The 72,089-nt window shown below is 36.1% G+C and overlaps 1 protein-coding gene across 1 annotated transcript; it reads left to right on the top strand.

The window, feature by feature from the left end:
- Positions 1-33,587: 33,587 nt before the first annotated feature.
- Positions 33,588-56,908, top strand: PPDPFL (pancreatic progenitor cell differentiation and proliferation factor like). The gene is made up of 3 exons (XM_070222030.1): positions 33,588-33,678; positions 33,781-33,880; positions 56,779-56,908. The coding sequence occupies exons 1-3, from the start codon at positions 33,588-33,590 to the stop codon at positions 56,906-56,908; spliced, it is 321 nt and encodes a 106-aa protein (XP_070078131.1).
- The last annotated feature ends 15,181 nt before the right edge of the window (positions 56,909-72,089 follow it).

Genomic DNA, 72,089 nt, shown 5'->3' with positions numbered 1-72,089 from the left:
AAGCAGCTCTGCCCCACCTCCCTCACCACAGCACATAACTAAGGAAGTTACCCTGTCCTCTCTGCACTGGGAGCTGCAACAGCAATGAGCCTGTCTTCCACAGTTCCAGGCTTGGGCCATGGGAAATGGAGAAATAGGAAGAGGAAAGGGAAAGAGCAACAACCTCAACAGTTCCCTTGTGGGTCAAAGAATGAGTATATAGTCATAGATATATTGTATAAATTTAGCATTCCTGAGACCCCCTAAAAGATAGATTCAGAATGTATCAAATATCAAGAAGCAGGTGCTGGTAATCTTATGTGTGAGCCATTGGGTAAACACATGTCTACACCCAGGAACCAGGTAAACACATGTAGAAAATTTTCCCCCAAGAGGTCTATAATACCTAAATTAATATTCTTGTAAAAGGCATGATTATATACTTTAGGTTGCAAATGATATTTGAATAATTCTAATTTCCGACTCTTATATAACTGACTCATTACTTCTTTGAATTTTGTAAATTCGATTTTTCATTCTCTCTCTGAAGGAATTACAACTTCCCTCCATCTCAGGGGCTGTCATATTTCCTTGCATCCTCAGCTCCTATAGAAGGAGAAGGGGAAATGGCAATTTTTAGTGTCAGCACTGGGCAGACACTTTACGTACCTTAATCTTTAAATCCTTACAAAGATCTTTGGAAGTCAGTATTACTATAGTCACAGATAGCTGGAATTCAGAGAGGTGAAGTGTTGAGCCTGGCTCAAGTGGTAGAGCCAGGATTCAAACCCAGTTCTGTGTGACACCAAACTTCCTCTAGCACAAGGCCTCCTGTGCTGGTTAAATGTTTGCTGGTCATGTGTTCCCAAATTTCCTTTTAATTGCTTCCAGTAGTTCCTGGACAATAATATTTGAACCTTGTCAGGTGCATAGATTATCTTGAGAGTAAACACATAGCAAAATGCACTGTTATTTCATGGTTAGTCCATGGTAAATAACAGGATAAAGCTCATAGTCAAGTTAATAAACACTGTGCGAACCCAGAAAAAAAGAAAAGGCAAAATTCTGGCTCTGAGAACTACATTGTCAAAAGTTTTCTTGGCTTATTAATTTTTCAAATATGATGTACTCTCAGTGTATCTGTATAAAACGAAAGTCACTGATATTAATCAATACGAAGTATTCTCTCGCAAAAACTCTGCCAGCAACCCTTTATGATGAGGACTGCAACCAGGGGAAGTTTGTGGAGGGAACTTTTGGGCTTTCAAAATGCTACACCAGGTGGGTTTCATTCTGTATCTCCAACCAGCTTGGCGGTTTGACAGGTAAGCCAGCCTTCCTTCTGAGACCGATGGAACAGATGCCATCTTCTCATGTAAGTGCCCTGCTGGTACCCAGGGGGAGAGACTCCCTCAGACCTCCTTAAGAGGCAGACCTAGGAAAACCCAGTGAAGACCCAAGCCTGACCAGTGAGAAGAGGTGGCTGCCTGTTGAGAATCAGGTTTGAAAATCGCCATTACTCTGCTCAAAAGATGGCTGTGTTTCAAAGTCATCTTCAAACTGACCACTATCTTTCTTAGATTCAAAGAGAAATAAGCCAAATTCCATCCTTTCACACTCAAAGGAATTCCTGAAGATGATTATACAGCAGCCCAGTAAGTGAGAGGTAGTGCTCTACTATCCTTGAACCCCCTCCAAATGGAATGGAAGATAGAGCAGTGAGGTAGGTGGAGAGACATAAACAGCTTCCTCCCATGGGCAATCCTGTTTGCCTGCACTCATCTGTGCATGGCTTACACCTATCATCTTTGCCATCAAAATGACTTTAGAATTAAACTAATTTGCAACATTTCTTTTCTATGCTTCCATGTCTACCTTTCAGTAAGCATTCATGCGACAATCTTTTCTTTCTTCTCTTACATATATCCCCTTTCATTTTCAAGTATATCTTCTTTTAATATGCTGAGATGTATCTCCATTATTAGGTGTATTTTTTTCCCTAGGGAACCCAAATATTTTTAAACTAAAAGCTTCCTGATCTTTTCTCTAGTTGGAATTCTTCTTTGGTTTGTCAACATCTCTAAGTTTGGAACTAAACTGTGCTTTTCCAATACTTCTCCATGTCTGTCTTGTTTACATAAGTAGGAATAAGTGAGGCCACTTAGAGAACTAGACATTTGGGAATAAAAGGCCACCTTCCACTATGTTTTTGAACTTGATTATGATGGATGAGGCATTCAGCTGTCTCAATATTGGGCTAAATTTGGATTATGGTCAGGGAAAAAGCATAATGATCATAGCTATCATCCTCCCAGTGGCTGAGATAAAGCCACCTGGAAATGGCATGCGGCTGGGTGCACAGAGTTCCCTGAGGTTCTCTTCCATCATCTGTGCATGTGAATGTGTGTGTGTCCGTGTGTGCATGTGCATACATGTGCGTGTCTCAATTTAAGCAACAGGAATAGTAACAAGAAATAATATATAGAATGTAATATATAACTGCCTAGCTAAGGCATTCAATGACTTAGTCACCAAACAACTTCGTTCAAACATCTGGAATGATTGAAAGCACACAAGCAAAGTAAGAAATAGAGAATAAAACTATTTTAGAACTTATAACCTCATGTAACTTAGAATATTCAGAAATTATCTGCCTCATGTCTTCTAGCCATAGATATGAGGTCAAACCTCATATTAAGTTGGGTGAACATCCTTTCATGAGTTGGGATTTTAGTAATGACTTCCTTTAGCAGAATGTAGTCCAATTAATAGTGGTTGTAAAATGTATAAGGATGTTGTACTGAACTACTTTCTTTGGGAGAATATGGTTACACGAGATGATATGCACAAAGGTAAGCATTTTTAAGTGGAGTCCTAGGCAAGAACTGACCAACACAGAGAAAGCGACAGGGGGACAGTGGTCCATAGGTTACCATCCTCCATTGGTCAGACTGCCTCCTGGCAGCCCTTTGCTGGCATAGCCTGGGATGGGGTAAGGTGAGCTCTTGCCGCCATCCTTCATGGTGATGTCAGAAATTGAGAGGCATGCTGGAGCTTAGGCAAGGTGTTATCAGGCTACTCCTGGGGTTCTCAACCCATGGTGTTTCTACCTCCCAGGGAACATTCGGTATCTGGAGACATGGTTGGTCATCATGAATGGAAGAGGGCAAGTGCCGGTGCCTTCAGGTGAGTGGAAACCAGGGATGCTTCTAAACATCTTGCAATGTGCAGGCCAGCCCCCCACACAGCACAGAATTATCGGGCCCCCAATGTCCATAATGCCAAGGTTGAGAAAACCTGGAAACATTGTGAAAAGTGTTATTGGAGCAAGGGCTGCAGTTAAGGGTGGGCAGTGAGGACACACAGAAGGAAAAAGCAGCATCTGCACAATGCCCACACACACACTCTGAGTGGCTAAAGCACAGCTGAGAATGTGGGTCACGGCAGAGAACACTGACTCTAGAATGATAATCCCTCCCTCATTTTAACAGGTAAAGCAGGCAAGTAGCCCTTTTTGAAGGAAACATTTGAAGGAAGCTAAGCGTTTGAATTGGTAAAGACTATACTGAAAAGAAATCTAACATTCTGATATGAAAGTCTGGGAAGTGCAGTGAGTAACAGTGGGCTGAAAAGAAGACAGTGATGTTTCAAGTCAGAGTGTGTGAGGCCCCCACAGACTTCCTGCTGGGCAGAGGCTGTTCTGCTGGACACTCTGGTTTGGGTTTAGTTAGTGAGGAGGAACGAAGTTTTATAAGGAAGCACTGTGTGATATCATGATTATTGTATATGATTTATGCTTACCTAGATTGTGTTGTGTACATAGTGTTCTGAGGCAGGGGCTCCCACAGCTGTTGTCCTTTAGAGCCTCAACTAGATGAGTCTCATTGTTGGCATCATCAAGTTAGCAACTCTGTGTCACCAGGCTTTCATCTGTTTGGGTGAGTTACGTGATGTGTGACTATGCCAGTCAATAGTCCTATCTCACTATTTTAAGGAATAACAATTGAAGAGAATATTTAATATAGTTGAAAAGTGAAGCATAATTACTTTAAATTACATAGTATTTTTAGAGTTATAATTTTATTGCCTATTTTCTGTTTGAAATAAAACAACAAATTCACTGAGTAGCATACTGAAGTGATTTGACAATCGTAGGTGTTCTGGGGGTTTCTAATTTTCTCACTGATTTTCCTCATTAAAAAAATCAATTTGAGAAGAAAAGTTATGCATACTTTTTTTCCTGCAAAGTTCTCACAGCTTTAGTCCCCTTTCTCATCACAAATTAGGCTTCTATGTGCCAGAAGAGCACATCCACAGACTTTGCAAATGCAGAGAGGTTCCTAGTCTGGTGTTAGCAGTTGAGGATTAGAATGGAGGGTGCAGAAAGCCAGAGGAAAAAGGATCAGGACAGTAGGTTTGGAGGGGGAAGAGTGAGCACCCTATTCCTAGAGCAGTGTTTGTGGGCTGTCCTTCTCCAAGTCCCAGGCAGTTTGCTGGCCACGATCACATCATGGGTATCTGGCATTCTGGTGACGTTGCTTCTTCAAGAACCCTTCTAAATGTGTTGACAAAGAGATTTCTGGGACAGATGGCACCCAAGGAAAGGAAAAAAGGAAAGTAAGGGACCTTCAAGTTTGGGTTAGGACAATGGTCAGGGTGCAGGGAAGTGCTGACTTTTAGTGCAGCATGCCTTTCTCTGGAAGTTTCTTCATGCTGAGCACTTATAGAACCAGGCATGCACCAGGGTGGGAAAACCATATTAAAAAGTGCATAAAAACTAAGTGCAGTTTGACTGCTGGAAGGTCTAGGTGTCTGTGATTCTGCAGCAGAGGTTCCGGATAGAGGCAGTTCCACCAGTGTCAGTCGCCAGCAGCCTTGGTGCCAAGGAGCAGGTATCCAGAGTCCCAGAGTCTTGACAGGGAGAGAGAGGAGGCTTGGACAGGATGGTTTTACTTTTGTACCAGTAGCAACAGGAGAACTCACCTTGGTCCACTAGATCAGGAAAAACAGAAATCTGGCATCATTGTGTGGTAAGAAAGAGAAACAGGTGCAGTGTCCCTGGGGTATAGCCTAGTGCCCCCTGCATCCTCACAGCTCTCCTCCACTCCCCAGAATGGGTGAGGTATTGATGTCAGGTCAGAGCAAGTAGGAGAGTTGACTTCTGGACTCATGTCTGCTTGTGATTGACAAGCAGGTACAGAGGTGGATATATATATACCGTTTAGTAGATCATTAGCAGCAAGTTAAAAATATATAAAATCAGATAGACTGCAGGAAAGAGCCATTGTTTTAATAGTGTATGTGCAGACTGATGTCAAATTGGTAGTTATTTGCTCAATATACAGATTTTTTAGAAATAAGAAAATTATAAAACTGGCACATTTTATAAATTACAATATCAGAAAGCGTGATGCAAACTAACAACATTCAGACCACTTAAATTGGTCATTTTCTTATTTTAATTTACAGAAATAGTATTTTTCATTATGAAGTGATAAAAACAGATTTCCTCTCACTTTCAACTTTAGAAATCATTATCTTCTGAAAGGTTAATATGAAAATAACTTGAGTTCTTGAGTGTGTTTTCACCATGGTATAAAATAACAAGAAATGGTTTGTAGATTGCTTTATATATTTCAGATCTGAAGATTAAGTTTACTCTGAAGTATAGGGTTGAATCTGTATTTCTTTAGACATTGTAAGCAGATTCCAAAGCAGGAATCTTTAAAGATAAATTTCTAATCATCTATATATATATATATTCATGTAGCTCTTCTGAAAACCTTGAAGCACTCTCTTCATATTGTTGTTATAATATTCTATGTTACTTACAGTTTTTGGGGAGTACCAATGTGAGATACAGGTTGCTTTTTTTTTTTTTTAATTTTGGGGATACTAAACGCAGTATTTTCTGATTGAATCACATCTCGACTTATAAAGTAACTAATCAACCAGGTAGGATTAGAAATGTGTCTGCTCCAAAGGCAGATCATATTTCAACCCCCCAAATTACATGCCTAGTCATAAACATCAAATCATCATAAGGCGTTTACAAATTTAACCATCAAAGAAAACCTAGAATATATGAAAGTACATTGTTTAAAATTAATGTTTATTACAAAAATAATTTTAGATGAATTATACATCTAAACACAAATTATCAAGAAATAAAACTTCTACATAGGAAAATATCTTTGCAACCTTGGGTAGGCAAAGATTTCTTAGTAAGAACCCAAAAATCACTAAACATAAAATTTTTAAAAATGATTAACTGATCTTCATCAATATTAAAAATTTCAGCCCACCCAAAGACATCATGAAGAAAATGGAAAGGCAACACACAGAATGGATGAAAATATTCACAGAGGAGAGAAGACATGTATTAAGAACTAATAAAGGGCTCCTACAAATCAATAATTAAGGACAAAAAAATCCAGTAACAATGGGCAAAAAACTTGACAGACACTTCACAAAAGAAAATACGGGTATGGCCTATAAGCTTATGAAAAGGTGTTCAACATCAATGATTACGGGAAAAACGAATTAAAAGGAAAATTAGATACCATTTCACACCCACCAGAACAGATACTGTTAAAAACCCTGACAAGGACAAGCGTCAGGGAGGACATGGATCACTATATTTCTCGCACATAGTCAATGAAAGCATAAAATTTTACAGCCACTTTTAGAAAACTGTTGGGCAGTTTCTTAAAACGTTAAACATATGCTTCTTCCATAACCTAGCGATTCCACCCCCAAGTACTTACTCAAGAGAAATGAAAATATATGTTTACAAAAAGACTTGTACAACAATGTTCGTAGCAGCTTTACTCATAATAGCCCAAAACTGGAAATGACCCAAATGTCTGTCAACAAGAGAATAGATAAACAAACTATGATAAAGTCATACAATGGAATAATACTCAGCAACAAAGAAAAGAATAAACTACTTACGCATACAACATGGATAAGTAAAAAAATATATATATTGAGTGAAAAAAGCCATACACAAAAGAATGATTTATGTGTACTTCCATTTATATGAAATTAAAAATAGGCATAACTAATCTGTGGTAATATAATTCAGAATAATGGCAGTTTTGGGAGCATGGGCACTGACTTCAAGGTGTATGAGGGAACTTCCTGGGTGATGAAATGCTGTATATTGGAAAGGTGCTTACATAGATGTATATGTTTATCAGAACTCATCCAATTATACACTTAAGATTTGTGCATTCTACTATATAAAAATTTTGCCTCAATAAAAAGCAATGAAATTGTAAATGAAAACCATTATATGTATTATTTCAACTTACCCCGACTATAACTATTGAAATTATAAAAAACGGGTTTCAAAACCTAGTCATCATGTTCTTGAGCATGGATTTAATTTAAATGGAAGGTCTTCAAAATACCCTTCAGGGAAGGACAGAAAGAAAATTATTTCTTAGCCATTTACGTACCAAGCACTGTAGTGGAACTCTTATATATGTTATCACAAGTAATATTTTGACAACCTGGTGAAGTTTGTTTATAATGATCCTCATTCCATAGATGAGGAGATTGAGTCATTAAGATGAGCAAATTGCCAAAGACCATACAGGTTAACCAAAAGGAAAATCAGAATTAAGCTTCAGATGGGTTTGCTTCAGGACCTGTCTGCTTTCCACTACAGCAGGCTATATTTCCATCCTGCTCTAAATAAGCAATATTTGTTGGAAGTCTGTGTTCCATAAGAAATTATGGGGAAAATTATGAGGAAAAAAAATGTTCTTGTACCCTTCTAGAACTCTTTCTCTTCTCTCTCCTTTGTACCACAATGGAAGGAATTGTAGATTAATCTTCCAATTCTCCATATGCAGAATTGGAGCCAGACTGAAGAAGTCTGGGAAAGATTAGCACAAGGAAATTTAAAATAATTCACCATTATCATTCACGAAGCATATATCACATAATTCTCATATAAATTAATTCTCTCAGTTTTTCTCCTACTTTTCTAGGGCAGGGTCATTTTGTCCAATGCATTCTTTAAATGTTGATATTCGTGTTCCTTAAAGCTCTACTTTTCATGTATATCTTTTTAATCCTGACTGGAGACCTGTTAACCCATTTCTTCACAGCTCTGTGTGTGCTTCAGGCACCTCAGTATTGATACGTTTAAAACTGAACTCAACAAATTTTCCTAAAATGTGATTATTTCCTCATGTTTTCTGTATAGAGAATGGCGCTGTTGTCTCATCCTGCAAGTCATCCTTGGCTGTATAGTCAACTGGTTTCTGGCTTCTATGGATTTTACTTTGTTAAAGAGCATTCATACTATTTCCCTCCTGTTCATTCTCATTACTATTCTTTTATCTCAGTTATTGAAAGCCTTCATCATGCCTCGCCTAGATTGCCTCTCAAAGTCAATAGTGGCTTCCATATTGCAAATTAATGTTTTCTATTTAAGTAATTTACAAATCCTCCTTCTTACCATCTTTATTTTCATTTGCTCCTCAAATGCTACATTTGCAAAATTTTCTTCTAGTGCGCTACTTGTTCAAACCCTGTTTCTTGAGCTGGCTCTTGGTCTTCCACCTGATTTCAAGTGTTGAATTAGCATGCCCTGGGCTCAGCCCTTGACGTTCTTTTCATGTCTCTGTACACCATACCACTAGGTAATCTCACACAGGCTCTTGGTTTTAAGTACCATATTACATTAGTAATACACAGAATTGGCATTCCCAACTCTAGCTCTGAACTGTATCCTGAGCCCAGACAACTGTGTTCATCTCCACTTGATTGCCTAATAGGCATTTCAAATTTGACTGTCCAAACTAGAACCTTTGGTGTCTACCTCCTAACATACAAAATGCCATACTCAATTCGTTGTCAGTATGCTCCATTTCAGTCAATTACACCAGTTGCTCAGATGGAAAACCTTGGAGTCATTCTTGTTTGTTTAAATCATTTACTCCCAATAAGGATATTTTGTCAGTTCTCCCTTCAAAATATGAAATTTGATCTCTACTACTACCATTTTTGTCCAAACTCCTATTTTCTCTTTTCCAGATATTTGTAATAATGTCCTAACTCATCTACTTGTGTTCACTTTTGACAACTTCAGTCTTTATTACATAGAACAGCTAGAAACATCTTTTTTTTTTAAAATATTTTATTTTTTTCCTTTTTCTCCCCAAAGCCCCCCGGTACATAGTTGTATATTCTTAGTTGTAGGTCCTTCTAGTTGTGGCATGTAGGATGCCGCCTCAGCGTGGCATGATGAATGGTGCCATGTCTGCATCCAGGATTTGAACCGACGAAACACTGAGCCCCCTGCAGCAGAGTGCGCGGACTTTAACCACTCGGCCACGGGGCCGGCCCCAGAAACATCTTTTAAACATGAAAATCAGAAGTGTCATGCTTCTATTGAAAACCTATAAATAGCTCCCCATCATGTTCAATTAAAACAAAATCAATGTTCTTACAAGTCCTACAAGTGCACATCTGAACTGATCTCCACTCACCTCTCTGATAATTTTCTATCACTCCTCTCCCTCTCTCTATCTCATTCACCCAGCTGAATCTACAAATGGTCTTTTCTTCTGTTTCCAAGCTTTGCCCTACCTCAGAACATTCATACTTGCTGTTCTTGACTGGAATTTCCCTCACATTGATATAAGGCACAAGTTTGCTTCTTCATTCAGATTCTGCCCAAATAGGTCCTCCTCAGAGAGGCTGTTTCTTATGGCCAAACCTAAATTATCTTCCCCCCAAGACTCTTTCTGTTTAGCTATCTCTATTTTATTTTGTAGCATGTTTCCCTACTGGAAATTATATTATTAACTTATTTGCTCACTAGAGTCCATGCGATCAAGGACTTTGTCCTGTTAACTTTATGTGTCAGCATGATGAAAGGCCCTGGTATACAGTATGTGATCTAAAAACACCTTTGAATGAATGAATGAATTGATCACTAGTATCTTGTGTGGTAAGCAATCCAAATATTCAATGGGTACTGAGAATTTACAGACAGAATATTGACTTTCTCAATGCTTACAGAACAATATCCATAAAATCTAATACCCGTGAATGATAAACACCAGAGGTCTACTTGAAAATGAACTTATGATTTCAATCTCTACCTCTCCACTCTATTGTAGATGGGGATAGGACACTCAGTTACACTTCAGTATTCTTTATTGAAGTCTAAAGTGTTCTTTGAAATAAAAATACCAGCATAGTGCCTGACACATAGCAGTGACTCTATAAATAGCTGTTACATCAAACTACATGTTGGGAAATTTGTTCTCATCTTAGTTTGTTACTTGATGACTCATGGATATTTAATTTCTAGGTCAAAAAACAAGCTCCCCAATATTGTTTCAGGATTTGGTAATTATTATCTGTAAACTCAATATTAGAGTTGTCTTTTTCCCTCAAGTGTTTTGAAAGATTTTGAAATATGTGTGAGTTATTGAACAATTAGTACTGCTCCCTAAAATTATAGATGGCGTCTAAAGCACTGTTGATTCTAAATAGGCATTTATAACATATGTTCTGAAGGAAAAAATACTGATGCCTTCAGCAGCTTACCAATATATGCATCGTTTTAATTCATGGACATTCTTTACAGTGATTCTTGAAAGAACTACAAAGTGTTTCGTTTTACCATCTCTGTTTTTGATGAAGTAGTCACAAACTCTTTTGTAAGTATGAATGAAGGCTTGTGAATTTTGGACAATGAACTTTTATAAATATTAATTGAAACATCATAAACACTCATCCCTTCTATGGAAAATTTAGTTAATTAAAAGTTAAAACAAACTCTTTCAGAGTATTCCCATTAGCTATGAAAGAGTGGATTCTGTTATATTTACGCTAAACACATACAGATTATATTTCATGAAATAATTTGCAGAGAATTTGCAGTCATTGCATGTGTTGATAGCTTAAGCACTGCCAGAAAGATGTGATAGTTCTGTTAGCAATTCTAAATAAAACCTCAAACCAAAGATATTTCAGTGTAGCATGATTCACAAAAGGGCTGTGTTCACCAAGAAAAGCTGCTACAAAGGCCAATTGTATTTTAATGATCAAAGAAAGTTCATTTTAATCAGTTCACTGAAGGAAGCACTTCATGTCCTCTAGCATGATTATATAACCTGGTAACTCAACTCTAGTATCCTCCTGGGGGTTTTCTAAGAGAGGCTGCCAATAGTTCACAATCTTTCACAGATGTCTAATGTACAATTAGAGAGTAACTGAAAACTAAAAGGAGAACACTAATTGGGTTGAATTGGTAACGTAGTATAACGCATCATGTTTTTCAAATTCATTCAATAATTTAAAGATTTCTGCAACTAGTACTTTGAAGGATATTTAAATTTTAATAACTATTTTCACAGGAAGAAATAAAAACATAAGGGATCTCCTTTATTTTGTCTTGCTTACTGTAGCACATTTAGACAAAATCTAGACCTGAACGGACTGGCTCCTGAATTCCATTAGCCTTCTTTACGAACAAATTTAAGTGAAAAATATACATTGTAGGAATTAAATGCAAGGAAATTTGTCTTGGTTTTTGTGATTAACTCAAAGTAAAGCTAAACCTGGAACCTCTGATTTCCAACTTTCAATTCTGAAATCTAGATTACATTTTCCCCCAAATCTGTGAAATATAGTCTTACTAAAAAGATTGATAATTTATAATTAAATCGTATATTATACATCATATATTACAACTTATGAGTCTATGATGTATTACTCAATTTCTGTGTTTAGACGTCCTGCTTGAGGATCCTCATTCGGAATATGCGAGAGATGAAGACCATGAAAGAATCCCAAGCAAGATACTGAATCAATGCATGTGCCACCTTGGAAACCAAAAAGTAAAAAGATTGGCTTGTTGGAGGTATTTAATCAATCTTACTGAGCATATTAAATGTGCATTCAGAGGGAAATGTGTTTTAATTACAGCTTAAATGGGTTTTGAATACTTATACGACAAGGATTGAAGCACTTTATTTCCCTTAGCTTGATATATTGCAGTTAGCAAGTTGCTTTCAGCGAGATAGCTAAAAATTTACTTCAGCTAGAAAGGTTTTGTCGTTTCACCATGAAAGAAGGGGCTAGGAAAAAAGACAACTGGCTTATTTATGTAATAAAGAACCTTAAGAAAACCTTAACCTCAGAAATCTCCATATTCCAGGAAATTTGCTTGATCAACTCCAGCTGCCTCTGCACCTCCTCAGTATGCTGAATGCTACTTCTACCCACTTACAGATTCTTTTCAAAGGGTCTTCTTTCTGGGCATCTGCATATAAAATTATCTCCACCAATTGCACTGTTAATAACAATGTCAAGGATATTTCTTTTGCTGTCCCACCATGCTTGAAATACTATATTACACAGTCAGATAGTGATATTAACTAAACAACTACTCTTATGTCTTCTTTAGAAATGGACACATTGCATGAGAATAAAATATTTGTCTCATCTTATTTAATGTGAATGAAAATAGTGCAGACGTGGCTGGCTATATTTCCTGTCTCTCTCTCTCTGACTCTCATACTTGCTATCTGCTTCCAGATCCCAAGTCCAGGTATATCCCATGTTGTCTGAGAGAATCTCATGTTGTTTGGAGAAAAGGGGAGGATAAAATAGAGGAAAATCACAAAATGTTTTGTCCTAAATAAAATGGGGATAAGGATAGATTTGTCATAGTAGTCGTAGAGAATGAGTTAGTAAAGGAAATAAGGACTTGGTCAAGAAATACTAAAACTTCAAAATATTTGTACACATTCACTAATAATTTTATTTTGTTTTATTTGTTTACTTATTTTTTTGAGGAAGATTAGCCCTGAGCTAACTACTGCCAGTCCTCCTCTTTTTTGCTGAGGAAGACTGGCCCTGAGCTAACATCGTGCCCATCTTCCTCTACTTTATACATGGGATGCCTACCACAGCATGGCGTGCCAAGCGGTGCCATGTCCACACCCAGATCCGAACTGGTGAATCCTGGGCTGCCGAGAAGCAGAGCCTGTGAACTTAACCACTGCACCACCGGGCCAGCCCCTCTCCAATAATTTAAAATGAATATGAATTTATGAAAGAATATCAAATTTTACCTTTGAGTTCAACGATATAGATGTATAGGTAGAGGATTATGCCATGTATTGGGGCAATTATGTTTTCAGCAAATGTTTTACCAATATCTTCCTTAGATTGCAAGTAAAACTGCTGTTTTACAACCATTTACTGAATAAGGATCTAAAATTCCTTATCTCCTTCTATGTTTTTGTGATTGAGTGCATGTATTTGAATACATATAGATAGAATACTTTAGAAAAGTGCTCAATGATTAACATAATGTTAATTGCTGTGCCTTTCTATAGTTAACTATTCATAAATTACCTTTAACTCTGATCTTGATTACATAAAACTATTTTATAATGTTATAATAGACTTGCAATAAAAGTGAGTTTTTTATGCTTTCTGGCAATAGCTTGGGAAGATTCTGCTAAAAGTAATTTTCCCCCTTCCTTTCTTGTGATGAATCTCATCAAGTTGCATTGCTTTCCCTGGGCTGAAGTTCAAAATCCATTTTGAGCTTTGGATCATGTGACAAAAGTTAATAATTCATCTGAAAGTTCAGCAGTGTTTACTTCCACAAGATTAAAAAAAAAAAGATAGGGAGTGAAATAACACTAGAGTGGAAAATTATATCCCCAATTAGGCATAAAGAATGAAAAGTACAATAAAATAAACACCACTGTTAAAACTATTCTTTCTTTTTATGTGTAGGTCTCAGATTTTAAAATTTTATTTCATATGAATAATGTACAATCTAATGCTTTCAACACGTTGGATTGATTTGGACTCTTTGATAATTACCACTAGGTTATTAAAAATGCATCTTGTGTTTCTACCTCTCAAGCTCATTGCATCTCTGGTTTTAATTCTGACTAAGAAATTGTTTTGTGTAAGTTTAGTTGAAGAATCAGTGAAAAAATAGCTGAAATATGTGAAATTTTATATCAGAAAATATGCATTTTACATCCCAGCAATAGCAATGGGTAGCTTTTTATATAGCATTTACGGGTAAAGATAAATCAAAATTGACATACTTCAGGATATTCAATTAATTGGATAATTCATGTCCAAAATTAAAATTTTTATCCTTAGCATGTAATTGGTGTTTGAAATCTCACTTCTATCTGTTAGATTGTCTGAGTCATATCATAATGTAATTAATGAAGAGATATATGGTTTGAACAGGTGAGCCTCCAGGCTTCTTACTGGCATGCCCCATAAACCTCCCCAAGTACATCTCAGTGTCTGCTTCCAAGGGAACCAAGCAAAAGACAGCATGACAGTAGGACTGGGATTTTGGAGCTGGGTCACTCATCAGCTGGCTAGCAATGTGAATCCTGTCATTGGTGATAGGTGGAGTTCCGACATACCTGGCATGCTCTAGCAGGTTGTTATGGGCTAAACTCCTAAAATTTACATGCTGAGGCCCTAATTTCCAGTACCTCAGAACATAACTGTATTTGGAAGTAGGGTATTTACCGAGGTAACTTAGTTTAAATGTAGTCATTTGGGTGGGATCCTAATCCAATATGACTGATGTTCTTATAAGAGAGGTGATAAGAACACAGACACATACAGAGGAAGAACACGTGAAGACACAGAGAGAAGACAGCCATCTATAAGTCAAAAAGAGAGGCCTCAGAAGAAACCACCTTGATCTCGGTCTTCTAGCCTCTAGAATTGTGATAATATAAATTTCTATTGTTTAAGCCACCCACTCTGCGGTACTTTGTTATGGCAGCCCTAGCAAACTAATACACAGGGCAACTGTTAAAACATTTAAGAATGATGAACTGGGATAGGATAATGGTGGAAGGGAATGCACTAGCATTTGCAACATCTCAGGTGTTTGAGAGGGTCAAAGGAAGTAGCAATTATGAGGACTATGGGATGAGCTTACAGTAGCTGGATATCGTTGATACATTGGAGAAAATCTATGAAAGGAGGAGAGTGATTATTAACCAATGTAAGGTGAATGGTAAAAGTCAAATGACTCCTTGGCAGCATCTAAAAAGACTATTATCTCCTGCAGTTAAAAGGCAAAAATCTGAGGGTAAGTCTTGAGGAATTAATTATGAGGGATAAGAGGTCAGAGAAGGTCAAATTTGCAACCCTGGCAAGTCAGCATCTCCATAGCCAGGGCTCCAGTTGGGAAGACACTGTACACTAAAATTTGTGATAAGAACATCTGAGTCAAAATATTCAAAAAAGTCGACTGCCAAGATTGTCCCAAACCTTTTGTGTCATCTACAGAAATGGCCAAATCCTCTTTGTTAAAATCAGACCTCCTCCCTTGCTCAAAAATGATGCATAGGCCTTTGGCTTTCAAGGCACCACAAGCACCCTCAAGCTCTCCCCCTACTTCCTTTTCTGGCCATCAGACAAATGACTCGGATCAGTTACATTAGCTAGCTGAACCATGCTGTGTCTGTTTAGGTACAAAGGGACTATATTCTAAATATATATATTCCCTTCAGGACTTACCCAAAATGTACACCAGTGAATAAAAATGGAAATGTATCCTTATGGTAATGGATCAAGGAGTGCCAGTCATAAAATGGGCTATGGGAGAGTTTTTTTTATAACGGTGATTTTCCCATGATACAAGATCTAACACTCTGGCAAGGGAACCATACAATGCTAATATGTTGTCAGAATGGTTCTTGGAAGCAACAAGTGCCCATATAAAGTGAAATAGAAATTCCAGAATTGCTGTGGAAGATAGTGGAGGCAGGGGTCAAAAAAACTCAGAAATGGGTATGCTAGAGTGGATATGCTGCTTAAGGCCAGAAGACTCACTGTGTTTCCCAGGGGATGGTCTCTTATTCCAAAATGAGAGAAAGCACCAGCTTTATTGAGAAGCTCAGTGAGGACTTTTCTCTCTAGTTCAAGACTGAGAATAGGAGGTGCCGTTATAGAATTTTGACTCCCTAATTGCAATAGTGATGAGAAGATCCCCGAAAGGAAGCCAGGCAATGGCCCTTACCCATTAGAAGCTTGGTGAGTGCAATTATCATAATAGGTGATAAGGTCAGAGAAGCAGCAAAGGGAGCATCACTTCCAGTGAGGTGGCTTATAGAACACGGTGTTCCTAGGGCCAATATAGATGAGAAATGTCAAGAGAATTTCCCAATGTATACAATCAAGATAAAGTCAAAGATTCTGACAGCAGTTGCATCAATAAATATTCATGATCTCTGGTCTAGTTTCTGGATCTGAGACTGTTCTCATACCTTGAACTCATTGATTTAAGGAGGGCTAGCGTCCCATGAGTTAGGATCCTGTAACATCATGGAGCATGTATCTGACAATAATTCCCCTAGTTCTTCTCCAAAGGGACCTAAGGGGCATTACACACCCTAGAATGGGAATATGTATACATTTTGAGGACTTCTAAACAAAAGTACTATGTTGACATTGATTCCCAGGGATTAGAAATATCATTATGCCATCTTGTTAGAGTGGAGGGTATAGGACCCTGGTCATTAACAGAGACCTGATGGAGGTCTAGGTCACACTTGCATGTCCACTGGGCCCAGTGGTCATTTCCCTGGTTGGTAGAACCACCATATTGGTCATTACCATGTGGTGTAGGAGTGACTGTGGTGAGAAGGGCCAGGTGGAAGGCTCCAAAACTGCCCCTCGCACACCATGGCCAAGATAATAAGCTTTTAGAAAATTCCACTTTGGGAGAAATGGCTGACATTAGTACTACTTCTAAAGATATAAAGAATGAATGAGTGGTCATCATCATTATATCCCATTTAATCTAACTGCCTCATTTCTATAAAAACTGACTGGATCTTACAAATGATGATAGACTTCCAAACATTTCCCTGGTTGAGAATAAATCTGGAGAAAATCAGGTGCAAGCTTCCAGGTGTCCCTTGCCAGTAGTGTCACTTGGAATACATTAAATTACCCCAGTAAAGATGTTACAACATGAGTGAGGTGTTACCAATCAGGGAAGTGCACCTCAGCCTTGATGTCCAGGGATTTACTGAAGGCCAGTCACTCAGGCATATGGCTCCTGCATGATTTAACTCAGTTACTGAAGCTTAGGACCACCATAAATCATATTATTTGTATAAACCATCTAGACAACTGGTACAGCACAAATGAAGACTTCTGGAATGCAAAAACACTCTGTTGATACAGGAAATTTCAGGAGCTCAGTTCCCAGGAGCCAGCCAAGGGCAAGTCATAAAAATAGACCTTTCTGAGAAGATGCCTTTCCCATACAAACACCCTCAAGCTTAAGAAGGATTTAATGACCAGTGGCTCAGAAATCTTAGAGGTGAAGATTTGGATCCATCTTCCAGGTAAAGCATTTGGACCAGCAGAGGTGTTAGCAAGGAGTCAGGGAAATACAGGATCTCAGTAAAGGATGGAAGGATGGGTATCTGATGGGACACAAGTCCAGCTGCAGTGGCAGGAATTATACTTCATCCTACTGTCCTTTCTCTTGTAAGTTTCCAAGGAAAAAACCTACCTAAATCCCCAAAGAAGTGTTCCCACAGGATGAATTTACTATTCACAACATTTGATTGGAGCAATGCAAGGAGTGGACTGTGGAACCTGGCTGAGCTGCCCCATTCCTTCCCCTCAGGTCAAATGTGCTCGTCCCTCAGGTGCCACAGCTGCTCACTTGTTGGCAGGTTGTAGCTGATCTCTCTCTAAGAATTTCCATCAGCTGAATGTAATGTGTGCCCCTAGAGGCAGCCCACATTCAATGACTAGTTCATTTAAGGGTACAAAGACCTGACCTCTTGCCTCAGTTTGGACAACTCAGCAGGGCCATCCTATTTTCGGAGATCTACGTGAAATTGACTGAGACAAGTTCATTGCAGTTCAGGTCCACTCACTGCACAATTGTTTCCCTTGTTCCGTTTCCTTTCCTTTTTTTTTTTTTTTAAGATAGAGGTTTCCAGTTAAACTTTATGCAAATTCATCTGTTTTCCAGAGAACAGAACCTGAGACACCTATAGTCAGATAATCAGATATACTATGTCTTTCAGATTAGGATCTTGAGGCATATAAAAGGAGCAGCCTTTTCATACTTAGATTAGGGTTTTGTAGGGAAATGGAAGTGATTAGATTAGGGGAAAGACAAATGATTCTTAGGAGTTTGATCTGATATTTAAAAGCAACCTGAAATTAAAAATAAAGAATTCCATGAATTTTTCTTTGCTCTTACAGATACCGTGGAAGATCTGAAAGACAAAGCGTGTTCATGTCCCCAAAATGTTTCACAGGTCTCCACATGGTTGTTATATAGATTATTACCAAGAGTAATTATCTAACTCAGCAGGCATAGGATTCACAAGCCAGAAACACTGACTTGGATAATTATAAATATTTATCTATGCTTCAAATCATAAAACCAATAGAAAATTGAAGTGAAATCCTTTTGGCTGTACTATATTTATTACTTTCAGTGTATTTGCTTACCTAAATATCTCAGCATTTAGGAAGAAAAATATATTTGATGGAATAATTGTCATGAGCCCCCTCACAAACTCTCTAGACTCTGCCCTGCCAGTCCTAAAGAATGTAGAGTGCTGGAGCCAGGGGAAATTTAGCCAGTTATTACACTAATTTAGATGCTTAACCACAGGAAGGGAAAAATTGACAGTCATTTAAAAAACGGCGACTTAGAGAATCCTGAAGGGAGAACATAGTGAGAAATGATCTTCGCACCAAGGAGGGAAAACAACTTCTCCTCAGTCCGAGGAACAGGAAGGATCTGGTTATTGCTTTTAAAAATTTGGCTACCACAGATGTTACTCACCTGCCCTATGGCTTTTTAAATAGTGTGAGGGGATCTGTGGAGGAAACCTCTAGAAGCAACATAAGTGCTTGTTAATGTGATGAAATAGTGTTTTTATATTGTGATTATTGTTTAGAGGCTGGCCACGGAAAATGTGGGCCAGAGGAGAGATGATGAAACCTGGGACTGGTTCTTTTTAGTGTTTGACTATTTGCACAATGGGAAACTGACTCATTATTCCACCCAATAGAATACAGACAGGAGGAAGTAATTGAACTTAATTCTCCTTTACTTCAAGGCCATCAGGAAAGAGAGCAGAAGAGAAAGGATTGTAAGTCAGGTAAACAATGTAAGTAAAGTCTCATGGTAGGAATGAGAATGCCACAAGTGGAAGAAAGTGGCTAAATACCCAATTAAGCAAAAAGTGCATGTTAGGGCTGAGACAATGGAACATGCTGGTGACATTGACCTTTGTTCCTGGCAGTCCAGCTTCTGGGGATGCTAATGGGGATCTATTTGGGGGATGCAGTACTCAGTACCTCTCACTGTGGAAGTCAGAGTGATTTTAATGGTCAGAGTGCAGGCAAAAATGCATACAAACAACAATGTCTAAAACAGGATAGTGTCTAAAAGAAAATTTTATTTCATTCTTATTTAAGAATAGCTGTGCCACTCTATGAACTGTGACCACTTACCTCCACATGGGAAGTCCAAGTGGCTTGGTCTTTAAGGAGATGACTTTGAGGATGAACCACTCACTTTTCCAAAAATTCAACTGGCTCACATGATTTCCTAGCTACAAAGGAGGCTCACAAAGCTGTCTCTAGTTGGGTGGACTATGGCAAATGAACATTAAAAAGAAAAGGAGAAGATAGATCCTGAAGGACAGTCAGCAATTTTTGCTACAGGATACGTATGTTCTCTCTCTATCTCTATGCATCTAGATGTAAACACATGACCTAGGCTTGGCTCATTAGATCATTTCCACTGGGTGCTTTGCATTGGAGAGTCTGCCACAACTGACAGCAGAGGCTTTGTCATATTCTGCCTGGGTGTGACCTGGGCGGTACTTGCTTGCTTAAGTGTGTTTGGTTCCTGCCATGTTCTGAGCCTATTTCTTTCTGGGTGGCTCCCCAGAAGTTCAATAGCTCTCAGAACAGTGGGTACAATATTGCATAGTATAGGTTGAAAAAGAATTTATTGAGAAAGCTTATGAGCCAGGGGTTAGTAAGAAAAGACACCCTAAACACCAGACTCCCATTATCTTCCTAAGGGGCACACAGGACAAGGATTTTCTGGTGAACTTGCAGTGGTACTTCATTCTTGTGGTTCTCCTTTCCTATAAGGTAAGAAAACCTTCTCAATGGAGAATTAGACTGCTTGTTGGGAGGCAGACTGGGTTTGGGGTGCCAATTTTTAGAGGAGTTGTCTAAGAAAGCTGGCAGCCCAGGTCTTGGGATATGTGACTGTGGAAGTTTTAGCTGCTTGTGCCATGGGAAGCTTACTTTGGGTGCACCTCCTCCTACCCCCTCAGTGATTCAGTAACCAATCAACTCCATGTAAGCTCCCAGAATCAGACCACAGCTCTTGCTCTCTGTATCCTATTGATTTTATGAACTTACCACAATTCTCTTAATAAATTGTTTCTCGGCTTCTAGATGTAATTGGTTTCTGTTGTGTACAACCATGATAATTGACTCATAGACTACCCGTAATTCAGAGAAATATAAAATTTAAACAAACAATTGAAGTATATATTTTGGGACTGAACTATAGCCCCATTTTACATATCAGTTGCAGAGACTGAGAGATATTCCATGAAAAATTATTGCTAATTGTCCCCACAACAATTATGAAGTGAAACTGTTTTAATGCAGATTGCCATGCCTTTTTAAAGCACCTGATACATATGTTCATTTGCAGCGTTAGTTATTAGAAGTGACTATGTTTAATATGGCACATTTATTGGTCTGGATATTACTACATATCAAACTCCCCAAAACCTTGTATTTACACTCAAATATTTTATTACTTCAGATTGGAGTTAGATGTAGACAGTTTATGCCTTCCAGGACAGTTAGATACTGATCCTCTTATATGACACACTTAGCTAACTGTCTAAAACAGCGCGGGATCATGATAAATTATCTACATGCTCACTCATTTTTCTTGCCATGAATTTTCGTGCCCTACAAAACAACAATCTGATATCTATTTATTACTTCATCCAATGTCAATAAAATTACAAAGAGTAATAGTATCTTACATGTGATTAATAGATCACCTTTCAGAAAGGTTGCAACTGACTTTAATTAATACTTACACTTTCTTGAACCTATCTTTCTCTTCCACTTATGAGATATCAATGGAAAACATCTTGCAAATTTTCTGGACAGAAACATGGATGCATCTCCATGCATGCTGGTTTGAAGTATGTCATCAGAGTTGGGTAGTCACTCACTTCTTGTTATCATCAAACAGAAATGTTAGTTGGTGTCAAGATGGTGGCATAGGCAGGCTCTGACCTCACCTCTTCCCATGAACACAACCAAGCTATAACTATTTTTGGAACAGTTATCACTGAGAGAGAAATAAAAACTGGATAAAAAGAACTCATGCAACAAGGGATGGCCGTGACTGAGGCAGAAATTCCTTCTGGAGAGAAAAGACCCAACTTCTCAAGCCACAGTGCTCTATAGCTGGCCAGGAGTAACCCTAAGATACACACCCTTCCCTGGAAGAGTGGGGTAGCTGAACAGGGGAGCTTTACCACTATAAGCATCCTTCAGACTCAGCACAACTAAATTTCATAATATCTGTTTTTGCTGGCTATTAACTACAACACAGAATACCCCTAGAAAAACTATTGAACATAAGCCAAGGGAGCTAGCTTTTAAAGGGCCCACACACAAATTCACTGGTTTCTGAAAGCAACCTAAAATCACAGACCTTTGGTGAAAAGATACTCACTTGACAGGCTCTGGGTGCATCTCATTGAGAGGTGAGATCTCTCCAGGGACTGAAACATTGACAGCAGCCATTACTGTGACCTAGTACAGGCATGCTGACACAGACACTGGCAGACACCATTGGACATCTTCCCCTGGCCTGCTAGCCCAGGGGTCTGCTTGACTCGATAGAGTGCTGATTTAATTCAGCTTAGCCAGGGCAGGCAGCCCGCCCTGGGAAGTGTCCCCACCCAACAGCAAGCCCTCAGGCAACTGTTCCCTCTGCATAGATTGGGTGCCTGGATCCCCTGTAGGCAGGCAAGTGGCTCTACCTCTGCAAGGCAGGGTATGTGTGAGGAGCAGTGGAGTGGGTGAGAAGTGGTGGAGTGGGTGGGATATTGGTGCAGTGTGTGGGGTGCTCTACAGTGAGGCAACTGGGTATGCTCCATGGGGCCATGGAATGCATGGGCCAGGACTGTGGTGATGGTGTGTGTGGACCTGTGGGCCATGAAGGGCATCAGTGACAGAAGATCTGTGCTTCACAAATACCCACATAGGGGATTGGCCCCACCTTCCAATGTTTCCCCACTCAGCTGCAATCCTGAAAGAGCTGACAAGAGTCTTGTAGGACACAGGCCTAAAGCAATTCTAAGCCCCTGAACCTAGCAACCAGCCACACTGGGGGCCTATTCACTTAACAGAAAAACTGCAACAGGAATATGTTATTAGACCTTGCAACCAACTGTGCAGGGGCCACCCAAATCTGGTAAGGTGACTGAAGATTCCATAGCAACCACATGCAGCTGAGAATTACAAACAGCCAGACAAGGGGACAGCCTAAACTACCTGGGCACCTGCAGCAAGAGCAACATTGCCACAACAGAGGGACACATGTAGCCCACACAGGGGTCACTCCTGGAATGTTTGGAATTGGTGATGAGAGGGAAGCACACTGCTGGACCTCAAAAGCTATCTCTTACATAAGGCCACTTCTCCAAGATCAGGAGACAAAGGTGACCCACTTAACACATAGATATAAGCATGGGGAAAGAGGTAAAATAAGGAGGTAAAGGAATATGTCCCAACCAAGGGAACAGGACAAAAACCCAGAAAAAGAACTAAATGAAACAGAAAAAACAATCTACCTGACAAAGAGTTCAAACAAAAAGTCAGAAGGATGATCACTAATCTTGGGAGAGGATTGGATAAATGTAGTTAGAACATCAACAACCAATGAGAAATGAAGAATACAATACTAGAAATGAAAAATTTACTAGAGGAACTCAATAGCAGAGGTGATTATACAGAAGAATGGATAACCAAGCTGGACAAAAGACTAGAGGAAATCACCCAAGCTGAGCACATAAAAGAAAAAAAGAATTTAAAAAAGGAGAACTGTCTAAGGGAACTCTAATACAACATCAAGCACACTAACATCCATATTATATGTGTTCCAGAAGGAGAAGAGAAAGACAAAGGGACAGAGAATCTATTTAAAGAAATAATAGTTGAAAACTTTCTTAGCCTAAGGAGGCAAACAGACATCCAAGTACAGGAAGCACAGAGACCACCAAACAAGATGAACCCAGAGAGGCCCACACCAAGACACATTGTAATTAAAATGTCCAAAAATTAAAGAGAGAATCCTAAAAGCCACAAGAGAAAAGCAACAAGTGACATGCAAATGAAACTCCATAAGGCTACCAGCTGACTTCTCAGCAAAAACTTTACAGGCTAGAAGGGAGTGGTATGATATATTTAACGTGCTGAAAGGAGAAACCTACAGGTAAGATTACTCTACCCAGCAAGGTTATCATTCAGAATGGAAGGAGAGATAAAGAGTTTCCCACATGAGCAAAAACTAAAGGAGTTTAGTGCCAGGAAACCAGTTTTACAAGAAAGGTTAAAGTGACTTATTTAAATGGGAAAGAGAAGACCACAAATAGGAACAAGAAAATTATTAACAGCAAAGCAATCAAATCACGGATAAAGGTAAAAATAAAGGTAGAAGCTCAACCACCTATGAAGATAATATGGAGGTCAAAAGACAAAAGTACTAAAATTACCTATTTCCATGATAAGAAGGTAACAGACACACACACAAAATAAGAGGTTAGATATGATATCAAAATCATAAAATGTGGGAGGAGAGGAAAAGCATAGAGCTTTTAAAAAGAGGCCAAACTAAAGAGACCATCAACTCAATATAGGTTGCTATATATGTAGATTATTATGTCTGTACCTCATCGTAATCACAAACCAGAAACCTATATTAAATACACAAACAAATAAGAGAAAAGAACCTAAACATAATACTAAAGAAAACCATCAAACCACAAAGGAAGAGAGCAAGAAAAGAAGGAAGGAGTAGAGAAGAACTACTAAAACACCCAGAAAAAATAACAAAATGGCAATAAGTACATATTTATCAATAGCTAATTCAAATGTCAATGGACTCAATGCTCCAATCAAAAGGCATAGGGTGGCTGATTGGATGGAAAAACAAGAGCCATATATATGCTGCATACAAGAGACACACTTCAGACCTAAAGACACTCACAAACTGAAACTAAAGGGATGGAAAAAGATACTCCATGCAAATAGCAATGAAAATAAATCTGGGGTAACAATACTTACATTAGACAAAATAGATTTTAAAACAAAAACTGTAACAAGAGACAAAGAAGGGCACTACATTATGATAAAGGGAACAATCCAACAAGATGATACAACATTTGTAAATATTTATGCACCCAAGGAATGGGCACCTAAATAGATGAAGCAATTATTAACAGACATAAAAGGAGAAATAGACACTAGGACAACAATAGGGAACTTTAACACTCCACTAACATCAATGGATAGATCATCCAAAAAGATCAATGAGGCAACATTGGCCTTAAATGACACATTAGATCAAATGGGCTTAGTAGATGTATATAGAACATTCCATACAAAAACCGCAGAAGGGGCCAGCATGGTGGCGCAGCACTTAAGTTCACATGTTCTGCTTCGGCAGCCCAGGGTTTGCCAGCTTGGATACTGGGTGTGGACATGGCACTGCTTGGCAAGCCATGATGTGGCAGGCATCCCACATATAAAGTAGAGGAAGATGGGCACAGATATTAGCTCAGGGCCAGTCTTCCTCAGCAAAAAGAGGAGGATTGGTGGCAGATGTTAGCTCAGAGCTAACCTTTCTCAAAAAAAGAAAAAACTGACAAAAACCACAGAATATATATTATTTTCAAATACACATGGAACATTCTCCAGGATTGATCACATATTAGGCTACAAAACAATCTCAACAAATTTAAGAAGATTGAAATAATACCAAGCATCTTTTCTGAACAGAATGGTATGAAACTAGAAATCAACTACAGGAAGAAAATCAAAAAAGTCACAAATATGTGGAGATTAACTAAAATGTTACTGAAGAACGATTGGGTTAATGAAGAAATCAAAGGATAAATTAAAAAAAACATGGAGACAAATGAAAATGAAAATGAAAATATGACACACTAAATTCTTTGGGATACAGCAAAAGTAGTTCTAAGAGGGAAATTTATAGTAATTCAGGCCTCCTCAACAAACAAGAAAAGTCCCAAATAAACAATCCTACAGTGCACCTAAAGGAACCTGAAAAAGAAGACATAAAAGCCAAAATCAGCAAAGGTAGGAAATAATAAAAATCGGAGCAGAAATAAATGAAATAGAGACTAAAAAAAAAAAAAAATAGAAAAAACTAAATGAAGCCAAGAGCTTGTTCTTGGAAAACATAAACAAAACTTTAGCCAGACTCACCAAAAAAAAAAAAAAAAAGAGAGAGAGAGAGAGAAGGCTCAAATAAAATCAGAAGTGAAAGAGGAAAACTTACAATGGACACCTCAGAAAGACAAAAAATTATAAAAGACTACTATGAAAAGCTATATGCCAATAAAATGGATAATCTAGAAGAAATGGATTAATTCTTAGAAACACACAAAATTCCAAAACTAAGTCAAGAAGAAATAGAGAAGTTGAATAGACCAATCACTAGTAAGAACATTGAAACAATAATCAAAAACCTCCCCAAAATAAAAGTCCAGGGTCAGACGGCTTCCGCCATCTGACTGATGAAGTGAACCAAAGAAGACTTGATACCTATCCTTCTCAAATTCTTCCAGAAAATTGAAGAGGAGAGGAAGCTTCCTAACTCATTCTACAATGCCAATATTACTCTGATGCCAGAACCAGGCAAGGACATCACGTAAAAGGAAAATTACAAGCCAATATCAATGATGAACATCGATGCAAAAATCCTTAACAAAATACTGGCAAATTGAATACAATAATACATTAAAAAGATCATATACCATGATTAAGTGGGATTCATCCCAGGGATGCAGGGATGGTTCAACATCTGCAAATCAATCAACGTCATACACTACATTAACAAAATGAAGAAGAAAATCACGTGATCATCTCAATAGATGCAGAGAAAGCATTTGACAAGACACAACATCCATTTATGATAAAAATTCTGAATAAAATGTATATAGAAGGAAACTACCTCAACATAATAAAGGCCAACCCACATATATGACAAACCCACAGCTAATACCATTTCCAATGGAGAAAAATCTGAAAGCTATCCCTCCAAGAACAGGAACCAGACAAGGATACCCACTTTTGCCATTCTTATTTCACATAGTGTTGGAAGTCTTAGCCAGAGCAATCAAGAAAGAAAAAGGAATAAAAGGGATCCAAATTGGAAAGGAAGAAGTGAAACTGTCACTCTTTGTAGATGACATGATCTTATATATAGAAAACCCTAAAGAATCCACCAAAAAACTTTTAAAAATAATAAATTAATATGGTAAAGTTGCAGGATACAAAATCAACATACAAAAATCAGTTGTGTTTTTATACACTAACAACAAAGCAGCTGAAAGAGAAATTAAGAATACAATTCCATTTACAACTGCAACTAAAAGAATAAAATATCTAGGAATGAACTTAACCAAAGAGGTGAAAGATCTGTACAATGAAGACTATAGAATACTGTTGAAAGAAATTGAAGACACAAAGAAATGGAAAGATATCCGGTGCTCTTAGATTGGAATAATTACACAGTTAAAATGTCCATACTCCCTAAGGCAATCTACAGATTCAATGCGATTCCTATCAAGTTCCAAAAATATTTTTCGCAGAAATAGAACAAAGAATCCTAAAATCTGTATGGAACAAGAAAAGACCCCAAATAGCTTAAGGAATCCTAAGGAAAAAGAACAAAGCTGGAGGTCTCACACTCCCTGATTTCAAAATATACTGCAAAACTATAGTAAACAAAATGGCATGGTATTGGCACAAAAACAGACACACAGATCAATGGAACAGAATTGAGAGCCCAGAAATAAACCCATACATGAATGGATGGCTAATTTTCAACAAGGGCACCAAAAACATACAAGGGAGAAAGGAGAGGCTCTTCAATAAATGGTGCTGGGAGATCTGGACAGCCACATGAAAAACAATGAAAGTAGACCATTTTCTTACACCACACAGAAAAATTAACTCAAAATGGAGTAAAGCCTGGAATTTAAGACCTGAAACCATTGAACTTCTAGAAGAAAATATAGGCAGTACTCTCTTCGACATTGGTTTTAGTAACATATTTTCAAGTACCATGTCTTGAGTAAGTGAAACAATAGAAAAAGTAAACAAGCGGGACTAAATCAAACTAAAAAGCTTCTGCACAACAAAGGAAACCATTAACAATATGAAAAGACAACCTAACAATTGGGAGAAGATATTTGCAAACCATATTTGTGATAAGAGGTTAATATCCAAAGTATACAAAGGAGTCATACATCTCAATAAAAACAAAACTAACAACCCAATTAAAAAATGGGCCAAGATCTAAACAGATATTTCTCCAAAGAAGATATACAGATGGCCAGCAGGTACATGAAAAGATGTTCCACATCATTCACTATCAGGGAAATGCAAATCAAAACTACAGAAAAGATGTTCCACATCATTCACTATCAGGGAAATGCAAATCAAAACTACAGTGAGATATCATTTCACTCCCATCAGAATGGCTATAATTAACAAGACAAGAAACAACAAGTGTTAGAGAGGATGTGGAGAGAAGGGAATTCTCATCCACTGCTGATGGGAGTACAAGATTGTGCAGCCACTATGGAAAACAGTATGGAGATTTCTCAAAAAATTAAGAATACATCTACCATATGATACAGCTATCCAACTGCTAGGTATTTATCCAAAGAACATGAAAACACAAATGCATAAAGATACATGTACCTCTATGTCCATCACAGCGTTATGCACAATAGCTAAGACTTGGAAGCAACCTAGGTGCCCATGAAGGGATGAATGGATAAAGATGATGTTGCATATAGACATGATAGACTACTACTCAGCCATAAGAAATGATGAAATCCAGCCATTTGTGACAACCTGGATGGATCTTGAGGGTATTATTCTAAGCAAAATAAGTCACAGGGAGAAAGTCAAATACCATATGATCTCACTCATAGGTAGAAGATAAAAAACAATGCCAAACTAACACATAGCAATAGAAATTGGATTGGTGGTTCCCAGGGGGAATAGGAGGGGGGAAAGGGGTGATTAGGCACATTCGTGTGGTGAGGGATTGTAGTTAGTCTTTGGGTGGTGAACATGATGTAATCTATACAGAAATCGAAATATATAATGATGCACACCTGAAATTTATATCATGGTATTAACCAATCTTACTGCAATAAAAAAACCAGACAGACAAACAAACCCAAAAGAGAAATGTTAGCATAAAAATTCTAGGACAAAAGACTCAAAGAAAATGTGGTTGTAACTAATATTGAAATATTGAAAAAAAAGCATAAATCAGAAAACAGGTAAAAATTAGTCTTATTTCATAGTGATAGCATGGAAATCTGAACTCTGATATGACATTTTAATTATTAGTCAAAGATGTTATCCTCATTACCATTAATGGTCAGAAAGACAACCAACAGATCAACAATTGTGACAGAAAGTATATGAGATAGTTAAGTTTATAGAGAAGTCTAATCAACATTTCATGATAACCATATTAAGGATTATCAGAGCAACAAATGAAGGAATTATGGAGAAAAAAATCATAAAACACACAATAAGAAGTAGATTAATTAGAAGAAGTGAACAACTACTTAGAAATATTATTTTAAATAGTCAATAAATTTTTAAAAATCTCACCAGGAAGGATAAACTTTATATTGGACATGGTTAAGAGGAAAAGTAGTAAGTTGAAAGAAATGCTATGAAATTCATTCAGAATGCAGTATGGATACATCATAAAATTAGGAACATTTATATAATTTATAATTATGTAAAAGTTTTAAAAGGAATACACACATAAATATAGTTGGCACATGAAAATTATATAGGAAGACTCTGATATCTAATTGGGGATTCAGACGGAGAGAATAGGGGGAATGATAGACTTGGTAGATTAAATTATTGTCCAGCAAATATTTACTATACACCTCTCATGCTTCGTGGGAATAGTATACTTCCTTACTCCATTAGTATTTGTTTTAGATATATAATTTGTTTGGCCAGTGGAACATGGCCAGATTTGACAGTTCCAAGCCTACACCCCAAAAAGTCATTGCGTATTTCCAATAACTCCTCTAGTAGTTTCCATCCAACCCGGATGGAAAACATGCACTAGGTAGCTTGCTGTTCTCAGAGTAACCCAGCACATGAAGCCAACTGAAATAGAACCCACGGCCTGGAGCCACGTCTAGATCATCCAAATCTCAACCAAATTGCAGACCTGCCCTGGAAGACCCTCCCAGCTAATCTGCAAATATGTGACCAAAAAATATATGCTTGTTGGCCTGGCCCCATGGCCTATTGGTTGACTTCAGTGTGCTCTGCTTCGGTGGCCTAGGTTTGGTTCACAGGCCCAGACCTACACCATTCATCAGCAGCCATGTTGTGGCAGTAACTCACATAGAAAATAGAGGAAGACTGGCAACAGATGTTAGCTCAGTGCCAAAATTCCTCAGCAAAAACAAGAAAAAAGGAAAAAGAAATATATGCTTGTTGTTTCATGCCACTGGCTGGTGTGTGTGTACATGCATGTTTAAGATGGAGTATTGTGGAAAGAGCTAATTAATAAAGTGGAAAAGCAATGTTTAAAGGAAAAAAGAATTCTACAAAATGAAAAAGAAGATGAGCTCTTGGGTAGGAATGTACATTCTGAGTACAGCATAGGATTAATAAAGAAAATTCTATAATTGAAGAAATCTGGTGCAACTGCAGGATGGACTTTGTTGAAAAACTTAGAATTAAGTACTTATAGTAATAAAAAACCAAGAATACCCACTCAAAGAATAAAAATGTGATATATTGCTTCTAGAAGTGTGTAGAGATAAAGGTCTATACAAGAGGTAAAAAAATGTTTTGTTCTATATAAATCACAGAATAAGATGATAGAAACAAGTTCAAATATATGATTAATTCCAATAAATGCTAATGGATTAAACTTAGATTTTTTTAAAAATATGTTATCTAAGTATTAAATTTACTAATATTAGTAATATTAAAATTATATATTTAAAAAGCATGTGTGTATAAAGTTTGGAAAAGAATAAAAGTGAAACTAAAAGTGATAGAATTACATGATGCACTCATACTAGTAACTGGCAGATCAAGTGCTAACGCATTGGTAAGTATATGGATTACTTGTTTAACAAAATTAAGTAATACAACTTAATAGACACATATAAAATAATGATTGTATGCAGCAAATGAGGATTATTTATTATTCTCAAATACACAGAAAGACATTTCCAAAAACTATTTCAAAGAATGAATAAAAATCAAACATTCTTTCTTGACAATGCAGTGGATTTAGAAATCGTCAATTAAAAGACAGTTTTAATATTTTACACATTTGGAAAAAGAAATCATCCCTAAAGAATTCAAATGTTCAAGAAATGTCATAATGGCAGTTACAAAATATTTTGAAATAAATGACAATAAGAATAATCATAAGGTAAGTAAAAGGAAGAAGAATAAAAGCAAGATGAGAAATTAATGATATATAAAACCAAGAAATAAAAGAGAGGACCACGTAGTTCCTTGAAAGAACTAATTTAATATAGAAATCTCCAGAAAAACTAACAAGAAAAAAAGAGAAAAGGTAGAAGAAAATAATTCTAGCAACATAAAGAATCCATAAGCAGGTGGAGCGGACACTTTCAGAAAAACATAATGGCACACTAAAACGTTTTGAATAAATTTGAACCTAGCCGACATGAGTAACTTTGTATATATTACCAAAATTGATTTAAGCTGGTATAACTGATAACCACCAAATAAAATAAAACAGTAATTTAGAGTATTCCCCTTCAATATAAAGGGGAACCACAATTTGATCCATAAGTAAACTGAATCTATGAAATGGCAAAACAGTTCATGTAAGGAACATTACTAAAATTAGAATACAAACTTAGCTTTTGTATCAATAAATAATGTTGATACAATGTCATAAAGTCACATAATTGCCCCTTATTACCCATGATTTCCATGTGTCTTGTATCATTGTCACTGGAATTTCTAACTTACTGCCCATCAAGTTCTACAGTATATGTCCCTTCCCATGAAGACCTCAATATTTCATGGAGTTCTTCGTTCTCTAAGATCCTGTGACTCTGCCTTGCATCATTGTGTCTGTGGGTATTTCCAATCCCCCAAGCTGGTCTGCAGCCTGGCTGTGGTGTCCCCCACAGAGCTTGGCGTGGTGCTTTCTTCAGAGTGTGTGACTGTATCTGATGCTGAGGGGACACCTCCCTCTCCATAGAAACCAGCAGTCTTAAGCTGTGACCTTATAAGGGAACGGATGCAAAACAACATCTGGGCCAAGTCCGTCCCTGTTGCCTGCAGTTCCACTTGGCATGCTGACTCACTCAAGGGCAGACAAGCAGAAAGCTTCTGCACACCACCTCTGGCTGGCTAGGTCCCCACCTCTCTGTTCACCTGTAGCTCAGGTTTCAGCCTTCTGAGTACTGGATACGGTGTGCCCAGGGGTCTCAGACCTTGCTCCCAGTCAATGCAGAGTGCCTCCTGGCCTGCTAGGGTAATACAGTCTGTCCTGAACCACTCGAATTGGTTCTTTCAAACTTTTCTGAGGAAACTTTAGAACCACATTTATTTCACAAGAACAAATTGGAGAAAACAACTAGGTAAGTGACTGTATCACACTGTGTTAACACTTTTTCTCTTACTGTTAGGTTTGTTTCAGTTGAAGTAAGTTGCGGTCAGTGTTTGTAGTTAGCTACATATTTATTTTCTTGCTTTTCCAAATAAATACACACGATTGCATTTTTTGTTTATTGCAATATATTTGTTTACAATTTTGTGTAAATTTTTCAGTTACTTTTATCAGATATTTATTACATGCTATTAAATTATGTTTCTTTGCAAAAAATATTCATATGGAAAAAGGAAAAGGAAATTCCATGTTATTAATATCAACCTCTCTTTCCTGGTCTCTGTTTCTCTGACTGCTGTTCAGTCTCTGTGGCGCTTGCTCGTTGGGAAAGCAAGGGCATAGGTACCTTCCATTGGTTGCCTTCTGGCTCAAAATCAGTATTATCAAAGTAAGTTGTAGCATCACTAGAGGGCGTCTCTGGGGTCTGCGATTTGGGGGGATGTTTTGGAATATTAGTAACCTGTGTGCCATGTCCTGGTCAGAACCTAAGGGAGAAGACTGACCGCTATGTGTGAGAGGGAAGAAAACCAGACTAGGGCTCATCAGAGACTTTCTGAATCAGTACTGTCAAGGCTCACCTCTTTGTTTTAACTGTTATATTGTATCAATGAAGCCACTAACACTATAAAAGAGTGGAAATAAACTTATATTTCAAATTATGTTTAATTTCATGTTCATTGCATTTAGTAGGATACTTTAAAAACTGATAATTTTACTTAAATAAAATATTATTCATTCCTTAGAAAGGAAGGAATAGCGTGAATCTGCTTCAAGGATTTTCTAATTTCCATTTTCTGCTGTGGATAACAGGTCAGCATCTATCCAAGCAGTTTTATTTTTAATTGTCTATCCACCTGTGAATATTCATAGCTGAATACAAAATTGTAGCTTCTTAAAGAAAACTCAGAAATTTTATAAAATGAAATGATCATTTCTGAGTCAAATTATAATTTATTGAAAGTATGTGAGTAACATGTAGAAAACTATTTCAAGGGTTGTTTGTAGCGTAAGAGTTGGAAATGTCTATTTATTCTTTTTACCAAAAGGATAAACTATGCTCATTTACTTAGTGTTATTACATCCACAGAAGTTATTTTTATATTCTGGTCTTTTAAAAGACTTAGAGGTTTAAAATACATGTATGATAAGACAAAAAAAGTTTATTTTTTTAAAATAATTCCTTTATTTCTAAATTTGATAACTTTTGTAGGATATACACATGTAACATTTCTAATCCCGTACAATAATATTCATTCTTGATTTTATACTTACTAAGATTTTGAATTTGAAAATATTTATAATATATTTTAAATTGTACATGTATATCTAAGGAGAGAGAGAGTTTTATACACCATGGAAAGGAATATACCATATTAGTTGAAAATGTAATATCACCTATTCTGGAAGACTTTTTAATTGATTGATAATTTATTCAGTTTTTAAATTCATGAATTCATGAGCCAGGAGTAAATGATTTCAAATCATGCTACTTGAGAGTTTATATATAAATAATATGTGTGTTCATTCACTTGTTACTTATTTATTTATGATGTTTCCTACAGCAGCCAGTATTTCTTCAATTAGTTCTCTAACTGGTTCTGATTCTGTTAACTTCATAGATGATGACAAACGCCAGCAAGGTATTTAGTTTGTTTCTTATCAGGATCACCTTTGTTATATCCCCTTGTTTTTAATCTTTCAAATGTGTTTGGTAAGGGAGTAATATGAATTTCATTTGATAGTGTTACCCAAGGTGGCAGAATCCAACTGGTGGTTCAAGTTCTTTTTCTATTCTGAACCTGTGCTTTCAAATGCAAGAAGAAAAGATTTGTCTGCTAGTGGGTAAGTTTTAACCTTTTCTGATAAGCATATTTCTTACTTAATGAATGAATGAAATAATACATGTAGTAATTAGTATGTTAGCCAATAAGGATAAAATATAGTTGTTTCTTGAAAATGGTAAAGGCTTTGATATGAAGCACAATTGAGTGATGGAGATGGAGAAAACAGTTGCTCCCTCATTCTAGTTAGCTGTCAGTCAGATCAGGAGCACTCTAATTCTATCACTAGAGAGTGATTGAAAAGTCATATGCCAATTTTTATCACTGTTTAGGGAGAATAGTTTGGGAATGAGAAACAGGATTCTAAATTTGTTTTTCCGATACTGTCAGGAAACAAACAACAATTATCTAGTTGCTGTCCTAGACAACCTAGTTTAGTTCCACTGATAGTTTTGATGGGTCTCTGTGTGGGTGCCAATCACAAGATAGAAAATTGAATTGGTGGGTTTGTAAACAATCATTTCCACACATTTTGTGCTCTAACAAACTGAATAGCACAGTTGTTATTCTAATGTTTTTTTAAAGTACTTATTTTATTTTTTAGACACTTTATTAGTGATCAGCTACTAAATGGAATAAAAATAGTAAATAATAATGGGGTTCATAATTTCATATGTTAAAAAATAAGGGTTTGATTAATTTTCCACATACAATAAATTTGAAATAGATTCAATTAAATGTTGATACTTTTTAAAATTAAAGAAAGGCTAATTATTGAAAAGATGTATTCTTTACTCTCTTTATCAAGTATCTTGATCTGAATTATCTAGGCAAGTGTTTCATTTATTTTTCCACTTTATTTTGACTATAAAGACAACCTAATTTACAGATAAGCGTTTCTCAGCTAATCATCTTTGTATTGCAACTCAATGAACATTGTTGTAGAAGCTATTTTATGCAGCACTATTAGTTGATTCTGAAAATCAAGATGCCTTTACTTGCTGATGTGCTACGTATGTGAACCACACCCTTCAGCACTCAAGTTATTCCAGATGACTCTTCTCCATTGTAAGAAGACAAAATCCTGCCTGAGAACTTATTTATGAGACAAGATCACAACACTCATAAAAGTTCAGCCATTTTCCTCAATACTAAGACTATTGCTGCAAGTGGCATTAGCTTCATAGAGAATATTGCAAAAGTATGCCTTTAGAAACATGTGCCCTTTTAAAGTATTAGGAGTCTTCAAATGTAGTAATTTATATAAGTAACTTTTTTATTATCCATATTATTTTTCAAAAAATTTTCAAAAATTTTTAATTTTCAAAAAATTTGTTAGATTCTCATGTCTGTTGAATGATTTGTTATGCCTTCAAACTGAAGCACTGACATAGTGGTTTAAAGGACATTGGACTCAGAAATGTAGATAAGAGTTGCAAAATTTGTGTTTTTAATCATGAACATTGGAAATAGCAAATATAACCATAAATACATTACTTGTTGAGTACATTACTGTAATCTAACAAATTGGTTATTGTGTAGACTTTAAAATTCATAGTTTTAAATAATATTTAATAATATGGAAAATTATGATGATGCAATGCTGAGTGAAAAAAACAGGATAATCTATATGTGGTGTAATTTTAGCTGTAATAAAAAGGTATATATGCATAAGAATAGATTGGAAGGAAATATGCCAAAATAGTAACATTGGCTATTTCTGGAGATGGGATTATGTGTGATTTTTATTTTCTTCTTTATATATTTTCTGTATCTTTAAAAATTTTCTAATATGACAAGTTTTGTGTATAATTAGAAAATAATAAGTGTGTTATAAAAAGGAGCACTGGCATAAATTTTATGAATATGAATATTCCCTATATTGGGTAGAATATTTCCTACTTTCCTCAATATTGGGTAGATAATACTTAACGAACTTCAGTTTAAGAGTTTCTGTATATTACTTTCAAATATTTTTCAATATAAGATGTAAGATTTAGAAATTAGGGATGCTGAACTCACTCAGAGGTAGATATCACTACACTCTTATGTGGCTAATGCTGCATTAAACATCCTGTAGAGTAAACATGATTGTTTATTAGTAAAACTGTCTTCTTATCCAACCACGAAACCATGAGAAAGTATCAAGACGGACTATTCTCTGTGATGGACGTTACTGTCCAATTGTTTACTACTCTTTCCAAATGGGGCATGCATTCCTTCAATTTTGTGTCCCTCTATCACTTTGCTGACAATGAAGAGACTCAAATACAATTTTAACCCAATAACATATAATTGTTTACATACTATTGCTTTTCTGGTAGTTGCTTGCACTTATACTTTTTATATATTTGTAGAGGCCAATTAAATTTTTGGACTATACATCTCACTTGGCTTTAGCCTATAATTACAGTGATTGAAGACTGACTTTTTCTAAGCTGAGAGAAAAATATGGTGAAATAAAATTGCAAATTGTGGGATGTTTTGTTTTTACTTTAAGGTTGTCAACAAATTCCTTTCTTCTTAACCACTTGATGTATGTGTGAACAGATTGCCTATTTAGGTTATTTGATGAATTTTCCAAAATAAGTTATCAAATTAGTATTTACTTTGTTTACTCTGAAAGATATTATTTGTTAAATTACATTTTTTGCATGTGCATGTGTGGTGGTATTTTGAATATGTATGTAGGATTTTGAATATGTCAAAAATGGTTGCTTTTATATTAGTTTAGACTAGTCTTACTGTTGTTGAAAGTTATTATTGTTTGAAGTAGCTGAATTTTACATAAGATTTTAAATTAAACATCTTATCATGAACATATATAGTTATTGAGTATTTTAGAGTGGTAATACACATACACACATAAGGATAGATAGATAGATAGATAGATAGATAGATAGATAGATAGATAGATAGACAGAGATAGAGATAGGGATCCTGAAAAAAATATAGGGAATCTTTCTGAAAAGTAATGTTAAAGTGAAATTTTATAAAATGACTAAAATATTGAAAGGATCCCTATGTGCTATCCAAGAGTTTCTACAGAATTAAGATGATAGAATTAAAAAGGGAGAACAAAATATCCTCTAGGTAAATTCTAGCTAATTATCTCTAAGGTAGTTTTCCTATAGTTCAGACACTTTGAGGCTGGTTTTAAAAAGTACCTCACACATTGGTCTCAACATCACTGTTATTTTAGCTAAAATATCTCCTGCCTGGCTCTGTTGCCTACTGGGTAGACAATAAATAGTGAAGGCTAAATATGTTAGAAGGGTGTCATAATTCCCAATGACTTGAGATGTGCTATGATCATTCTAATCTAATATTATGAAATGTTATTTGACTTGGCTTGGATGTCTGTATTAAATATAGCAAGGTTTTGACAATTTCTGCTCAGGTTCTATGAAATTATATGTTGAGATTCCACTAAGTATTTCTTGAGATAAGGTTTTCATACAAAGTTCCAAGTTACTGACTCCATATTCTTTGTAAATAAAACCACCAACAGCCAATTCATCAACTCTCACTAGAGTAAAAGTCTTCTGGCTGGAATTTAGGCTTGCTTCGTGCTTCACACATTATGTAGGAGTTTGGGTTGTAGGAAACAAAATTGCCGAATTCTATTTAGCTATTAAAGAATGATAATGGAGTATAATTGTTCAGGTCAAATGGTAGAGCTAAACTTTTAACTCACAGAAATTCAAGAAATGTAAAGAGTCATAATATATCCCACTTCCCAATGACGTCTTCCAACTTAACATGTCAAAGCCTAGCTCGTGATCTAATAACTCATAATATCTCCTTGTAGTTTCTCCTCTCTCAGAGAATGACAACACCATTCATTAGCTCAAACAAGTAGCAAGTTATCCCTGGTACCCTTCATATCCAATACAACACCAAGCCTTTTCGATTTCATTTTTATTTTTTGGGATCTACCTACTTATTTCCTTTCCCACCAGCACTATCTGAATCCAAACTTCCTTCATTCTCCTGAGTGATACAGCCATGACCTCTTAAGTGGTCTACCTACACTCTTTTTAGATCTTTCAAATTGAATGTCATGTACAGATTGATCACAATGATCTTTACAAAACACCACCTGATAGCACTCTCCTGTGAACACACAAATACACTCACACATCCACAATATTCAATAATTTTATAATACTCAAGATAGAGTCACAAATCCCTAAGTATTCTAGCCTATGCAGATCTCCAGCATCTATTCTTGTACCTTTCTCCCTGAGCTTCCTGTCTTCCAGCTACATCAGCCTTCCTTCAGTCCCTCATATACATCATCTTCTGTCTTGCCGCAGGGTCTTTCCACAGGCTGTTCTCTCAGTTTAAACTCTCTTCGCTTGATTAATGTCTACTCATATTTAAATCGTAGCTCAAAAGTCATTTCTTTAGAGAAAACTTCTCTGACCTACTTCACTAAATTTGATTTTTCATTATAGGCCCTGATAGCCCACATTTCTCCTTTCCTGGCACTTATAATTTTACATTTGTTTGTCAGTTATTTTCTACACTGCACTATAACTTATATGTTCTCCACTGCACTTAAACTACATGAGGGTAAGAGTCGTGTCTGTTTTGCTCGATGTTTTATATCCAGCCTCTGACATACCAACAATTATTTGTCAAAAGAATGACAGTGGTTCTTTAGCTAGAGGTGCCCCTTCCTCAAGAAGGATCATATTTCAAGAAAGAAGAGTAAACACTAAATCAATGAAGAAAGGATTTTTCCAACAATAAGTGCTGTAAAGGAAATAAAACAAGGTATTTTCTTGAAGAGCGATTGATATAGGGCAGAGGTTGAGGGAGAGCAGCATTAATTGGTGTAGTTAGGAAAGGACTCACTGAAAAGATGGCAGGGGGACTGAGTCTTAAAAGAGGGGAAGCAGTCAATTTTGTGAAAAGCACTCCAGGTAGAAAAATTAGTCAGTGCAATTTATCAAGCTCTGGATAGTATATCCAGTCTCCTGTTGCACTGTTGTCAAGAGACAGCAGCTTTGTAAGTATCTGATATTTTCCATGTGAAGGTCAAATTGTCTACAGTGTTTGGTTTGTTTCCAACTAAACCAAGGATGAGAAGTGGTAGGGCTTGGGGTTATTCACTTTCTTCTTAAAGTCCCTCAGGTTGATTTATGAATTGTCCAAAATCACACTGCATAGCAGCATGCATGTAAAGTCACTGACATCTCTCACAGTTCTTATAAAATGCCTGAGTACTGTAGGGCACAGCCTCCCAGGTGTCTCCAGTCCCTGAAATAATTTTATAAACCAACAAGGTAAGGTTTACCCTATCATTTTCTTCCTACTTCTCATACCAAATGGATGAATAAGTTATTTTAAAGGTTCTTTTCTAGTGTGATTTCAAAAACTTATCTTAGAACTATTTCATATCAAAGAACTAGAAGAGGAGAGTGTTAGACAGTTATTCTCCTTCCTCAATAGTATAGAAAGAATGTATTTCAGTTGTGGTATCCGAAAAATTTTAGCCTGTTAGAGTATAATTATTTGGTTCCCGAATGGTTGAGGAGAAAAATGTATGACATATTTCTAATGCAGTATTTCAAACAACTTTTAGTCAAGCTCTAAATACATTTTAATGAAATTCATTATAACCAAATATGTATTTCATTTATGCAGAAAAAAGGGGTTTTGTGTTTTTGTTACAGTTTTATCTAAATGGTGAGATATAAAAGCTTTGCTTCATCATTTTTAATTACATACATTGCAATTTATTTGCCTCCAGGTGGTAAAGCCAAATATATTAAATCCTTTGAACTATAGTAATTGATTAATAGCCCACTGGAATGTGAGGTTCACAAATATTTTATCTTTTTCATATGCCTAGCAGAGGTTTTAAAATTAATGAATGAACAGTTACTGGAACTATGATGTGTACGTCAATTCACTACAAAGGTTAGGATTTTCAAATTGCTTTGCAAGGAAAAGTGACACACATTTTATTTTCAAAATATTTGTGAAGTCTTAAAAAGCACATTTAGGGAGCTATCCATCTTCAAATTTCAAGCTAAATTTCACCTCAAAAAGAGGAGATAGACAAAGCCCACAAAGTAAACTGATTATGTTGCTTTGTTCTTTGTCATCCTGGATCAATTTCACATATCTATTTTCTATTAGTGCTGATACTGCTTAATATTTTGGAAGGAGACCGTATTGTTCTCTCTGTTGTGCGGAAAACATCCTTCTAGCTTTATCATGTTTGGCTGCCATTCACTGCAGTACCTGAGGTAGGAGCACATTTGAGTCTGTTTCATAGTGAATGTAAGAACTCAATCGGTCCCAAATTCTGGACTCCACAGGAGTAGGATCCCAAATTGAAAGCAATGTAGGCTTCTTTTAAAGCAGCAGTGTAGGACTGCAATGGGAATTGGGGAATCTGTGGAGGTGAACTAATTTTTATTACACATATTTAAAAGGTTTAACCAATCTGTAACTGGCCAATTTATTTCAATTCAACCAAGAAATATTTTCCTTTTGAAAACCACCTTTTAACACTATTCTATACTCTTCTTCCTTTCAAAATTTTAGAAAATATTAAATTCAGTGTATTAAATCTCTCTCCAGCTAATTATTCTAATATTTACTTAAGTGTGTAGGTGAAGGACCTTGTGTTTCTTCAAATGGCAATAATGCTTTCTCTAAGGCAAGGGTGGGAGTAGAGCCACAGATTTTTCAACGGTGTTTGGCTTCAGTAGAGTGATTGCTATCAAAAGTTTTCTGTTTGGCTAGCATGCCCTTCCCTGGTCCTTTGATCTGAGCAGACTTTCCCTGGGTTCTGTTTCTTTTATTTGTGCCCATTGGTGTCTCCCAGTTGCCAGCTTCTCCAGTATGAAGGAAAAATAAAACCCACGGAACCAAGTTGTCCCTTAGATCTGAGGACATGAGCCATTTCTCCTTTAAAGATGTATCACATTTGTTTTATATATAATGTCCAGAATTTTTAGTTTTACTTAATGGGAGGAATTCATTTACTCCATCTTCCCAGAAGCAGAAGTCTTTCCCTCATTACTTTTTTTCTTCAGAAATTTATTTTCTATTCTTGCTTTTTTAGTCCTCCATATGAGGTTTGAAAATCTTGCCTTTTTCCTCTTTTTTTTTTTTTCCAAAATGTTGTTGTTATTTTATTGTGACAGCCTTAACTTTCAAGATTAACTTAGGGAGAATTTTTATTCTTACTGAATTATTTTCTCTCAGGATTAAGTGTGCTCTTCCATTGCTCAAGACTTAATTCGTGTCTCTCAGTGGCATTTCAAAATTTTACTCACATTGATCTGAGTTTGGGGGTGCTGGTTGTATTCCTAGAGTTTATATTATGTTTCCTTCCATCTTCTCTTGTAACTGCTTGTGTTTATATATCACAGACTAATGATTTCTCTATATTAATTTTCTACTTAGATATGTTATGAATTCTCATGTCATTTATAATCATTTTTCAGTACATTTTTTTTGTAATTACAAAATAATCATATCATCTGTAAATAAATTATTATTTTACATTCTACTTTCTCGTTTTTATATCTCACTTCTTCCTCTTTCCTAGTTGTTTTGGCCAATATATCCAGAGCAATGTCAAATAAAAGCTGTCCAGTACAGCTGAACTGCACAACTTGGAGAGCGAACATCATTCACACTGTATTCCTTGAAAGCACACCCCTGACTTGCAATGCAGTGACCCTTAGACTGGTGATCAAGAAACCCTGTCTTATTCCTGGCTATACTTGGAATGTTTCAAATGCTTTTCTATTAAATGTTTTTTTGGAGGGGTTCATCATGATATTGCCTTTTAAGAAAGCATTTTTTTCTATATTTAAGAGCTTTTAAAAAAAGAAGAACGGATGAAGATGTTTGAAGCGTATTTTAAATATCTATAGAATTGAGCTATGACTCAGTTTATTTTACCGTAAAATTGATCTGTAATTTTCTTTCCTTGTGGTATCGTTTGGAATCTTGCTTTAATGTTGGCTTTGTGTCTTGAAAAGAATTTGTAATATTTCCTTCTTTTTCTAAGTTCTAGAAAAGGTTAAAAGCATTAGCCTTATCTGTTCTTTAGCTGTTTGGTACAATTATCCAGTAAAACCACCTGAGATTACAGCGTTTTAGAAACAATGTGAGGGTGCAAGAGGGTGGCTCTTGGAATAGTTTCTATAGCTCTTTCTCTCTCATATCCTCATCATTATCCATTTTATACAGGTTATCAAATTTACATGCATACAATTGGTCAGAATAATCTTTTGGAATTCTTTTAATTTGCTGTATTTTTCTGGTCTTCCCATCATCATATGTCTTATTTTTAAGTACTTTATCTTTTTGTCTTCACTTGGTGGTAAATATTTATATATTTTGTTGTTTATCACAAATAACTAGCTCACATTAATTTTTTTTAGTTCTACCCTTTTTTTAATGATTTTGAATTCATAAATTTTGGCACTTAAGTTATGTATTATTTTACTTTCCTTAGATTTATTTGTTATTCTATTATTTTTTTTAATTCCTCAGTTGGAGCTTAATTTATTTTCATTCCATTTGAAAATCTTTAATAACGTGAATATTTAAGGTTATGAATTTTTCTCTTTCTTCTACTTTAGCTCCAGATCAAAAGTTCTGATCTAAAGTGTTCTAGTTTTGGTTACTTTTTATATTGTCTATAATTTTGATTTGATTTTCTTTCTGACTCAAAAGTTGTTTAAGAGATTTTTAAATTTTTAGTTAAAAGGATATTTGTTGTTATTGTTTTGTTTTCTAGTTTTCTTATCAATTTCCAGTTGCATTCCATTATTAGCAGAGAATGCTGTGGATCAATATTACTCTTTATGAACAATTTCTATGGATGCTTAGGGAAAAAGAGGTTTAACCCTTGTTTTCAGAGACTCCTGTAACATATTGCATTAATTTTTCTATTGCTGCATAAAACTTGCCACAAGTTTGGCAGTTGATGTAACAGTTACCTCATAGTTTTCATGGGTCAGGAATCTGGGCAACTTAGCTGGGTCCTCAGCTCAAGGTCTTACAGGCCATAACCAAAGGTTTGAGTGGGCTGTTTTCATTCTGGACTCTGCAGTCCTCTTCCAAGCTGATTCAGATTGTTGGCAGAATTTGGTTCTTATGGCTGCAGGACCCAGGTCCTCAAATCCTAGAGGCCTCCAGTGACAATGAGTGACTCCATTTTCTGATGCTCGACTTCTGATAGCCTTTAAGCCTTGCCCCTCCCTCCTCCCTGTGTGCCCCACACCTGGGCAAGCTGATTGGAGGGCTAGGTACTGCCCCCTTCTGTTGCTGGAAGGAGATTCAAACCATCCAAGTCCCTGCCCATACCTGAGAACCCTCATCTCAGCCCCACCCCTAACTGCAGTAAAAACTCTGACTCAGCCTCCTTTCCCGGTTCTCTCAAGCCATTTTCCACCCAGCATAGAAACCTCACCTTGTTGAGAAAGGCTCAGTTATGTAGGTAATAAGTCTTTTTATACCCTCTTGGTGTGTATCATCTTGTGACTGATGATAAGACTGTATCATCATTATTGACATACAAACTAAATGTTGAGTGTGTGTGGGGGTGCATCCTACTCATCCAGGTGGTTCCAGTAATTGGTGCTATTAGCAGGATGCTGTCAGTGACCACCAATATGGAGGTCTTCCAGCTTTTGATTTGGTGAGCTAATTGGCTCTGCTGTCTGATGGTGAGCTTGTGCTTTGAGCTGTACTGTGCTGCATTTGCTGAGCCCTACTAAACCTCTGTCATGGATTTAGTCCACCTGTGTCAGACATTTCAGTAATTATTTGGTATTTAAGGACAAGAATATGGTACTAGCACCCTCCTTAAAGTAGCCCTGAGTCACATATCTTGCCCTAGACCTATCTGTGTGTCTGTGAAGGTTAATTTTATGTGCAATTTGACTGGGTTGTGGGTATTTTATGGCTAAACATTATTTGGTCAAATGTTTTTCTGGATGTGTTTCTTGGTGGTTTTTCTAGATGAGATTAACATTTTAAATGATAATTTGAGTAAAGCAGATAGCCCTCCCCAATGTGGATGTGCTTTATCCAATCCATTGAGGGCCTAAATAGAATAAATGGACTGAGTAAGAAAGAAGTCTCTGTTTCTGCCTGTCTTTGACATGAGACATTGGCATTTTCCTGCCTTCAGACTCAGACTCAGGCTGGAAGTTATACCATCAACTCTCCTGGGTCTCTAGCTTGGAACTCTGCAGCTCTTGGGAGCTCTCAGCCTCTATAATCACAAGGACCAAATCTTTATTATAAGGAAATCTATCTATCTATATGTCTATCTGTTTATCTATCTCTCTCTTATTGATTCTGTTTCTCTGGAGAGCCCTAATACAGTGTCTTAGAATGAAGCTATGACTGACACGAGGCTCGGGGGTAAAACTCTGACCCTATGACCAATTGGTTGTGTGTCTTAACCAGGTGTTGACCCCCATCTACACAGTTATCAGGGGAAAGAGTATACCCTATGTGAGAGACAGACCCATCCATTGGGTGGTTGTTTGTGAAAGACCAGTCATCAGAGGCATGCTGAAGTCCACACTCCTAAGAGCAGATGACTTACCAGGATCCTAAATACCTCTGCTACTGCTGCTGCCTATGACTGGTAAGCATATAATAGGATTATAGAGGAAAACACCCATAGCATCCTATGGCACAACAAAGGGATTAATTCAAACCTGACTCAAGGTCAGGGTCCTTCAACCCTATAAAGTAATCATTGCCATGGAGACAGCTTTAACCCTGATGATACACGTTTGAGGCTCTCTGGACAATGAAACTCATAAATAGAACAGAGACGAATCCCTCTAAAGTAGATCCAGTAAAAACAGCAACCAAAAAAACAAAAAAAAAAAAAAGAAAAAGGAAAGAAGGAGAATAAAAGAAAGAAAGAAACTCAGGTAGAGCAAAGGAAACAAAAATTGAAACAGAGGTCCACACTTTGACCCAGTTTGACCCACTTTTGACTCAAAATTTATTAAAAGAATCTACTAAAAGAATAAAAAGAAAAAGATAAAAGGCGTCTTATTGTCTCCTGTACCTCTCCAACACAGGTTCTGAATTAACTTTAATATGTGCTGGAATGTATCAATTGGCAAACTTTCATGACCTTAATCAATATTGGAGCTCCAATTGATTACACTTTATGATCCCACTAAATTTAAACAAGATAATCCCTATAATTTTAGGGGACTTCTTGAGTATAAACTAGAGGACAAACAGATGTGCCTCACTTTAGTCATCAGAAGTATTCCCTGTGGTCATGACACCTATTTCGCTAAAGTACCCCATCATGGGTATGGATGCTGTCATCCAATGAGCAATACATTAAAATTAAATTGAGTATTTGGCTCTTACAAATTCATATGAGAAAATGGAACTCTATGGACCTTACTTCCAATAAAAGAGTTAATATTGCCCAATTGAACAGGGCCTTCAAGGAACGAACCTCATACCTAGTTAGAAAAAGGGTGATTATTCCTATGGCTTGTTGTTGGTCCAATTTGACCTGTTCTTAAACCTGGAAAGAATAAATGCTGCCTTACAGTGGATTACTGCAACATTAATTTTGTGGTCCCATCCATTAAGGCCATTGTATACAATATTGTTGAAATTACTGACTCCATTCAATCAGCAATTGGCAAATATTTTGTATTATAAATTTGGCTAACATGTTCTGTTTACTATCTCTTACTGTAATCTCTCAGCTGTAGTTTGCCTTTACCTCTAAATACACATTTACTAAATACCCATGGGATACCCCAGCAGCTTTGCCCTTACAAACAATATTTGCAGGCAAGGTCTTGCATGCAACCACCTCCCGGACATACAAATAAAAAGGAGCTCACAAAAAGTGGCTGAGCCATTGCTGCACACATAGAGCAAGAGCCCCCATCTTGGTTGAATTCTTGAAAATTATTTGGTAAATCAAGTGGTGTTCCATCCCTAACACTCTCAGTTAACAACCACTGACCCTCTCAGCATCCACAACTTCTTTTAGGCATTTGGGTTCCAGAGGGAACATATTTTTTATTTACAAATATTATTTAAGCCTATTTATGCTGTTATTTGCAAATCAGCCCAGATTAAATGGAGCCCCCTCCAACCAAAGGTTCTAGAACCTGTCCAAACTATAATACAACAGGTACTCCCACAGTTCCTGCCTCTCAAAGAAACCCAAAACTCATTCATAGTAGAAGTTTTAGCAATGTCCTTTTATGCCTTCTGGATTCTTTGGACATCCTATGATGACCACAAGTTGCCCAAAAGGCATCTGATGCAAGAAATTGCATCCCTTAGCTGCTTGCTATATACCTTAGAGTGTAATTGCTGGCTGCATACTGGGTTCTCCTAGAAACATAGGCTCTCACAGACCCTGAGCCTGTGATCCTCTGTGCCTAGCTGCCCATATACCTTGGTCATGGAAGAAGCATCCCACAAGCTCAGCTACTGAGTTTCCTTAACACAGGATGGAGCCAAACCTGGGATGTCTGACATATTCCACCCACAGGAGGGGGTGACCTCCCCTATCCTCACTCCCTTGCCAATGGCCACAGTCTAGGAGGTTGTCACCCCTCTTCAAGAACACTTGGGCTGCTGGGGAGCTCCTTAGGATCAATGGAGTGAATAGCACTGGGTGTTTGCACACTTTATTACACATGATGGGCTCACTGGAAAGCTCCTGCTGTTCATCCCTTAACCAGGTGTCCCTGATAAAGGATAGGTACCAAGGATCAGCACAATTGACCAAACTTCAGGCAGTCATCTTAGTGCTGAATGCCCAGGCCAACAAATGGCCCCATCTGCACATCTTTACAGACTCTTGGGCAATTGCCTAAGAGTTGCTTCATTTGAATTAAAGAATTCTTGGAATCTCTTGCCTTCTAGAAACCCAAAATACAAATCAAGGTCACATATGTCTTTACACCCAGTAAAACCACATACAAGGCCTCAATAGGATACTCCTTACCCGCTTCGGAGTTACATATATTGTTGATAGTGATCAGGGTGTTCATGTTATTTCTAAGAAAACACAATATTGGGCTCTTAAACAAGGCATTCAACAAAACCTTCATCTTCCTTCTTAGCATCAGTTTACAGGCCTCAGAGAGCACCATAATGACCTACTTAACCAAGTTTAATTTTAATCACATGGATAATGGCATGTTTTAGTCATCAAACATCAGAGGTGAATTCTAATACAGAATTTGACTCCATTTTTTTTGAGGTATGCTGACAGCTTTTCTGTACTCCTCCCTCATCTCTTTCTGCCGCACATCTGCGAATGCTGAAAAGAAAACTTGGATGTTCCCTCTTTTGCCACCAGTGGGAGATTCAAACCATGCTAGGCCCTTCTCCCAAGAGGCCCCATCACCTAACCAAAACAAAAAAATTCTCAAGCCTGTGTCCTTTCCTTGCTTTCTTAAGCCATTTTTGGACCAGCATGGGAGGCCCATCCTGCTCTCACCACAAAGCCTCAATATGTCAGTAACAAAACTTTTCGTACTCTCTTGGTATGTATGTAGTGTTATCAGTCTCAACATCTGAAACAAACTTTGGGTGGAGGCTCATTCTGTTGATTCAAGGTGGCTAAAACATTGCATCTCTCATGAGAAGTTCATAGCATGCCTGTTAGCTTTTTCATTACCAGAGGGAGAGCATCTCTCTGACTTCTCCTTTCCCTGACCTCTACACCTTCTTTAAGAAATTTGACTGATTAGGCCAGGCCCATCCAAGGTATTTTGTCTTTTGATTAACTTGAAATCAATTATTAGAGACCTTATACACACTGGCAAAATACTTTCGCCTTTACTGTATAAGATAACATAATTATAGAGGTGATACCTATCACGTTTGTCATATTTTATTGTTAGGAGCAAGTTATATGTGCCATCCATATCCAAGGAGATGCCATTGTACAATGGCATGGGCCACTGGGGGTCACGTTTTCATTCACTTACAACAGGTATACATATATCAATTTGTTATTCAATTATTAATTATTTTTTATTTTCTATAACCTTATATATTTTTTATCAAGCTTATTTGCCACAAATTGAGACGGGTGAATTTGTCTCCTACAACTAGTATTTTCTGTTTTTCCTTATATCTTCTGTAGTTGTTGCATTCATAATGTTGATGCTAAGCTATTCTGCATAGATCATCATAAATGTTAGGTCTGCATTGTGGATTACAAAGCTTATCATTGTAAAGTGCCCTTCGTTGTAACAGATGTTTATTTTCTTATTTAAAATCCTGAATTCAATCACTTACCTTTTTAAGGTCACGATATTTGTGTTTTTCTTTGTTTGTTTTCATTTGTCTGGAACATTTTTGTACAAACACGTTGAATTTCTTTTTTAATGAATATTGCTCATCTATAACTCAAAGTTCGATTTTACTTTAGATTCCAATTTTTGATTTTTTCTTTTAGCATGTGAATTTAGTTCATTTACATTTATTTATATATAATAGATATATTTGATATTATTTCTTTGCTTATATGTTCTGCTGTGACTCCTGTTTTTATAGCTTTTAAAATATATTTTGTATATGTCTGCTTTCTGAATTTCCTTCTTTAAAGTTTTGCTGTGTATTACTACTTGCTCTAATGGTTATCTAAAAGGTATTTTAAAAATATCTTTGTACCTCTTTAGACAATATCTGTTTTCTGCTCTGTACAATGATGGAATTACTATAAACCTTCCTTAGCCAAAACCCTTGGGGCCACATGTTCAGAATTAAAATTTTTAGAATTTTAGAAAAATAACATAGTGCTTATACCATGTATTACATACCAACATGTTGAATTATACCGTTAATATTACATTAGTAAAATGTGTGCTCATTCGCATAGTGCACAGAAAGGGAAATTACAAATAGCCTCACATTCAGATCAAGTTTTAAACTGAATGGTTAGATAAGTAAGTTACTATCTTCAGAACTTTTAGGATTTAAGAACTTCAGAAAATGGATCATAGACCTTTGTACAGTGTTTTCTTCTTTTTTCTCTACCAGCATATTTAACTGATTATATTTTTCCTTTGATTTATCTTTATAACTTCAAATATACCTATATTTCTACCAAATAGCTTAACAGCTTTTAATTATATCTCTGTCAACCAGCCATTTTTAAAAAATTGAGAGGGGGCCGGCACTGTGGCTGAGTGGTTAAGTTTTCGCGCTCTGCTGGGTGGCCTAGGGTTTTGCTGGTTCGGATCCTGGGCCCGGACATGGCATCGCTCGTCAGGCCACGTTGATGCGGCATCCCACATGCCACAACTAGAAGGACCTGCAACTAAGATAATCAACTATGTACCAGGGGGAATTTGGGGAGATAAAGCAGGAAAAAAAAAAAAAAAAGGTTGGCAACAGTTGTTAGCTCAGATGCCAATCTTAAAAAAAAAAAATTGAGAAAACTAGAGATGTACAAAAACTCCTACCTTTTTTTCCCCTTTCAATTTTAGAAATTTTATACCATTTTATATTGTCAAGGTTTATAATTTTTATGTTTTTTTCTGGAACTATAATTACCAAATTTATTGCAGACTTTAGTCAAACAATTCATGTACTCAATACTCAATGCTGGAATTTTGCCATAATAATTTAATTCACTAATTGGTTGGCTGGGGTTCATTCTCTAGTAGTTTCCTGAAGAATAAGTACAGGAACAATGCTACCTGGGCACTCCTATGCCTTTGTATTTGTGTTTCTAGTTTTGGCTTTGTGTTTGCACTATTGTTTGGCCAGGCATGTAATTCTTGGACCATTCTTTCTCTCCCTGAGGCTGTGCGGGCGTTGCTCTAAGGTAGTCTAGCCTTGAAGAATATATGCATAGCTGAGCCCTGCCTTTTTCTTTTTTTATAGGAAGTGTGATATTTTATATAAATCTTCAAATTATTATTTTTTTAAGTAAATTCATGAGGCTATTTTAGTGTTGCTTATTTTGTGTCATTTTCCCTCCACATATACAGTGTTTCTTTTAAATATAAAATTTCAAGTAATTTTTGGGGCTGGTCCCGTGGCTGAGTGGTTAAGTTTGCATGCTCCGCTGCAGGCGGCCCAGTGTTTCGTTGGTTCGAATCCTGGGCACTGACATAGCACTGCTCATCAAACCACGCTGGGGCAGCGTCCCACATGCCACAACTAGAAGGACCCACAATGAAGAATATACAACTATGTACCGGGGGGGTTTGGGGGAAAAAAGGAAAAAAGGAAAATCTTTAAGAAAAATTTCAAGTAATTTTTATAAATGGAAATTTTTCTTTAATGGTATACATAAATAATGTTTTCCTGTTTCATTGTCCTAATTCTTTCCTTGGACACACTCATTCTATATTCGAGCTCCATTTTTCCTTTTATTTTCATATTTTCTCATAATACTTTTTTTCTTTTAGTGAGGAAGATTCTCCCTGAGCTACCATCTGTGCCAATCTTCGTCTATTTTGTATGTGGGATGTCTCCATAGCATGGCTGATGCGTGAAGTAGGTCCACACCTGGGATACAAACCTGCAAACCTGGGCCACCAAAGCGGAGCACATGAAACTTTAACCACTCAGCCATGGAGCCAGCCCCCTCATATTTTCTCATAATGCTTTTAAAAAATCACAGTATAACTCATATACCATAAAATCTACTCTTTTGGACTGCACAATTCAGTGGATATTACTATATTCACAAAGTTGTGCAACCACGACAACTACTTAATTCTAATTTTATCACCCCAAAAGGAACCCCATACATGTTAGCACTCACCTCTCCTTACTCCTTCCTTCTGGACCCTGGCAATTACAAATCTGCTTTCTGTCTCTATGGATTTGCTTATTTTGGATATTTCATGTAAATGGAATTATACAATATATGAACTTTTGTGTCCAACTTCTTTTACTTATAATAATGTTTTAAAGGTTCATCCATCTTCTTAGATATATCAGTACTTTCTTCCTTTTTATGGCTGAATATTATTCTATTTGTGGATACATCACAATTTGTTTATTCATTCATTAGTTGATGCACATTAGGTTGTTTCCACTTTTTGCCTATTATGAATAACACTACTATGATCATGCATGTACAAGTTATGTGGACATATGTTTTCATTTCTCTTGGTTACATATCCAAGAATAAAATTGCTGGGTCATATGGTAACTCTATGTTTAACCTTTTGAGAAACTGAGAAACTGTTTTCCAAAGTCCTGTACCATTTTATACTCCTATTAGAAGTTTATGATGGTTCCAATTTTTCCACATCCTTTCCAACACTTGATTATAGCCATGCTAGTGGATGTGAAATGGTATCTCATTGTAGTTTTGATTTGCATCTCCCTAAAGACTAATGATGTTGAACATCTTTTCATATGCTTATTGGCCATTTTTATATCTTTTTTGGAGAAATGTCCATTCAAATTCTTTGTATTTTTTTAAATTGGATTGTATTTCTTATTGTTGTGTTGTAAGTGTCCTTTATATATTTTGACTACTAGATCCTTATCCAACAGCCCTGGTGGTCTAGTGATTAAGATTCAGCACTCTCATCGCCATGGCCCAGGTTTATTTCCTGGTCATGGAACAACCCATGTGTTGGTTGTTGCACTGTGGCAGCTGTATGTTGCTGAGATGTTGAAAGCTATGTCACTGGTACTTCAAATATTAGCAGGGTCACCTATGGTGGAGAGGTTTCAGAGGAGCTTCTAGACTAAGACAGATAAGGAGGAAGGAACTGGCCACCAACTTCTGAAAAAATCGGCCATGAAAACTCTATGAATAGCAATGGGGTGTTGTCTGATATAGCCCTGGAAAGTGAGAGAATGGTGCAAAGAGACCAGGCTGTTTTCTGCTCTGTTGTACCAAGGGTCACCAGGGGTTGGAATAAACTCAAGAGCATTAACAACAAAGACCCTTATCAGACATATGATTTGCAAATATATTCTCCCATTCTCTTTTTACTTTTTGACAATGTGCTTTGAAGCACAAAAGTTTTTTATTTTAATAAAGGCTAATTTATCTTTTAAAAATATTTTTTGTTGCTTGTGATTTTGGTGTCATATCTAAGAAGCCATTGCCTGGTGAAGATTTATACCTGTGCTGCTTCTAAGAAGGTGTCTTCTCAGGTCTTTCCTGGGCATGTGCACATCCTTATGTGTATGTATGGCCTTCTAGATCCCTAAGAATATGTCAAATCTTTTCAAAAAGCCTATGGACCTCTCTGTCCCCAGTTTTTCCTTTTAAGCTTTTTGGTTACTCTGTTATTTCTCCAACTATTATTCACTGCCTCTGGTCGATGCAATATTAAACAATTGTTTCTGATTCATTTTGTCAAACACCTCCACGGAAACAGCTGTTCCTACAGGGGAAACTCTGAATCAGATCGGATAAAAACAGCCTTGCAAGTGTGGTCTTCCAGAGAATCATCAGACAATTCAAATAATTACAATTCTTTGAAAATTGGGCTTTGAAGGAGCTCTGTTCTGTCCTCTCTGGTCACTGCAAAGCTTTTGGTTTTCACCATGATGGCAGACTGACTCTTAAGGTTGCTACAGAACTGGGAAGAGGAATATGGGAGTAGAAGTTGTTGAACTGCTTCAAAGTTTATCGTTCTTGCCAACATTGTCTTTTTTTTTTTAAATAAACCTTCTGGGCTGTTGTAAAACTTTGATTAATTTGCAAAGTTATGAAAAAGTTGATTCTGATTATTTTTGCCAGTATTCTCTTTACTTTTATGAAAGAGAATATTTTTGGAAGTCCTTAATCTGTCATTTTCACTGACGTCACTTCTCTGATTCTATTTAACTTATTCGTTTTCATTTTGTTTGCTTGCTTCGCACTTTCTTCTCCATGTTTCTTATTGTTTTTGTGATTTTTGCTCTATTTTAAACTTCATTCTCTTTTAAATAATGTCTTGATTACCATAATGATTTAAATTTTTTCTTTCACTTGTGTTGATTTTGTTTTATTTCTTTTGTTAAATTTCTAAAGCACCCTCAGCTCTTTTATTTGTGCTTTTTGATCCTGTTTTATGGAGGCTATACTTTCTTTTCCTTCTTTTTTTATTCACATCAATATATTTGGTCAAAATTTTCATCTGTTCTTTGTAACATTTTTGCTGTCACTGCGTACTCTTGGCCTACAATTTATTTACCAATACTCCTTTATTTCTTATGGAATATTTCAGATATTCTGTGCTTGTTCCTTTTGATATTCTTAATCAATGTTGAATGAAGTAAGTTGTTTCTAAACAAGTTTATTTTTTAAGAGCTTTTTATATGAACCGAGTCAGTGTTGTGTGCTCTGGACAAACATTGATTCTCCTTCATTCATTGCATTTAGTATAGGTATGTGAGTTCTTAAAGTCATATTCTTCCAAAGCAACTTTAAATTGTCACAGCATTGTTGTTTGTAATGCAAAGTATCTCTCCTCCACCCATGTTTTACAGATATGTTTCTCTTTCAAAATATGACTTTTCTGTATGATTTTTCATTTGTCTACCTTCTTCTTGAGACTCTATATTAAATGGAAATCAAGGCAGTGTTCCATAGCAGCCTCATACCTGTTAGTATTATTATAGTAAATTTTTTATGGTTTTGAAACTCAAGCTATACCATTTCCTATGTGTAGGGGTGATCTATTGGCTTTTTCTGAAATCCACAATGATAGGTATCTTCTCTGAGTGTCTCCATGCACGTCTATTTCATCTTCACTACATTTTGTTTTTCACCTTTCTTTCCTCATTTTATGGTCCATGTTTTAAAAATTCTTTTAATTTCATTTGGGAAGGTTTATTCAATTCTGCTTTTTCACTCTCTTGGATATCTTAGATGAATTCTAGAAGAAATAATAGAAAAGCATGAGTTTATGTTGCCATATTAAGACTGGCAATTTCAGTCCTAGCTTGTTTAACTTTACATACAACTAGAGAAGGAATAATTAATTTTAGCAGTTGCAATGAGCATATGCAATATCACACTAGAAAGTATGCTTTGAATTTTATTCACCACAAAATTAATTAGTTTAAATTATTTGCTTCAAGTATCTTGCTAGGTCCCTTGGGCCCAATGATAATTATTTATACAGCATCTTTTATGTGATGGAGATTAAGGCTTTAATTAAACATTAAGTGTTTTACATGAAGATAAAACATATAGATCTAAGCCTAAGTTACAATTGACTTTGGAGCTATAAACTCAGACTGCATGGGTTGAAATCTCACCTCTAACACTATCTGTGTGACTTGGAGCAATTTACTAAACTTTAAATCTCACTTTTCTAATCTTCAGGATAGGGATAATCAAAAACCAAACCAAAAACTATCATTTAGATTTATCGTAATGATGTAATAAAATAATGTACATAACATAGTGGCTGGCATATAATAAATACATGATGCATATTGGCTATTTTATAGTTAGCTATTTTAATATATACAGAACATACATAATAGGCATATGTTCTAACCAAGTGGATTAATTAGCTAAGGTGATTTTTAACTATGGAGGTTTCTGATTTAAAAAAAATATTTCCTGATTTAAAAAATGGAAACATCTTTTAAAATGCCATAAAATAATCTGAATGTTTGAAGGAAAGCTATAGTGCTTTATTCCTGGCAGAGGCTTTTCCTGTGTATCCTTTGATCTTCTTAGCAACCCAGTGAGATATACAGATCAGACTGGAAGAGAAATAGTAAGAATAACAATACATTTCTCTATGTAAAATGTCATGTGGTGATGACTTTTTACTAACATTGTCATGAAATTGGAGTTATATGGTGAAGTGGAGGGCATTTTATTTTTTTCATGAAGTGTAGTCATTACTGTTTGGGGAGGGAGGCTTATTTTTTCTTTTATGAGGAAGATTGGCCCTGAGCTAACATGTGTTGCCAACCTTCCTCTTTTTGCTTGAGGAAGATTGTTGCTGAGCTAACATATGTGCCAGTCTTCTTCTATTTTATGTGGGATACTTCCACAGCATGGCTTGAGGAGAGGTGCTAGGTCTCCACCCAGGATCTGAACCTGCGAATCCCAGGCTGCTGAAATGTAGTGCGCGGACTTAACCACTATGCAACTGGGCCGGCACAAGGGCATTCTTTTTTGGAGGCAGACAGAACCAGATCTGGCTTTGTAAATTACTAGCTGTGTGATCTTTAGCAGGTTACCTAACACCTCTGAATTCCATCTATTATATTACAATGATAACAAGACTATCTCATTACAAAGAGTTGTTTTGGAGATTGAAAAGTTATTAGTTACTTCCCTTCACTCCTCTGATTTTTGCAGTATTGATGGTTCCAAAGCAAACATTTTAAGTAATGATTTTCTTAACTGTTGCTACAACTAGGGAAGCCATTGTTGAAAGAGTTTAAGGTTAAATGGATAGAGTCAGAGAATGATAGAGTGGTTAAACATTCTTTTCTAAAATGGTATTATTGATATAGAATGTGAGCTTCCTGAAGATCTTTCATTTCCTTATGCCAGCATCTAGCAGAGAGCTTGGTGGTGCTCCATGAATGCTTGTTAAATTAATATACTTGTAAGTAAGGGCCAAGTTTAGTTCAAGGCCACAACTAGGTTGGTGAAGCAGAACTCCCAGGTTCTTCTATGTAGAAGCTGTCTGTGAGTGGGTATTGGAGTTAACCTAGGGATTAGCTACTGGTTACCTCTGTGTGGAGACGGGTAATGAAAAGAGAGGAAGTTCCAGTAGTAGTTTCCTAGGGCTGCCTTAACAAATTACCACAAACTGATGGCTTAAAATAACACAAATTTATTCACTTATAGTTGCAGACATCAGAAGTCCAATACAGAGTTAAAATCAAGGGCTTGGTGGGACTGTATTCCCTCTGAAGGCTGCAGAGAAGCATTATTTTCCTTGTCTTTTCCAGCTGCTGGGATCTGCCCACTTTCCTTCCTGATGCTTTCCCTTATCTTCAAACTCAGCAACAAAGCATTGAGCCCTCACAATGTATCATTCTGGTCTCCCTCTTCTGCATTCCTCTTAGAATTTTTAGGACCCCTGTGATTACATTAGAATGATTTGAATGATCCAGGATAATTTCCCCATCTCTATTTAACTTAATCACATCTGTGTGGGGGCTCAAAATTGGCCACCTCAAAATGTATCTCTTTGACTTGATTATTTTTAAGAACAGAAGACTCTGAAAGAAACTTCAACCTTCCTCCCTAACTGCCTAAAATAATTTAAGATAAAAGGTCTGGCCCCAGGACAGGTCATCACCATAGATATCTCTGGGTATTGGTAGACTGTGAGAGTCCTTGCTAAGCCCATTCTTATCAGCTATGTTTACCGAACAATTTCTTTTCCATTTTCATGTGAATTTCCTTCCTCTCCTTTGAAGTCCCAAACTGATATCCCCAACACCTTCCTTTGTCTTTAACTGAAGATGATATTTAAAGTAACAGCTTCAGCCATTCTGGTGAGTTACCCAGTTTTCCTGTGATTCTCCCATCTACATGTGTTATAAAACTTTCTTTGAAATTCTCCTTTTATTCTGTCTCATGTTGATTTAATTTGTAGACCAGCCAAAAGGACCTAGAGGGTGTAGAGGATTTGTCTTCCTCATCTACAGTTTGCTGACTTGGATGAGATAAAATTTCACTGGCTGGACACTGCACACTGCTGGCCTATTGCAGTTAAGAGATTCTGGACCCCTGACAAGAACCAGTAGGAGGTAAGAGTTCTTGCTACGTCAGTCTCTCAGATTTCTGCCTGCAAAGTCCAATGGAAGTTAGAGTGTTGAGGGTTTTTTCATTTTCTAAATTTAGATTAGTAGGTGAAAATATTGGTGAAGCTAGCTTCTTGGACTCAGTGGCTCTAGGAAATTTGGTTGGTACTCATTAGTTAATTAATCCTTTTCCTCCCAGAGATAGTCACTATTTTTCCTTTCTCTGTCTTTTTTGTTGTTTGTCATAAGACACTGGCATCTCTATAATCCTGTTGTCTGGGACTATGCATATGAGGTGAAAACTGTTGCTAAGGACATCTTGGAAGCCAAAAAGGCCACAAATTTGGTGGATGCATGTCAAGCAGTCAAGAGCCATTAGATCACTCGCCACCTCAAGAAGTCTCCTGTGAAAGGATAAGTTGGCTCATGGAATGGGGTAGATGACACAGGTCCCCACCAACCTCAAGAAGATGTCCATGCAATGACAAGGTACTCTGTAAAACCACACAGCTTCCTCAACCTCATGGCACTTCCCTTCTAGGTATTAATTTGGATCTGAGAGACCCAAGGCTTAGCTAAAACTTTTAATGTGCATATTAGATTAGTTTTTTTCTTTTGTCTTGTTCTAAGTCTTGAGAGGTTGGCTTTGTGACCTTTCTGGTCTCTGCCATCTAGAGGATGCATGTACCAGCATGCATCTTGGTGACCAGTTGAGTACACTGGAGTTCCAGGACACACTCTCTTTGGCTGTATCAGCTCTCAGGGGAGTTTGTCCTAAGGAGTCCCAATTGCTTTCATAAGGGACTTTCACAACCTTCATTGCTTATTGTGCAACGATAGGCTTTGCCTTCTTAGACTATGTTTTGGGAGTGAACTTTCTGGATCTCTTTTGAGGATATTACTTTCACCCATAGTTAAGCTTATTGGTATGAATCTCTATTAAGATCCATCAATGTGGCCAGACAATGGACCATTTAAAGTAGAAAAACTTCTAAACTGAGAAAAAAATTTGTGAGAGCTCTCATCACAATTGTTTTATTGGTATCTATGAAAAGGCCAAACTGAAAAGGAAATACAGAAAGTAATAATGACTAGCCTTAAGACCCTGACTCCAGCTACAGTTAAATTGAGAAAATGGAAAAGTGTAAGTGCAGATAAGATTATAAAAGTTGGAATGTTTGAGCTAATTTTATATAAAGAGGTAATATCAACTTTATCTGAGTATGTTTTGAAATGTCTGACTAGGAATGCTTACCCTGTCCAAAATTATAAGACCAAGACCTGTTGATAAAGTCCTAATGAAAGCTGTGATTAGGGGTATAGAAGTTGATGAAATTCAGATAAAGTTTTGGAAAAAAATGATATGTTTATGGGCTATATGTGAAGTGATTGTATCTCTCTTTGCCTAATTGCATTATAGATTGTATTGTGGGGGTAAGGAAGGTCATGGGAAGATGGGAGCAGAAACTCTACATCATAAAGGCACAGAGAATGCAATCAAGTGTTCTTGAAGATGGAGTTTCTGGGGCATATTTGCATTCTCAGTTTCTAATATCTCAATCTTTCATCTCAATTAATGTCTAGGAGTGTTTGGAGAGGAACAGCTTTGAGATTGGCAAAGGTGAGAACTTTGAATTGCTTTCTAGAGCCTTACCTCTGGCCTTGCAGAGATTTGCAAGACAAAGATAGTTGCTTCCATTTCCCCAAAGAGCTGGATTACAGTCTGAATGACAAAAGAGGCTGACTCATCCCTCCAGCTACACCATTCCAATTGGTTCTTTATATCAGGGAAATTTTTAACTTAAGAGGCAAATCAAAAGGTTTGTATGTTTTAAAAATTTCAGTACAATGTATCACATCTTTAAAAGTTTGCACAAAAAATTTAACAAAGGCTTGTTTTTCACAAAGCACAAAGCATTTATCAAAGCCTGTCCTTGGAAATGCAACTGTTCCTCATAAACTAGTGAGTTTTCTATTGCACGTGATCCATAACAAAAATTTAACAGAAGCTATAAGGTCTCTGTCTATTTCTACCTGTCTGTACATGTATGTCCATACATATATCTTATAAGTGTAAGAGTTTTTTTACCTCCAGATAGTATGGCCAAAATTAAGAACTCTGTTTCTTTGGCTTAAATTAAGCACCTGCACAAATTATTTCTAAATGTAATGGAAACTAACCCAAATATCTTTCAAGTTAATGTGATATGAAATAATCTTTGGTAAATGAAAAACTTGTTTAAATTTGTTGGTTTGATTAAAATATACATGTCCTCAGAGTTATCAGTGTTCGATATGATGCAGACATGCAGCCAGGGTTTACTAGTGAAAGAAGCTCATATTATCCCTGTTACAAATTTGTCAGCAAAAATATCTTGGAATAATAGCTAATTTTGTCAAACATCCCTCGAAGTTTTTGTGGGTAAATTAACATAATTGTGGGGAACACATGATTTAGGTCTAAGTGAGATAAGAATCTATAGATAAACTTTTAACACTAATTATAGTTTATGGCATGTGTATTTAAAATAACTTCGAAAATCTCTATGGTAACTTGAAACTTTGAAGTTTTCCTAGGTTAAATTAAATGATAAAAATTCATTGAATATCTAGATCATTTCCAAATAAGATAAAATATTAGAAAGTAATTACTAAATACAGGTTTACCTACTTTGTATTCTTATTACAGAGAAACTAAAAAGTGTTTGGGTCTATTAGTAAGCATGTCTTGTATTTTATTAAAAGGTTGAGCTATAAAGTAGTGTGTTTCTAGAAATTATAAAAAGTATTTATAAACTTGCCAAGCCACAGAATACTATGTAAGATAATGTCTTTTCAGTAAAGAAGGTATAAAGCATGGAAATATTTTTGTTTATTTAGTTAAGAAAGAGAAATTCGTCCTGAAGTACTAGGAGATGAAAAAGGAGGCATGGGACAAATTCTGAACATAAAAAGAAAGTTATAGAAGCTTTGTGAAAGAAAAATTCTGAAAAAAAGAGTTGTGCATGGTCAAGATGGCTAAGATTGAAATGAATTTAATTAAGTAAATGGGTTTTAATATCAAAAGTAAGCTAACACAAAATTAGAATTTTTTTTTTTTGAGGAAGATTAGCCCTGAGCTAACTACTGCCAATCCTCCTCTTTTTGCTGAGGAAGACTAGCCCTGAGCTAACATGTATGCCAAGGGATAACTAAGCATTGTTTCATAGGGACCTATGATATTATGTGGGTAAATGTATTGATATAATTGTTTTAAAAGATATATAACATTCCTAAAATGCTGATCTGTCCTGGTTGTCAGTCACAATTCTAGTTATTATTTTAAAGCGGTGTATGTCACAGAAATAACCAAATTTCTTTGTCAGTTGCCATTTTTAAGTCCTTTGTTATTTGCAGACAGCTTTACTCTGATGCTTTGGCAAATGTCTTCATCTTTACAAAGATTCTTGGAAAGAATTCTGACACTTACTCTAGAATATAGGTTTCTGATAATCTTTCAGATCACAAAACTGAACTGAGCAAAAAAAAATGCAAAACTCTAATGGAGAAACTGATGACTTCATGAAACTGTTAACAGAAGATTAAGATCAAGAATTGATTACACAGGACTGAATGAACTGATGAGGATGATTATAATTTTTAAGACTTTTCTTTTGAAATATTACTTATTTTTTAAAATGTTTTGTTTTTTCAGATTTAAGGAAAACTTTTTCTCCTAGGGTAACTATGAGCTAATAATTTGGTAAATTATATTTTTGTAAACAGAATTGAAACATTTCTCTTTTTTCCCCACCTGATCCCTCCAGTATCTGAAAAGTTTTAATGAATGAATATTCTTATTTTCATGGCAATTTAGTTATTTGCAGAAGTTCAATAAGAATCTCTTCTCCTTATAACAGGACACAACTGGAAATATTGGTTATATTACCAAAGCTTTGCTTGGAATGTCATATTTGAGAGAAACAGGCATAAACTCAGATATGACCAGGCAGCTTTTGAGAAACAAAGATTGGACTTTATGGAATAAAGCCACTTGGAAATATTGACCTGGTACCTTGTTTACAGGGCTCCCAGGTAACCATACCGGGTATGTAAAGAAGGTCACTTATCTGGCAGGTCCGAGGAACCTCAATATTTTGGAAACTCAAAAGAAGAAAGGAATTCACTTAAATTTGTAGCCATTATAGGCTTTGTCTGATAAGTCCTTGGCTTGGCTTTCCTGGCCCTGAGAGAACTTTAAAGTTCAATCTGAATTTCCTTATAAAAACTCCCAGCAAAACAAATTTGAGAGCTTATAGGATCAATTGCTATTCTTGCTATACACATGGAAATAATTGGGCCAAATTTATTGAAACTAGACATTTTTCAAACCAGTTCATCTTAATTTGGCTATCTTTGGTAAAAATAAGGGTTATTTGAGAGAGAAAAACTATGTTTTAGTAAAAAACTATAATACACATTTGTGAATATTAGATTCTAGTTCTCTTAATTGTCTGTGAGGTTTTTGTTTTCTACCTGTAAACTGAACTGAATCCTGAATTCATCTACTCTCCTGAAATATCTGGCTACAAATCTCCAAATGAATGTTTTCAATTTTTTTTCCATCATTTTAATTTGAAATCATTGATAACTGAAACCATCCTTTTTCTTGAAGCCCTGCACACTGAAACTTGATATAAATTTTGTAAAGATCACCACAAATCATGCATGTTGCTATGTAAGCCCCTCAAAAGATACTTGAACACCTGATGACATCATCAAGGACATTTTAAGCTACAAAAGATGCTTCAACCTGGACATCTAAAATTCTTCTTGACTGGCTGTCCACTAGGCTCAGAAACTTGTTTATAATTTGCTCCAACCATTAACTTTGTTTTCATTTTTGTTTCTATAAAATGCTTGCTATTAAATACCTGATTGCTTGCTTACACAATATAGGCCTAACTTGGGAGTACACCTGCATCATTACCTTCTGAAATGAATTTAACTGGACTGACCTATTATCAGGACTAAGAAATGTATCAGTTAGATGAAACAATCTACAAATTCAGTTTCTGGACTATGAAACTTCTTAAAGTTTCAAAGGACTGTGAAACTTCTTATAGTTTCAAAGGTGGGACAGTGAGGATCAGAATTGGCCACCCCAAAATGTGTCTCTTTGGCTTGATTATTTTTAAGAACAAAAGATTGTGAAAGAAACTTTGACTTTCCTTCCAATTTCCTAAAAGAATTTATGATAAAAGACCTGGCCCCAGGACAGGCCATCACCATAGATATCTCTGGGTATTGGAGGACTGTGAAGGTCCTTGCTAAGCCCATTCTTATCAAAGTTCTGTTTACCAAACGTTTGCTTTTCAATTTTCATGTGAATTTCCTTCCGTCTCTTTGAAGTCCCAAACTACTACCCCCAACATCCTTCTTTGTCTTTAGCTGAAGATGATATTTAAGGTGACAGCTTTCACCATTTGGCAAGTTACTCAATTTTCCTGGGTTTCTCCCATGTACATGTGTTATAAAGCTTTGTTTGATTTTCTCCTGTTATTCTGTATTCCGTCAATTTAATTCATAGCCCAGCCAGAAGGACTTAGAGAGGGTAGAAGATGTGTCATCCTCCCCTACATCTGCAAAGTTTGTTTCTGCCATTTAAAGTAGCATATTTGCACATTTGAAGGATTAGGATGTAGACATCTTTGGGGGAACATTATCCTGCCTATGAGAAAGCTCTCTGGCAAAGATAAATTACATTAGAATATAGCCTGAGTGCAAGGCTAGGGCACTTTCCTGCTCAACAGCAGGTAAGGCAAACTGCCTTCTCTGTGCTTCTGGCAGATCCTCTACTATTTATTTTCCTCCAAACCAAAGCAGCATTGATCAAGCTCTGCCTCTTCTCATGTACTTAGGTATTCATGTTGGTGACACCCCTTGCAATTCAATGTATTTCTCCCAGTTGTCCCAGATTTAGCAAATGGCTAATACTTAAATGAGTTTAAAGATGATTGGAAGCAACTATCACCTCTCAGTGCCTTTCAGGAATATAATACATTGAAAAGAACAGGGTGGGGTGGTGCTTGGGAAAAGAATTGCATTTATGGCAGATTCTTCTGCTAGCACAGTCACCTTACTGTAAATAATTGTCTTCCACTGAGTTTTGGGTGGCTTATCAATTTCTCTACAAGTTAAACATCATGTAAAGTGCCCACTCCCCCTTGAAAACAGCCAATTTCATAGCAATTGAGGCTAAGAGAGGTTAAGAAATTTGCCCAAGATGATGTAGCTAGTATAGACTAAATTTTCTAGCCATGCCTCTGTGTGCCTTCTTCTCAGTTCTGCAATTCTCAGTGACTAAATAGTGTCAGAGAGTCAAGGATATCTCATTTCTGAGTATTCAAGCAATCAGGTAGGGAGCAAACAATTTCAAGACCCCTTTAAAATGTCTAAAACACAGCCTTAGCCTCTCTACATGAAGAGCTCTCTAGAAGCACAAATTTAAGGTAAGCTAAGTATTTTTTTCCATTGTGACTGCCTTAGACCATTTCAACCTCCTTTCTACACTTATTTAATTTTTGTATGTAGCTATATATGTATTTCACTGCCTGATCTAACCCTGATTCTTCTCAGACCCCCTCACATTCACACACACATAAACAGTCATTCTCTCTCCCTTTGAAAAAATAGCGCTTATAAGGTATTCATTCCTTTTGTTATGCATCATTAAAAACAAAGTCAGGTTCAAGTTCTTATTGAATGAAGAAGTCCCCCCCCCCCCCTTATTCTTAGGATCAACTGCAGGAAAAATATTAGAGTTTTTTTAAACTCTAAAAAATTAGAGTTTAAGTCAGTTAGGCTTGGATGCAAACAGTAAAGTCTATATTAGGGTAACCATGTTTGTTTGTTTAGTGTCAGAGAATAAAGGAACCAAAAGAAAACCAAACAGCTTTCTAGGGACCAACTTAACAAAACCATTCTGTCAAAGCCTATTTAGTCTATTAAGAAAGACAAATTGGCTTGCTCCGATCTATTGCCCCTTTATGCCAAAGTGAATTAACAGTCCAATTATAAAGCATCTGAAGTCAGTTTAAGCATGCTTTTCAAATGAAATCAACATACTTTTATTGATGGTGGTGTTGGCGGTAGTTATTCATTAACTTCAATCTGTTATAATCTATTTTAACCTGAACTAGCTTTAAAACATTTAAAAGGAATTGCCAAGGAAACTACGAAAACCAAACATAAAAACAGAGGGTAAGATGGTAGTTACCAGGGGCTAGAGGTGGTGGATGAAGAGAGATGCTTTTATGGGTACAAACTTGCAACACATGACAAATAAGCCCAAGAGATCTAACGCACAGCATACAAGAACAGTATTGTATTATAATCATCAAAATTGCTAAGAGATTAGACCTTAATTATTCCCATCCCAAAAAAGAAATGACAATCTTGTGACTTGATAAATTTGCTAACTAATGCTACAATGACAATCATGTTACAATATATAAATGTATCAAATAAACAGGTTGTACACCTTAAACTTACACAATGTTGTATGTCAAATAAATTTCAATAAAAAATTTTAAAGATACTGCCAAGTCATTTTTGCAATCTTTTACTCATTCCAGAGGTTCATTTCCCTTTTTGTAATAACCTTAAAATTACTTTTTCTCTTATATTTGTGTTTTCTCTTTTCCTTCTATTTTTGGTGAGCATTGCTCCCATTCTCCCTTCCCCACTCATAGAACTCATGTCTTTAAAGAAAGTTTTCTGTTTAAACCTTGTAATTTTCAGCTTCTGTGTCCCTGTTTTAGAGGACAATTGCTATTTACATGCAGAGAAATTGCATATGTCATTAGAAATTCTGAGATGATGCTTGTTTGTCAACTGCTTTAAACATTAGCTAGAACACAAAGTAACGCACGTTGGACTTGGCAAAAAATAATAATAGTGAATTTTGTGCTTACTTTGGAAGAGGTACTTTATTATTAAAATGACAGGGTAGAAGCTAAACTATAATCCAAATGCAAAGTTAAATTGAATGAAATATAATGGCCTAATTTAGTAGCAGTTTTTAGCAATCTAAAATTTTATCAAAAGCACAAATACAAAATAGAAAAAGAAATTGTGACATTAAAAACATAAATGTGTGGAGGGAGATAAAAATGTAGGGTTTTAGAATGTGTTCAAACTTGACCATAAATATAGGTTGTTTTACGTAAGCTTCATGGTAACAAAGCAAAACTTACAATAAATATGCAAAAGATGAAGAGAACTGAATCTAAGCATACTACTACAGCAAAATCATCAAATCACAAAGGAAGAGAGCAAGAAAAGAAGAAAGGAACAAAGGAACTACAAAACAGCCAGAAAACAATTAATGAAACAAAAATACATCTGTACCAATCAGTAATTACTTTAAATGTAAATGGACTAAATTCTCCAATCAAAAGACACAAGTGTCACTGAATGAATGAAAATACAAGACCCACGTATCTACTGCCTATAAGAGACACAATTCAGATGTACGGACACACACAAACTAAAAGTGAAGGAATGAAGAAAGTTATTCCATGCAAATGAAAACCAAAGAAAGTCTGACAAACATCAGACAAAATAGAATTTAAGACAAATATTCTAATGAGACAAAGAAGGTCATTATGTAATGATAAAGAAATCAATCTAAAAAGAAGATACAACATTTGTAAATATTTATGCAAACAACATAAGAGAACCTAAATATATAAAGCAAATAAAAACAAGACCTAAAAGGAGAAATACACAGCAATACAATAATATTTAGAGACTTTAATACACTACTTTCATCAATGGATAGATCATGCAAACAGAAAATTTACAGGGAAATATTGACCTCAAATAACATGTCAGACCAGATAGATTTAACACACATACAAAATATCAAATTCAAAAGCAATAGAATACACACTCTTCTCAAGCACACGTGAAACATTCTCCAGATAGATCATATATTAGGTCACAAAACAAGTCTTAATAGATTTAAGAGGATTGAAATAGCATCAAACATCTTTTCCAAACACAGTGCTATGAAACCAGAAATCAATTACAAGAAGAAAACTGGAAAATTCACAAATATGTGGAGATAAAACAACATACTCCTGAATAACCAATGGGTCAAAGAAGAAATCAAGAGAAGCAAAAAAATACCTTGAGACAAATGAAAACAGACATACAATATACCAAAATTTATGGGATGCAGCAAAATCTGTTCTAGGTGGGAATTTCCTAGCAATAAAATGCCTACATTAGGAAACAAGAAAGCTCTTAAATAAATAACCTAACTTTACACTTCAAGGAACTAGAAAAAGAAAAACAAGTAAAGCCTAAAGTTAGTAGGAGGAAAGAAATAACAAAGAAATCAATGAAATAGAGACTAAAAAGACAATGGAAACAATCAATGAAACAAGAGCTGGTTCTCTGCATATAAACAAAATAGATAAACCTTTAGCCAGACTCACCAAGAAAAAAAGAGAGAGGACCTAAATAAATAAAATCAGAAATTAATAAGGGGGTGTACAATTGATATCACAGGAATACAAAGGATCATAAGAGACTATTATGAATAATTATATGCCAACAAATTAGACAACCCAGAAAAAAAAGGATAAATTCCTAGAAACATGGAACTTACTAAGACTGAATCATAAAGAAAAAGAAAATTTGAACAGACTGATTACTAGTTAAGGAGATTGAATCAGTAATCAAATATCTCCCAACAAACAAAAGCCCAGGACAAGACAGCCTCACTGGTGAATTCAACAAAATTCAAAGTACCAATTCTCAAACTCTTCTGAAAAAAACAGAGGAAGAGGGAATACTTCAAAACTCATTTTACCAGGCCAACATTACTCTGATACCAACACCAGACTAGGATGACACAAAAAAGAAAGAAACCAAATTGAACAACAGATTAAAAGGATCATATACCACAATCAAGTGTGATTTCTTCCAGAGATGCAAGGAAGGTCCTTCATCTGCAAATCAATCAGTGACATACCACATTAAAAACATGAAGGATAAAAATCATATGGTCATCTCAATAGATGCAGAAAAAGCATATGACAAAATTCAATGTCTATTCATGATTAAAACTCTCAATAAAGCAGGTGTGGAGGGAACATCCCTCAAAGTAATAAAGGCCACTTATGAAAAACCCACAGCTAACATTATACTCAACAGTGAAAAGCTGAAAACTTTTCCTCTAAGATCAGGAATAAGATCCTATGCCAACTTTCATGACTTTTATTTGACATAGATTTGGAAGTCCTAGCCTGAACAATTAGGTAAGAAAAAGAGATAAATGGCATCCAAATCAGAAAGGAATTCTTTAATTCTTAAAAGTGTCTCTATTTGCAGATGACATTATGTATAGAAAACCCTAAAGACTCCACCAAAAACCTATTAAAACTAATAAGTAGGGGCTAGCCCAGTGGCACAGTGGTTAAATTTGCATGTTCCACTTCTCGGCAGCCCGGGGTTCACCAGTTTGGATCCCGGGTGCGGACATGGCACTGCTTGGCATGCCATGCTGTGGTAGGCGTCCCAGATATAAAGTAGAAGAAGATGGGCACGGATGTTAGCTCAGGGCCAGGCTTCCTCAGCAAAAAAAGGGACTGTCAGTAGTTAGCTCAGGGCTAATCTTCTTCAAAAAAAGAGAAAAGAAAACTAATAAGTAAATTCAGTAAAGTTGCAGGATACAGAGTCAATATACAAAACTCTGTTGCATTTCTATACACTAATAGTGACCTATCAGAAGGGAAATTAAGAAAATAATCCCATGTACAATTGCATCAAAAAGAATAAAACACCTAGGAATGATTTTAACCCAGAGGGTGAAAGACCTATATACTGAAAACTGTGACATAGATGAAAGAAAGTAAGAAGTCACAAATAAATTGATAGATACATTGTGTATACTGACTATAAGAATTAATATTGTTAAAATGTCCATACTCCACAAAGTAATCTACAGGTTAAGTGCAATCTCTATCAAAACTCTAATGTCATTTTTCAAAGAAGTAGAACAAACAATCCTAAAATTTATATAGAACCACAAAAGACTCCAAATAGTCAAAGCAATCTTGAGAAAGACCAAAGTTGGAGGCATCACACTTTCTGCTTTCACACTATATTACAAAGCTATAGTAAAACCATATGATATTGGCAAAAAACCAGACATATAGATCAATGGAACAGAACAGACAGCCCAGCAATAAACCCATGCAAATATGGTCAACAAATTTATGGCAAAGCAGCCAAGAATAAACAATGGGAAAAGGGCAGTTTCTTCAGTAAACGATGTTGGGAAAACTGGACAACCACATGCAAAAGAATGAAATCAAACTCCTTTCTTATGTCATACACAAAAATCAATTCAAAATGTATTAAAGACTTGAACATAAGACGTGAAACCATAAAACTCCTGGAAGAAAGCATAGTGGGTAATATCCTTGAAATTGGTTTTGGTGATGAGATATTAGATTTGAGACCAAAAGCACAGCAACAAAAGTAAAATAAACAAGTGGGATGACATCAAACTCAAAAGCTTCTGGACAAACAAAGGAAACCATCAACAAAATGAAATGGCAACCTATGGAACAGGAGAAAATATTGCAAATCATATATCTGATAAGGGATTAATGTCCAAAATATATCAAGAACTCATACAACTCAATAGCAAAAAGACAGACAATTTGGTTAAAAAATGGGCCAAAGGTCTGAATAGATATTTTTCCAAAGAAAATACAAATGGCCACAGGTATATGAAAAGGTGCTCAACATTACTAACCATCAGGGAAATGCAAATCAAAACTAAGAGCTATTACCTCACATCTGTTATGAAAGCTATCATCAAAAAGACAAGAAATAGCAAGCTTTGGTTAGGATGTGGAGAAAAGGGAACACATGAACTGTTGGTGGGAATATAAATTGGTACAGCTACTATGGAAAGTAGTATGGCAGTTCATCAAAAAATTAAAAATAGAGCTACCATATGATCCAGTAATTCCACTGCTGTATATATACCTAAAGGAAATAAAAGCTCTAATACAAAAAGATGTCTGCATCCCCATGTTCATTGCAGCATTATTTCTAGAATTTAGTTTATTAAGAAATTTTGTGTGACAACTACTACAATTTTCTCTGGTTTTAAAGAAAAATAGTTTTTAAAAGTTTATTATGTGTTTATTTTACTTTGGCAAGAATGATCCCTTTTTCTGATTTTCAGGAGTCCCTGATCCTCTTGATTTAAGAACAGAGATCATTTCCCTTAGGAGTGAGTTGACCAGTGTCATGACTGGTACACTGGACACACTCAAAAGATACTAGGTTAGCCCTCCATCTCACTTTATCTATGCTTCCTATGACCAATACTCTTCAAATAGACATTCATTAGTTTGTGAAAACTAATGACGTTTTTATTTCTAAGTAAATATTAAGGCCCCCAGGAACAAGTTCAGTGAGATCATACTTAACAGGGTTTTAATAAGTTTACTAGGGCTAGATATGAGGCATGAAGATGAACTTTTGCATTCTCCATTGGACCTATCATGAGATATAAAGCACAGAATATGTTCAACTAATGATCTGTGTGACATGATGCTCAGATAGCACGACAATTTTTAAAATTAACCAAGCAGATGACATGTGGAAAAAGCACAATAGTGCTAAGGCACAATTAAGAAAAAAGGTTCTCTTATACGCATGAAAGTTTAAAATGATAAAAATATATACAGAAAAATTTTGACAAAATCTAATTTTTAGTTCTATGTCCTATTTAAAAGTATAATATTTGCATTTTTTTCTCAGTGTATTAGTAAAAGAATAACAGTTAAGTTGTAGGCCTAGCCAAAAGCAAACTTTTGCTTCTTTATCTTCAAAAAAGTGGAGAATTTAACTAAAAACTTTTTCCCAGTCTTCATGATTGCTGCTTTTGTATAAAAGTTAATACATAGGTATCAGAATATATTCTCATAGATTTCATTGATGAGAATATGTTAAGTACAGATTCAGAGTAATTTATGTCTCAGTATACCATAAAGAGAATTGATGTTCATAATAATAATTATTATTATGTTCACAATTATTATGTTAAGCTTGCAAAATCTGGAATAATCAGATTTAATAATCAACATTGAATATTATATTCAAGATAGCTATTATGGTGGGCTGGCTCCATTGTGTAGTGGTTAAGTTGAGTGTGCTCCACTTTGGCACAGGTTTGTGGGTTCGGATCCTGAGTGTGGACCTACACCACTCATCAGCTATGCTGTGGCAGTGACTCACATATAAAACAGTGGTGGAAAATTAGCATGGATGTCAGCTGAGGGCTAATCTTCCTCAAGCCAAAAAAAAAAGAGAGAGAGGAGGATTGGTGGCAGATGTTAGCTCAGAGCAAACGTCTTCCTCACCAAAAAAGAAAAAGAGCTTTTTTAAAAAAGATCTTGAATAGGTAGCAATAATGAAAAATTAAAAACAAAACAGATAGTTGTTATGGGCTTAGTTGTGTCTTCTCAAAATTCATGGATTGAAGCCCCTAACTCCCAGTATCTCAGAACATGACTGTATTTGGAGATAGGGCTTTTAGAGAGGTAATTAAGTTAAAGTGAAGATCATTAGAGTGTTCCCAACTCAATCTGAGTGGTGTCCTTGTAAAAAGAGAAGATTAGGACAGGGAGAAAGACACCAGGGAAAGGTGCACACAGAGGAGAAGCCGTGTGATGACCCAGAGAAAATGTGGCCATTTGCAAGCCAAGGAGAGAAGCCTCAGGAAAGCAACAGCTGGTGCCTGGATCTTTGAATTCCAGCCTCCAGAACTGTGACAAAATAAATTTCTGTTGTTCAGGGCACTTAAGTACTTTGTTATGGCAGCTTCAACAAACTAATTAACACGATAGTTTTAGTGTAGATATTTTATCATTAAGAAGTGTTTATTATCAAATAATGAAACCACAATAACTAGACATTAGAAAATATAAATTAATGAAGGATAAAATAGAACTCATAATCAATTAATAGTAGCATTTTAGTATAAATGCTTTCAGATCAATCATTTGGATACATAAAAATACATAAAGAGAAAAGTATTTTTACTGGAAGAAAATCATCTCCTCTATCCTGTTGCACATTTTATGTTATGTTGCACTATGTTATTATTTGTCCTATATTCATAATATATATACATATATATAATGTAAACAAATAAATATTTTCACCCTTTTTTACTGCAATATATGCTATTGAATATGATATATATATGTATATTTTAACTACTATCACCAGATTTATTAAAAACTTTTGGAAGCAACTATTTACTTGGAGAAAAGTAAATGTGATTTATGTCATTGAGTTTACATTTTGTTAGAAAGATTTCTCTTTTTTTATTGAAGTCACATTGGTTTATAGCATTATATAAATTTCAGATGTACATCATTATATTTCAAATTCTATATACACTACACCAGCAAAAGTCTAGTTTCCATCTGTCACTGCACAAATGTCCCCCACTACACCTTTTCCCCTCCCCCCATGCCCCTTTTCCTTTGTTAACCACCAATCTGTTGTCTGTATCTATGTGTTTTTAATTTTTTTGTCTTCTATACATGATTGTAGTCATAGGCAATTTGTTTTTGTCTGACTTACTTTGCTCAGCATAACACCCTCAAGTTCCTTCCATATTGTTTCACATAGCAAGACTTCATTTTCTCTGGCTGAGTAGTATTCCATTGCATATATACCACTTTTTCTGTATTCATTCATATGTGAGTGGATACTTAGGTTGTTTACAAGTTTTGGCTACTGCAAATAAGGGTACAATTAACATAGGGGTGCATAGATATTTTCAAATTAGTGTTTTCATATTTGGATAAATACTCAGAAGTGGAATAGCTGGTTTGCATGCTAATTCTATTTCCAATTTTTTGAGGCATCTTCCTGCTGTTTTATGTAGTGGCTGCACCAATTTACATTCCCATCAGTTGTAAATGAGGGTTCCCTTTTCTTCGCATCCTCTCCTACAGTTGTTATTTCTTGTCTTTTTAATAATAGCTATTCTGATGGGCATGAGGTGATATCTCATTGTGGTTTTGATTTGCATGTCCCTAATAATTAATGACATCGAACATCTTTTCATGAGTCTGTTGGTGATCTTTATTTTTTATTTGGAAAAATGCCTATTCAGATCCTCTGCTCATTTTTTAGCAGGGTTATTTGTTTTTTTGTTGTATGAGTTTTTTATACATTTTAGATATTAACTCATTATTGGATATATGATTTACAGATATCTTCTCCCAGTCAGAAGGTTTTCTTTTAGTTTTGTTGATGGTGTCCTTTGCCATGCAGAAGCTTTTTAGTTTGATGTAGTCCTATTTGTTTATTTTTTCGTTTGTTTCCCTTGCCTGAGCAGACATAGCCAAAAGGATATTGCTAAGACCTATGTCAAAGAACATATTGCCTAAATTTTCTTCTAGGAGTTTTATGGTTTCAGATCTTAGCTTCAAGTCTTTAATCCATTTTGAGTTAATTATTTCTTATTG

The sequence above is a fragment of the Equus caballus genome, chromosome 9, assembly GCF_041296265.1.
Source record: "Equus caballus isolate H_3958 breed thoroughbred chromosome 9, TB-T2T, whole genome shotgun sequence".
In the NCBI taxonomy this organism is placed as follows: Eukaryota; Metazoa; Chordata; class Mammalia; order Perissodactyla; family Equidae; genus Equus; species Equus caballus.
Note: the sequence above shows the minus strand (reverse complement) of the source record. Positions and strands in the feature narration are given on the sequence as shown.

What these genes read in the sequence shown, in the direction of transcription:
- PPDPFL (XM_070222030.1), top strand. Translation starts at nt 33,588, where the DNA reads ATGTTTCCTACAGCAGCCAGTATTTCTTCAATTAGTTCTCTAACTGGT. An exon ending in TGATGACAAACGCCAGCAAG is followed by an intron (nt 33,679 to 33,780) that starts GTATTTAGTTTG and finishes TTCATTTGATAG; the next exon opens with TGTTACCCAAGGTGGCAGAA. An exon ending in AAAGATTTGTCTGCTAGTGG is followed by an intron (nt 33,881 to 56,778) that starts GTAAGTTTTAAC and finishes GTTTGTCATAAG; the next exon opens with ACACTGGCATCTCTATAATC.